Raw genomic sequence first — 72,089 nt, 5'->3', positions numbered from 1 at the left:
ATGACAATGACATTCTAAGAATAAAAACAAGAATGTCCAAAAAAAAAAAAGAATAAAAACAAGAAATACCAACGCCAGGCTTTTGATAGAATGGCTTCAACTTTGTCGACCAAGAATGAGAAAATAAAATCTGGATAAATATCAATACCTATTACGGGTATAAGGATAGAAATCGGAAGTCGTGGATACACTTCTGGATAATGGAATCTGCGGACAACCGATGAGGGATAGTCATAATAAGGTTTACAGATCATTTTCAGATATAATTGACAAGACATACACGAACACATACTTCACAAGCAATGCATTTATCAAATTCAAAATGGATTCGACCGTGGAAACGTTTTGATGTAATTAATTTTTATACAAATTTATCTGATAAACAATTTTGCATTAGTTACTCTCTGATTCCTCAAGTGCTAATAACTGCATTGCTTCCTCAATGTTAATGCATTTTGAAGGAGCACTTATGAATACTTAGGACACAACATTAACTATTTTCTTAATGCAACAAATAATTAAAGTTATGTCATCAGAGTAATTTTGGAAATATACATAAGTTGCTCTAAAGTCTAAAGTTGATGTTCCTTTAATCAAATTTTTAATGCATGTGCACAATTAAAACTGAACAATTATTTCTAACATGAGTATTATTTACTTGTAAATTACCTATTCTGGCTCTATCCAGTAGGCAGTAAGTGCTGACTATATGATTCTATTTACTTGTAGGTTGATCGTCATCCTCATTTCAGACAATCAAGGTGCCTTTTTGTTGTAAGAACTGATGGTGGCTGGGTTGACTTCTCGTATCACAAGTGCATTCAGGAATACATTAGAGATAAGTATCCAACTCATGCAGAAAGGTTTATTCAAGAGCATTTTAAACGTAGAAAATTAATTGTGTAATGTAATGTGATTGAACTCGATTACTTAATATCTGTGGTAATGTGACTACTTTTACAACTGCTTCATTTTTATTTTCCTTTTTGTTCTCCCTAGTGTTCAGTGACCTACTTAGTCTTATTGATTGTCAATGGTAGTTGATAACCATTGACTGGTATATCTACCTTTTTCTTTTGTGTGAAGGGAAACAGACACTGAAAATGATTGAAGTGAACTTCAGTTTGTTGAAGTTTGGAACACTTGGCATTCTAGAAATTCTTGATTGGGTAAACCTTTAGGCAGTAGTGAATGATGTGTTTGTTGATTGACCCTCTTTGACGTTAGTAACAAAGTTACTACCTTACAGTGTCCTCTGCAGCATTTTTATTTTAAAATGTTTTTCCAAAGCTCCTTCTCTTCAGGTTAGAAGTTAGAACATTGTTAACTGCATCCACTTATTTCTTTCACCACAAAAGTGGAAAATATTCTTGTCAATGTATTGTAAAAAACTCTTAAGTATAAAATACACCCACATCCACCTGAATTTTCTTTACTCTAAAACCATGCATTGACCTTTCCTTTGTACATTTGTATTTTGTGACATATAGCACTAAATAAACATAACAGTAACACCCCCCCCCCCCCACAAAAAAAAACACAAAAAACAAAAAAAACATAGGTTTTTACTTGTTTTGGACTTGCCCCCTAAACGTAGGTTTAAAAAAGGTAAATTTCACGTGGAGAAATATATGTAGGTCACAATGAGTTTCATTGAATCTAAACTTTAGAGGAGGTCAATTGAATTTGTTCTTATTGTAATTGTTACTTATTATCAAAAGTACTTTTGCTTCTCTAATAAAAAGGTGAAAAAAAGGGGCTGAAATATGTTTGGAGGATGCTTTCACAGGGAATGTGGACTAATTCCCTCACTGTGAATGGAACCATTGAGGATGTAAATATCACAAGTCTATAAAAATTTTCCTAAAATGAGTGGTAACTTAGGAAATTTCTTTGACGAAGAATGAAGATTGTAGTTAAATGTTTAAGGGAAGTGTGCATTTCATAAGATGTTTTTATGGTTTTTAATATTTTTTTTCTATCGTAAAACAAATAATCTTCACTCTTCACCCAACTTTCCTCTTCACCGTAGTATTACCCGGTAACCTATTTGAATCCTTGGATTTTACATATCCCATTCTTTCTGGATTGTATACAGCTATATTGTTCACGGGCTATTTTAGGAGTGGTTGAGGTAAGACAAAGTCTGTTGGAGATTTTGGGGGGAGTCAAAAGGGTCAACCTCAGCAGGGGCAAGGTTGTCCCAACTAGGTTCAGAGGCACCTTTGCACAAGTCAAAGTATGGGGGAAACTGTGTTTGGACTATCTTGTAGGTGTTTAGTTGAATGTGTTTCTTGATCCCAAGACAAGAACATCTTTCTTTCAATGTATTGGTTTGCAGACAAAACTGATAAGTCAAACCTTCTGCCGTTATAACAGAATCACCATTCTCATATGGTAAAATGTGACCATATTATAGTAATTTTTTTAATACACCCATTTCCTTGAGTTGAATTTCAAGGCTTTATTTTTAATCTTTAACATGAAGTTGGAGAACTGTCTTGTACTCTTGTCTGGGAGAGGTTGATTCTTTTTAACTGCCAATTTGAAGAATTGTTTATTAAATAACTTTTTTCTTCCTTAGTTGGTACTTTGGCAGACTCTTCCTTTTTTCATTCTATTTTCACCTTAAATTGCTTCTTTTGTTGCATGAAAGTGTCATGTTTTTATAACAGCTGAGTCTTGGTTCCAAAAGGTGAGGATGATACATATATCCAACAATATATCAAACAATGTCTTACTGTCTTATTAAACAAGATTGAATTCGGTAACAAGCTCTTTTAAAATAAGAAGATTGATATATTAAAAAAGTGGGCATTAAGCTCTTCAAGGTAGTAGGAATCACATATAATAAAAAATACTAATTCAATGACGACTTTTGTTTTATCATTTTACTAATCTCTTGATTTTGAAAGATCTTTTCCCTTGAATTAGATATAAAGTCTATGTAGAATAAGCTTCACACCCATTCTAATATAATAGTAGAGAAGTATGTGTTAGTTACATAGAATATTCCTTTAAACTTTAAACTAAAAAATACAGCAACGATATTCAAAATTTCAACTGCACATCAAAACACATACTTTGTATTCTTAGTTTCTTACTACTCTTGAGGAACAGTTAATGAATCAAGCAATATAAATGGAAAATGCACTACAATAGTCCAAAGTGTAAGAGGCATGCATTTTAAAAGGACTTTGTCCTTTCATTCTTTGCATTTGGTTTAACCTTTTTGGTTTAGAAAATGATTATGCGCCAAGTAATTACAGTTATTAAGTTGAGATGTCTAGTCTTGCCAGTTACTAATGGAATTTGATAGGTAAAAAGTTCATGCAGCTGTGATGATTATGAAAAGTAAAGGAGGTTACTGCACTGCCAAAACGATGCGACATTACTAATTATTGTAGTTGATGGTTAACCTTTATTTCTCTTATTTATCTAATCACTCGTTGAGTCTTGGTAAAACTTTGATAATATTTTTTATAATTTTAATATATAATTCTACTATGTAAAATTGAGCTAAATTTAAATATCAATTAAGACAAGGATAAAGTTATTTTTATGTGACCTTCAGATCGTAAGTATAAATTGTGAACTATAGAATTAACCACTAAGATGATATCAAATTAAGTCGTAAGATGTTTGTACATTGAACTGCTTTGATGTGTTGCAGTAGCGAATGCCACTTTGACCCAAAAGACAAAAAGACATATGAATGTCACCTTTAATTTCATGTTTAAGTAGCTTAACTACTAATTAAATAATGTAGAAAACAGAATACTAATGCCTGAAGCCAGGAAAACTTTTCATTTTTTTTTCGTAAAATTGGTTTTACACAATATGCTACTTTACATTCGATGTGAGTGAAATAATAATAATAATTGTTTGATGATTGCCTTAAATTTTTTTAGTTGATAAAAATTAACCAATTATGCTGAAGAGCAATATAATATGGAATGAAAAAGATGGGGAGTGACGAAGATTTTTTTTAGGCGGGTCATTCATGTTGATAATATTAACTCATTATATAGAATTTACTTATGATTTAGAAGTGGTTGGTCATAGCAAAAAATAAACTTACACTAACTTTACATACAATAGATTTGATATATTTTGCTAAAACCAGCGGCGGAGCCACATAGTGGCAAAGGAGGCCATGATCTTTCTAATTTTAATTTTTTACATATAAATTATATATAAATTTTAGTTTAGTTCTCTTTAAAATTTTATTTTAGTCTTATTTTATTATGTAAATATTTTTTATCCCTTCTAATATTTCATCTACCTCTGCCCTGACTAAAACTTCATTTAACTGCAATTCCTAATTCAAACTAATTAGCAGTTTTAAAAGATTCCAAAAAAAAAAAAAAATCACCAAGTCTTCCTATCCATTTCCCCCTCTTTTCCATTCCTCTTCCTTTTTAAAATTTTCCAATTCTATACACAACAACTCTAAGGTTAAAACCAAAAGAGTAAAAATATAAAAGACAAGTGATGATGAGATGAGAGTTAAGAAAAGTCAAAACCCTGGCTATCATTAATTTCACATTATAGGACTCTTCATATGTACAATGAACTGTCATGTAATTTTATTTTATTTTATTTTTCATAAACTGTTGTTATGTAATTTTATGATTATGGGAAAAACATTATGATTAATGAGTGAATATGTATCGTGGACCAGCATGTGGGTAGTGACGGACCATGATTTTAACACGATCCCATGTGGGCCATTATTATTACACAACCCACATTGCAATAATGAGATTTTCCATTTGCATGGTCTTGGCTGATGTATGCATTCTTCTTTTTAAGAGTCACCTTCTCTTTGGTCTTTGCAATTGCACCACTTTGCCAATAGCCAATGTTGTGTTTCTTGTTACTATTTGCTAGCAGGGTTATGACGTTATGTTACTTTTTCATTAAAAATTATCATGTATATACTAAAAATTAATCGTTAAATAGTCATGTATATTATATATATATATATATTGTTTATATATTTTAATGTGTATTTTATTCAACATATATTCTAAATGAAAATTGATTTTTTGTTTATGTGATTTATAAATTTGAAAATTATTGTTCCTTTTTTTACCACATTCTATTTGTATATTTTGGATAATTATTACACGTAACAAATAAACTTAAAATATTTATTTATTTTTTGGTCAATTGACAATTTCTTAAACACTACCAACAACATTGAGTTAATACTTAATTTGGTCCCTGAATTTACATGCGAGTTTTAATTTAGTCTTTGAAGTTTTAGTTACCTCTATTTAGTCTCCAAAGTTTATAAACATGCCTCATATTAGTTTCTGAAATAATTTTTAGTATAAAAATATTAATGGAGCTCTATTATAGATTATCAAATGTCACGTTAAAACTTGTAAAATGATGCATGTTTGGTTTTGATATTTAAATAGTTAAAAAACGGCATTATATCACTTATTTTGTTAAGTAAAATTTTAATAAGCACCATTTAGATGTTGTTTTTGGCTTATTTGAATGCCAAAACTAAAACGACATCATTTTACAAAGTTTAGTGTGGCATCCGAATGTTCACAACAGTGTTCCGTTAATATTTGTAGGTTGAAAATTATTTCAAGGACTAACATGAATTATGTTCATGAAATTTGAGAACTAAATAAAGGCAATTGAAATTATATGAACTAAATTGAGACTTGCATGCAAATTTAGAGACCAAATTGAGTATTATCTCCAACAACATTGGTTAGGTACTAAAAGTAGTAGTGTATTGTGTAAGGCCAGTGAAGAGAAAAAAAAAAGTGGTTTGTTGCTTTAGTAGTGTGCTAGAAACCATGAATGACTAGCTTAGCTTCCAGAACTACCTCTATATATCTACCATCACCTTTTCACTTTCAATCTTTCATTCCTTACTTATTTTCATTAAGAATTATTAAAGAGTATTGTTATGGTAAATTGCACCAACAAAAAAATAAATATAAATATATGTAATGAAAGTATACCTGGTTATTTATAATTAAACATACCTAACATTAGGTATTTAATGTATGCCATGCATAGCCCTATTCCGCGCATGTTTCTCTTTATTGACCAACTTCAATTCCTAGGAGAGCGAGCCTATGCTAGATGTAAAAGAATTGATAATAATAATAATAAAGAGATGGGAAAAAAGAGAACTATATATGTATGTATGAACTTATCTAATTAATCTCTAATATGTGTAATATATTAAGACTATTATTAGTATACAATTTTTTTTATAATTTTTTAAATCAATAACTTTAACATTAGTTATGAGAGAAAGAAAAGAAGGAATAAAGTTCGTAACCTATTACAAGATTAAAAAGAAAGTTGATATAAAGGGAGGAAAATAAATGAATAAAAAAGAGAAAAATAATAAAAGAGGAGTAAAGTTTGAATGTTTGATAACTTAATTTAGACAAAAAAAAAAAGGTTTAATTGATAATATATTTTGAGAACAGTTAAAATTTCGAAGGTTTACTTGATAGATAATTTAACAAACATTTTTTAATTATTTATTATATACTCAAATTTTAGTAAAACAATCATTGTTAAATTGACCTAAATTTTTGTCAATAAAAAGAAAAAGAAATAAAGCACCTACTTAACTAGGTAGGAACATATCCGTAAATTTTATTATGAAAGGACTACATTTTAGACAAAATTTTTAATTATTTTTTATTACATAAAAGTAATTTAAGTATAATATGTAATTATTGAATTAGTTTTATCTATATATAAAAAAAATCTTATAAATTTTTTTTTGTAATTTTATTTTTAACATGATAGTTACATAAAAAAACAATATCAATAATATATTATCAAATTATAAAATATAAATAATTTATAGTATATTTAATTAAAAAGTTATCACATATTTTATTAATTAAAATTAATTTTTTTAAAATTTTTAAAAAATTTAAAATTAAATTATAAACTATTAATTACTTGAAAGGCACCGTATTCTTATTGGTCTTATAGAATAGAAGACATAAATATTAAAATAAAATGATAGTCGAAATAAGTTACAATAAAAAAAATACATTAATTTTTTTAAGAATGTAAATTAGAAGAAATGTGTATTTTTTACAAAAAAAATATCTAAAATACACAATATAATTATTAAAATATAACTATTTAAATATATATTAATAGTAAAAGAACAAATAATTTTTTTAAAAGTAGATATAAAAATAAATATATAAAAAATAATTTAAAAAATACAAAGATTTGAGTGTATAAAATTAAATTAATTAAGTAAAAAATATTAATAAATTAAATAATTAAAACATAAATTCATAAATAATATATATAAAACTACTAAATTATATAATATTTTTTATTTCTTTAAATACATAAGATATAAATTCTTAAAATTTTAAAGATTGGTGAGCCACTACCCGCCTTCCTCTGTATCCCTACTGTGCCTAGGGAAAAAATTAACCCTTTACCATGCTTATGTCTCAAACAGTACATGCTGAATTTTACACACTACAAAAACAGTTATTTTGCTCATTTTATCGATATTATTAATTGCATGCCACATGTTGAAAGAGAGAAATTTTTTAGGGGAAAATAAAAAAAAGCATGCTCATGCACTCTGTGTCTTTTGCCTGCTGCTTCATCAATGGTTCTATTTTCTGGTGCTCTGTTGCAATTATTTATTGTAATGGAGAGATTGCAGAGACATCTCTTTATCGTACCAAAAAAGAAGAATCATCGAGTTGTCCTTGACCTGTGTTGTGCTATGTATTTGTAGTAAATGGTGTTGGAAAGTGTATGCTACCATAATTGTGACATTATTATTCATAGATTTAATTTTTATGTACGTTTATTGCTATTATGATTTCGCCAATAGGTTTTGAACAGGGCTGTTTAAGAAACGGTCCATCTTACAATTCGATTCAGGTTATTAAATTACTCTTTTATTTTAGCCTATAACAATAATAAAAAAGTTTCGTAGTTCACAAATTTAGTCCAATAAAATACATAATTCAATTATAATTTTAGTTTTTATTATCTTATTTTATCTTTATTTTTATCTTATCTTTATTTATTTTTATCTTTTATAAGTCAATACTCTATATATATTTAGTTTTATCTTCATAATTTACAAGACAATTCAATCAATCAACACTCAATAAATTTTTTTCATTTTTTTTTCTATTCTTTTACAATTTTATCACAGATTTAAAATATATTTTGTTAGGTTTGAGTTTGTCATTTTGATTCAGTTTTATTTTTAATTAGTTTAGATTTGGATCATTTTTCGAGTAAGTTCGGAGAGACTTGAGATTGTATTTTATAATGTAGATATATATTTTGAGATAAAATTAATAATAAAATACTATATTTATATATATGAATTAATATTTTTTTATATTATGAGTTATTATTTTTACTTTAAAATAATTTATTTTGTTATAAATATAATATAATATTTATGAAGTTTAATTTTTAAAATAATTTTTTAATTTATCATATAAAATTTACAAAATTATATAACTAATTTTATATTGAGTCAACCTAATTAATTTTAGATAAATTTAACATTGGATTAATTTTTAAAAAAAAATCGATAAAATATTAAAATTAGATTCGAATCTAATCAAATAAGATCGATCCAACTCATATACATTTCTAATTGTAAGTGACTTAACAGTCAAAACTCAATTTCTTGTTGTGTGTTTGATACTTTGATTTTATAGTTACAAATAATGTATATTGAAAAGTAATACATGTAATTACAAGTAATTGAATTTGAAAGTTTATGAATTGGTTTAATTTAATGTTGCATTTCTCCATTATCTTATCTCACTAAGGAAAGCAATGCTTCATCGATATTGGAAGAAGAAAACGGCCACATTCACGTCTCTTTCTAAAAATCTTCTTTGGATTTTGGCATTATTCTAAAGAAGCTTGCATGTGCGATTCTTTATGAAAAGTTCATTTATGTTTTGCATTTTAAAATTGCATCTTGATTTTTCAAGTAGAAGAAAAATTAGCAAACAAGCAATAAAACAAAGAGAATGGCAAGTGTAATTTTTACTAATTCTCTATTCAAATTAAGTTTTTATTGATTAAAATATAAATTTGAAAGACATTCAATTTTAGGAGATGAAATATTTCAAATTTTTTTAACTACTCCTATTCCAATCAACAATTTGTTATTCCATTTAATTTCAACATATTTGATATGATCATGTTGAAATAGGTTTTAACAAGATCTCAGTTTCCATTTAATTAGTGTTTTCGATTATATTTTACGTTTGATTGATTATATTCTAAATTTATAGATGTTTAATTATATATTTTAAACAATATTTATTTTACTTTGGATAATATTAATTTTATTATTTTGTTTCAAAAAATTTAGTTTATGATTATGTTTATTACATATTTATAATTGTAAAGACTTTAATATTTGTTAATTTAAAATTTATAATTTTTTTTATATCTTTAGAAATTATAAATTTATTAAAATAGTTGTGAAATTATATATATTATTTAATTTTTTTTATAATTTATATTATATAATATTTAATAGTTAAAAAAAAAAAGAAAATAGATTTGGCGGGCCAAGTCTGCCAACCCACTATTAGGCGGGACGGTGTGAAATTTTAGGACCGCTTCATTAAGCGGGGCAGAGCAGACCAGCCCGCTAAAGGGCAAATTTTTGTCGGGGGCGGAACGGGCTTCTTCGCTTGCCACCCTTAGGTATTATAATCGAACTATTTGATTACAATAAAGGTATTAATTTTGATAATAATAATAATAATAATAATAATAATAATAATAATTACCATTTGAATAAGTTAAACTATTTTTTCATTATTGGACCACATTTAATTTATAAACTAAATATAAATCAAAACTGCCAAGATTATTTAATAAACTTTTTTTTATTATCTTTAAGTGGGTTTAACAGTTTATTATCTTTATGGGCTGTTCTTATTCATGCATAGCTGGTTAGGTGCCATATATATAGCTAACAAGTTACAAATATTATTGGAATCATTAATTTTATTTAATTTTTTTTGTATTGTTGACAACTGTGTACAGAAACCAACTTGTTTGGAGCAATGATTCAATTGCCGTATACTATTTCATGAGGACTTTGTGGTGGTGTTATTTGTTTATTTATTCCGAATTTCCAATCTTTTTTTTTTCTCAAAAAATTAATTTCATTGGGTATCTAATGAGTTTGTTTGCTTTTGACTTAATTGTAGGCTATGTGGTTGTTTAGCTTGTGTATGTTATTGACCTAGCTACCAGTTGCATCATGATGATACTGTTAAGAATTGTGAAAATTTTATATGAATTTGTACTGCAATGTTTTTTTATTATTCAACCAAATATAAGATTAGATGTAAGGTGTCACATGAATTCTTGAGAAAATAAAATATGTAGGGAGCGACTCAGATAAAGATGTTTAAAACGTCTTTTTTTAAAGATGTTTCTTAATAATTAAAATTTAGTATATAAAATTAATTAAATTGTGTTATTTTTGTTAAAATTAGGTCAGACAAATTAATTTGATCGAAAAGATGGTGAATCAAATATTGAACCGGTCTAAATTTATTTTTTATAAAAAATGACTATAATACCCTTATTATAGAAAATAATTAAAATACCCCTATTATATATATATAAATTTTGAAAACTCTAAATTCTAATCCTATGACGACAAAAAGTAAATGATTAAAATTTAGGATTCTCAAAATTAATATATATAATAGAAGTATTTTAGTTATTTTCTATAATAAGAGTATTGTAATAATTTTCTATAAAAAAATAATATTAATTTAGACCAGATTTAATTCACTATTTTTTCGGTCAAATTAATTTATCTTACCTAATTTTAATAAAAATAATATGATTTAATTAATTATATATATTAAATTTTAATTATTTAAAAATATCTTAAAAAAAACGTTTTAAACGAGTTTGTGGCTCTCAAATATGTATTATAAGAATATAGATATTTTTTTTATGAATCGTTTTAACGATTTAAGAGTCAAAACGAATAATACCGTCAAGCAAAGTAGCAAGCAGTCTAGATCGTTTCATTAGATATAAAATCACCAAAAAATAATTCTAGTATTAATTAGTAATTAATATTTTCATGATACAATTATGCAACATTTTAATAGGAAGATAATTATTACAACTTCCCATATTGCCACTGTATTGTAGATATTTTTGTAATTGTACGAATCTTACCTTTACTTGTTAGTCAAAATTTTAGGTAATTTCTAGCACTAAAAATAATTAAAAAATATTTGTGTCATAGTTTAAGAACTATAGAATTTTAACTTGGGTTTTCTTTGGCTTTCTTTAATCTATTTATTTTTTTATTCTATTTTTTAATTATTACTCATTAAATAAATAATTTAAAATATAACTATAAATATTATATATATAAAATTATAAATATTAAGTTAAATAAAATAATGTTATATTATTATCTTTTTAACATTATTCAAATACAATTATTTATAGGAGTGATAATAAGTAGGGTAGGATAGGGTTTAACCCAACTCTAATTCTATTTACAGGTTGAATTTGTTACTAAAATTTAATTCTATTTTATTTATAGATTGAGAATAATCAAATCTTAATTCTACCACAGTCAATCCGTAAGTATTTCATCCTATATGCAGATTTTCACAAATATATAATATTATATAATCTAATAAATATGTAAATTAAAAATTTAATACAAACAACATAATCATTTTATAAAGAACACAATCGTCTCATAAACAATATAACCATCAAATATTTAATTTTACATAAAAAATATTTACTTAAAGGGAAAAGCTCAGTATACAAGCGATTAGGGCTTGTAACTATTACAAGTTCATTAACGTCTAATCCACTAAAACGCGTTGCAACTCCTACGTCACTTACACGCGCTATACAAAGATCCCGCGTTTGTATAACTACCAAATTTAAAAGATTTGTTTCCTTCTTTGTTTTCCTTCTTTCCAAATTTCATCGTTCTTCTTCTCGCGCGTCTTCCCCTGGTTTTTCGATCGTTCTTTTCTTCTCCTTTCTCATTGGTTTGTTCTTCGTCATTGACGTTAGTTCTTCTCTCTGTAACTCCAGCTTCGTTTTCTTTTCGATTTTCTGGTTTCTGAAATCAAAGTTTGAACTCGTTTTGAAGATAATAGATGATTCAACCTCAGATTGTCAGCTGAATCAGGGCGAAGTGGAGCACAAATAGGAAGAAAAACGAGATTAAGAATCAATTGATTACATGTAGCAAAGAGGAAAAATGAAACCCTCATAGCAAAGACTCATTTGATAGGAATTGGAATGATTTTCTGCTAAATTTTGGTCTTGTGGACAACAAGTGGCTTTCAGGTAGTGTTGGGTTAAAATCTGCAGCAGAGGTGTAAATTTAATTTTTTATCGGGTGTATTTATAGTCTGTGTTTGGGTGTATTATGCAGATCTCTATGCAGACCGTCATATATGGGTTCCAATCTATTTGGAATTCTGGATCACCACTTCATATTATAGTACCTGTAAATCAGACATTTTGAATACACCAGAGAGAGTTTAATTAATTTTGGTCTTGTGGACAACAAGTGGCTTTCAGGTAGTGTTGGGTTAAAATCTGCAGCAGAGGTGTAAATTTAATTTTTTATCGGGTGTATTTATAGTCTGTGTTTGGGTGTATTATGCAGATCTCTATGCAGACCGTCATATATGGGTTCCAATCTATTTGGAATTCTGGATCACCACTTCATATTATAGTACCTGTAAATCAGACATTTTGAATACACCAGAGAGAGTTTAATTAATTTTGGTCTTGTGGACAACAAGTGGCTTTCAGGTAGTGTTGGGTTAAAATCTGCAGCAGAGGTGTAAATTTTAAGGGTAAAGTATACTTTTTGTCCCTGAAGTTTACTAAAAGTTTCAAAATTACCCCTAAGTTTCAATTTGTTTCAATTTTATCCCAAAAGTTTTCGATTTGCATCAATTTTATCCCTGAACGTTAACAGCGTTGAAATCACTAACAGACGTTAGTGACGTGGCAATAAAGGAGTTCTATGTGGCAACTATGTGTGTGAGTCATTTCTAAAACGTTTTTTAAAATAATTTTTAATTTTTTGTTTAAAAATTTATATTACAAAAATGATATGGCTAAAAATCACAACCTCAAACCCTAAAATTAACTTCTTCATTTACGTCTTCCTCTTCATCTTCTTCACTGTGTGTAAGAATAAGAAACCCTAACGAATGGCTTCCCAAGGCTCGGTATCATCACAAAAAAGCAGTCGGAGACGACGAACGCTTATATGCAACTGTGGTGAACCCCCTGTACTGAGATGGTCGAAGACACCAGAAAATCCCGGCCGGAGATTTTGGGGCTGTGTATACTTTGATGTTAGTTTTGAGTGCTTTTTATTTTGATGTCTTCATGATTTTCTTCAAGTTCTTTTTTTTTGTTTATGTTGCAGATTGGGAAGGAGTGCACATTTTTTTCCTGGGCAGATGGAGTTGCAGAGACAGAAGAGGCTGAGGTTGCAAGGTTGAAGATGAAGATTTCCACCTTGAAGACTAAATTAGTTTATGCTAAATGCAAACTGTTGGTGGCTGTTATTTTTGGTGTGTTGAGTTGGTTTATGGTGATTTTAATGGTTTATTTGTGGGTGAAGAATGGAACCCATTTGAGATTAGGGTATTAATGCGTTTGGGACAGCTGAAATTAGCAGAAGTAAGAATAGATTGACTGATTGTAATCAGTTACAAAACTGTACTCAACTCGAAAACTTGTTAATATAGTTGTCCTTGAAGTTTAATTTATGTTTCAAAAATATCTCTGAAAGGATTAAAATAGTTTGGCACTAAAATTGGCATTAAGAACCTGTTGTGGCAGAGACAAACTCAAGTAATGAGGGATAATTTCAGCAGTGCACTAAAATAAATTTGCATGAAGGAATCCATCACATTAGTCATTATCAAAATAACATAAGTTGTTAATCAACATAATCTCTAGTTAACATAAGTCATAACCAAAGTAAAAACTTAATTACATAAGTCCTAAGCAAAATAATTCAGCAACAAAGGAAGAATTGGAGTCATAAGTCATAAGTCATAATACAAAATGCCAACATTTTTCAATTTTCCAAAATAAACACCAAACACAAGATGTGACACAACTAAGACCCTGTGAGAGCACTCTGAGTCTGACTCCCTTGTGATGAGGGTTGTCCCTGTGCAGTTGAAGTAGAGTTGCTCCTAAGAATTCTAGTTGGTCTTGGTGGCTGAAATTTTTTGTGTGCATTTGGTTGGGTATTAGGCCTTGCTGCAACACTAGCCAACCTGGTACTCTTATGCACTGAGCCAGTAGATCCAGCATTTCTTGCAGTGCTGTGCTGGACTGGTGATGTTGTAGCAGTTCCAGCATTATTGTTTTGGGCTGGCGATGCTGAGGATGGGGCAGCAGTTGTTTCCTATGATGGACATGAACAAAAAACAGCAACAAGTTACAGTTATAAAGAGGTAAACAGCATAAGAAACAGTGTTATGTATAAAACTATATTTACTAGACAAGTACTCACGTTTGGCCTTCTAAGAGGGCAGCCTCGCTTGTTGTGACCCAATTTCAGACAACGAGAGCATTTTTGTTGTAACCCCAGCCTAGATGTGCTTGGGCCCTGTGGTTCTTCACCCTCCCCCTTGCTCTTTTCTTCTTAGGCCTCCCAATTGGCACTCTATGTGGTGGAGGCATCACATCTGGGTGGGTAGTTCTCTCCCACATTGTATGTCCATTACAAGGGTTAATCATGGGGGTATAACAAGCCACATAAGCAGCTTTAGTGTAACAGCTTGAAACATATTTTCGAATATCATCCTTAGCACAATTAATTGCACTAACTGCATGCGGACAAGGTAAACCTGTCATTTGAAACTTTCTACAAGTACACTCTTTCTTCAGAAGATCCACTACAAATTTGTCCCTGCCTCTTATGACTTCAAATTTTGAAATACCGGCAGCAACCGGAAACCACCACCTAAAAGCATCTATTTCCTTTTGTAACTTAAGCTTAATCCTAGGAAGAATATCATCCTTATACTTCTCAATAAGTACCCTATTTTCAGCCCATCTCTTCATCAAATAAACTCTAATATCTTCTAGCATTGTCAATATTGGTTTTTCCCTTGATTCAACAATTGCAGAGTTAAAGCTTTCACACATATTATTGACAAGAGCGTCACATTTAGGATAGAATTCAAACCTTGATTTAGTCCAATACTTTGGACGAATTCCTATCAAGTGTCGATAGGCACCCTCACTAATGGCTCGGATTTCCATCAACTCCTTTTCCCATGCTGCTAGATATGTACATTTTGCAGCTTTCCACATCCTTTTCTTAAGATTCAGCCCTGGAAATTTTTTTTTGAAGTTGGCATAAAGGTGTCTCACACAGAATCTGTGATCAACACCTGGAAGTAATTCATCAAACGTTGGCACCAGGCCCTGTTGGTGCAAAGTGCACAATTTTAATATAATGATCAAATAATTAGTTTAGTGCAGAAGCCACATGACTAACTAATTCACAACAATTTATAACTATATATAAAAGAACATTACAAGAACATTAACATATAGTGCAGCTCTCCACATGACTAGCTAATTCACAGCAATTTATAACAGCAACATATAACTAATTATATGTTGAACATTACAAGAACAGCAAGATATAGTGCAGAAGCCACATGACTAACTAATTCACAGCAATTTATAACTAATTATAAAAGAACATTACAAGAACATTAACATATAGGTACAGCAATTTATAACTAATTATAAAAGAACATTACAATTACATTAACATATAGTGCAGAAGCCACATGACTAGCTAATTCACAGCAATTTATAACTAATTATAAAAGTCAATTACAAGAACATTAACATATAGGTACAACAATTACTAACTAATTATAAAAGAACATTACAATTACATTAACATATAGTGCAGAAGCCACATGACTAGCTAATTCACAGCAATTTATAATTAATTATAAAAGTCAATTACAAGAACATTAACATATAGGTACAGCAATTACTAACTAATTATAAAAGAACATTACATATAGTGCATAAGCCACATGACTAGCTAATTATAAGAACAATAACATATAGTGCAGAAGCCATGAACGTGCTAATTATAAAAGAACATTACAAGAACAATAACATATAGTGCAGAAGCCATGAACGTGCTAATTATAAAAGAACATTACAAGAACATTAACATTAACTAATTAACTAATTATAACTAATTACACTAAAATACAGGTTAGTAAATTACCTTTTGTTGGTCAGACATGAACGTGCTACGTAATAATTTATCCGCTCCTATATCATCAATTAGGTTTGAGAGGAACCACGTCCATGAATCTTTTGTCTCAGCCTCCACGACTGCATATGCTATAGGTAGCATCTGGTCATTCGGATCCCACCCCAAAGCAACCAATAGCCATCCTCCATATGGTGTCTTCAAAAAGCAACCATCAAGCCCTATCATAGGCCTACACTTCATGAAACTCTCCTTGCAAGCCTTTAAGCAAATATAAATCCTATGAAATCGTGGACTTAAGTCAACTGTTGTATTGGGGTGCTCAGTTTGGGCTGCTGGAGGTAATTGAACATGCAGCTTCACAGATGAACCAGGATTGGTGCGCAGCAACTCATGGCAATAGTCGTAAAGTCTTCTATACTGCTCCCTAAAAGTTCCATTAATGTCAACCAGTGCAATCTGCTTGGCCCGAAATGCCTTTGCTCTTGAAATCTGCACATTCCACTTCCTAAGAGTCCTACTTTGTATGGTGCCCAGCTTCAACTTCGGATTCTCTTCTACTTTTCTCCTGAAGACCTTCGCCAGCCACTTCGACTTCATCACTTTTATGTCAAATACAGTGTTACAAGAATGATGATCATTAACTATTCTTAGCTGCCAGCTATCTTCATTGGCCATCTTCACCGCATATGCAAACCATTCACAACCATCTCCACACTTAGCCCTCACCCGGACATTGTCCACCACTGGAAATTTTATGTTTCTCCCAGTATGAACAGCATATGATGTCACAGCTTCCTTGAACTCCTCTCTTGTTGCATAGAGAGTTCCAGCCTCCCACTTATACTTACTCATATCCTTCAACTCCTTGTGAACGGGAAATTTCTTCTTGCTGGCTTCATCATCCTCACTCGATACCTTCTCTAATTCATCACTGTTCAATCCTTCATCATCGCTTAAACGAGAGCTCTTTCTCTTCCCAGCAGCCACCTTTTGAGTTTTCTTTAACTTCTCGACAGCACTCTTACTTTTCTTAGACTTTCTTATATCTTGGTGCATCTCCCCAAGAGTTATATCAACATCAAATAAACCATCATCACCACAATAATCATCTTCACTATCACTAAAATGCAGATCAGAATCAGCCTCATAATCTGGGTCATCAGTGTCATCCTCTTCTTCACTATTGTCCCCATCACCAATATTCTGTAGCACTTCTTCAGCAGATAAATGGGCATCAACTAATCCCTGCATTTGGGCCTCCATATCCACCCCTCCACCTTGGGCTTCTGCTTGAATATTTTGGGCCTGTCTAATATCACTTGGCCCACTATCAGCATCCACACACTCCTCCTCAACAACTTTGCTGCCACCCCCAACATCTAAATAACCAATGTCGTAACAAAAATCATCAGGGATTGAAGCCTTATGCACCACATACAAATCAACTACCTTTTTTTCAACTCCTATATTTGCCATTTCCATTGCTTCTTCATCACCTTTCAACAACTTCAACCCTTCTAATCCTAATTCAGTATCTTTATACCACAGTACCCCAATGTTTTCAGCAATGTACCCAAGTTTTTCAACCACATCATAAGCTTCTATAACACTCCATCTATCTCTGTCACACCAGTCAACCGTTGTCACCTCACCATCAATATACTCATTTTTTCCCTTATCACTACAAAACCTACCCCTGTGATGAACTCTAACACTGAAATCATCCATCCTGCCGTTATAAAAAGATGTTCAGACCAAAGAACAGAGTAACTAATCATTAAAAAATATAGACCACCTCAAAGTTATATTTTTCACTAAAACAGAACAGAAATCCCTCAATCCCTCAATGCAATAGAATCCTAACAGCAATCAACAGTGATTAAAAAAAAACCCTAAATCCTAACCATTCAGACATGCAGTAGCAAAATTGACTAGAATGGTGGCCTACCTCGTCAGAAACCTTAATCAGAATGGCGCTATCCACGTTTGAATGGTTGATGACTGAATGCTATCCCAGACTCCTCCCTCAGTCTCGACGGCGTCACAACATGCACCGTCCTGCACGTCGCTGTGGCGGACTGTAGTTGACGGTGCGACGTCTAACCACCCACCAACCTTCCTCCTGTGACTCTGTTTCTCTGGCGATGTTCCTTATCGGCAAAGGGAAGACAAACGGGTTATGTTTGAAAAAGGATGCCAATTGCTTTACTTGGTATAACTCAGCCATGGGTATTTTGGGGGTTTCACATTTCTTGCCACATCACACACTATACTTTGCCATATCACTAACGTCTGTGAGTAATTTAAACGGCGTCAACTTAAAGGATAAAATTGATGCAAATCGAAAACTTTTGGGATAAAATTGAAACAAATTGAAACTTAGGGGTAATTTTAAAACTTTTAATAAACTTCAGGGACAAAAAATATACTTTACCCTTTAATTTTTTATCGGGTGTATTTATAGTCTGTGTTTGGGTGTATTATGCAGATATCTATGCAGACCGTCATATATGGGTTCCAATCTATTTGGAATTCTGGATCACCACTTCATATTATAGTACCTGTAAATCAGACATTTTGAATACACCAGAGAGAGTTTAATTAATTTTGGTCTTGTGGACAACAAGTGGCTTTCAGGTAGTGTTGGGTTAAAATCTGCAGCAGAGGTGTAAATTTAATTTTTTATCGGGTGTATTTATAGTCTGTGTTTGGGTGTATTATGCAGATATCTATGCAGACCGTCATATATGGGTTCCAATCTATTTGGAATTCTGGATCACCACTTCATATTATAGTACCTATAAATCAGACATTTTGAATACACCAGAGAGAGTTTAATTAATTTTGGTCTTGTGGACAACAAGTGGCTTTCAGGTAGTGTTGGGTTAAAATCTGCAGCAGAGGTGTAAATTTAATTTTTTATCGGGTGTATTTATAGTCTGTGTTTGGGTGTATTATGCAGATCTCTATGCAGACCGTCATATATGGGTTCCAATCTATTTGGATCACCACTTCATATTATAGTACCTATAAATCAGACATTTTGAATACACCAGAGAGAGTTTAATTAATTTTGGTCTTGTAGACAACAAGTGGCTTTCTGGTAGTGTTGGGTTAAAATCTACAGCAGAGGTGTAAATTTAATTTTTTATCGGGTGTATTTATAGTCTGTGTTTGGGTGTATTATGCAGATCTCTATGCAGACCGTCATATATGGGTTCTAATCTATCTGGATCACCACTTCATATTATAGTACCTGTAAATCAGACATTTTGAATACACCAGAGAGAGTTTAATTAATTTTGGTCTTGTGAACAACAAGTGGCTTTCAGGTAGTGTTGGGTTAAAATCTGCAGTAGAGGTGTAAATTTAATTTTTTATCGGATGTATTTATAGTATGTGTTTAGGTGTATTATGCAGATCTCTATGCAGACCGTCATATATGGGTTCCAATCTATCTGGATCACCACTTCATATTATAGTACTTGTAAATCAGACATTTTGAATACACCAGAGAGAGTTTAATTATGGAAAAAAAAATTACTTATAATTGGATCAAATATATTTACACCATGTGTTCAATTTCTTACAAGAGTATATAACAGTTACATTAATCAGTGACAATATCATTAGAATCTATCTGACAAAATGGACTCAATAACAATGAGGATGGCCTGGACAATCTTATTGCATCACTTCTCCTCGCTCATATTTCTGAATTTCTCACTCAACAGATGGGTTGCACACTTTAGGTCCTTGATTTGCTGTAAACAAAGCAAAATTAGAGTTAGATATATTTCTATTATGAAAAACTGATTTGATCGAAGACATATATTTGTTCTTACATTTTTTTCAGCTTGGTTTCTGCCTGCCATTTTTTCTGAAATGAAAAATACACCCATAGATATCAGTAAGATACACCCATAGATATGAGTCAGATACACCCATAGATATCAGTCAGATATCACTCAAATACACCCAAATGATTACAGAAATACACCCAAAGGATTATAGAAAATACACTCAAACGGTTACAAGAATTCACCCAAACCAAAATTCGTTGAAGTACATCTTATGCATAATTCAGAACTCTTTCTCTTTCTCCTCCTCATCTTCTGCTGCTTCTTCTTCTTCAAAAACGATTTTACCATGAAAAATCGAAAAAAAGAGAAAACAGAGAGAAAAGACGTAAATGAAGAAGAAGAAAAAGAGGAAAACGAGGAAGAAGAACGTGCAGAAACGAAAGAAAATGAGAAGAAGAAGAGTAAGAGGAAGAAGAACGTGCAGAAACGAAAGAAAAGGAGAAGAAGAAGAGTAAGAGGAAGAAGAACGTGCAGCAAGAAGAAGAAAAAGAATTTTAGAAACCATGAAAATCGAAAAAAAAAAAAACGAAGAAGAAGAAGAAGAAGAAGAAGAAGAAGAAGAAGAAGAAGAAGAAGAAGAAGAAGAAGAAGAGGAAGAGGAAGAGGAAGAGGAAGAGGAAGAGGAAGAGGAAGAAGACGAAGACGAAGAAGAAGAGAAGAAGAAGAAGAAGAAGACGAAGACGAAGAGGAACCGTTTGAGTGGGGCGCGTGTAATTACGCTCCATTCAAAATGAGTTAATGCGCGTGTTAATGAAGTTTGGGCTGATAACTTGTAAAACTTGTACGGCCTTTTTACTTGTATGTGTAGCAGGCCCCATACTTAAATTAATAAAAAAATGTAAATAAAATAGTGTGGTAATATAATATTATATTTATATATCACTAAAATAAAATTGATTTTTATATAAATAAAAATATTAAATTATTAATTAATTATCGTAATTGAATAATAAAAAAATTTTGTACTAAATGAAAAATTTTTAATTTAACACTCATTTATAATATATTTTTATAATATATACATATATAATATACAAATTGATCGAATAGAATTAAGACTCAATTAATATTCTACCTGACTCATAATTAAATTTACTTGGTATCTACAATCAATCGAATTAATAACTCTACCCGACTAAATTGGATACCATGTATGCTGTGATCCTAATTATTTAGGACTTGAGGTGAATACTATATATATAGGCTTAGTTAAGGGAGAAAGAGAACTTCCATGGCCAACCGACCGACATACTATATTTTTAGGTTGTTAAGAAGAGTTTAATTAAAGTATGATCCACTAATTAACAACCTTATATTTGTAAGATTTTATCCTAGTAACTGATTGAGTTAAATACCTTTATTGACTTAATAATATATAATTGAATATGCATATAAAATATTTTTATAATATAATGATCATGATACAATAATTATTAAATACTAAATCATATGTAAATTAATTATTAAATATTACGTAATTTTTCTAATGTCGGCCCCAATGAAACATCTTAGAAAGAAAGGTCGAAGAGACACCGTTTTTCAAAACGAGGACTTGAAGGAGTAGTAGTAGTCATCACTCATCACATATATAATTTCATTTAAAGAAAATAATAATCAGATTACTTGAAAAAGTTAATTATGTAAAATATAATTTTATTTTTTTATATCTATATTTACCATCTAATAGTGGTTACTATTATGTTGTATTATTTTACAAAATACAAAGATATTGATTATTTATAAAATAAAGTTTAAAGAGATTAATCTGTAATTTTGTAACATAAACCTCAAATTAAAGTTAGTGCGTTAAATACTATATATATATGATATATCACACCAAAATATCAACTCTTTGAATTTTTTGAATAATTTTAATACAAATAAAGTCAAGAAATAAGTCAGTCCACATAATTTTGACTTTTAAGGGAAACTTATTCGTTTTTATATGATTTAGCTAACCATAATATTTTATAAGAAGAGTAAAGTATCGTTTTTGTCCTCAACGTTTGGGGTAAATCTCAAAGTTGTTTCTAACGTTTCAATCGTCCTATTTAAATCATAATGTTTCAAAATTGACTCAATGTTGTCCTGCCGTTAGAAATCTGTTAACGGAATTGACGGCGTGATAAAATTGAGACAATTTTAAAACGTTAGGAACTTAAATAGAACGAAAACATTAGGGACAAAAAACGATACATAGAAATAAATTTTAATTTTATCCTTCACCAATATCAATCTTTTACGATACATAGTTATTCAATTATTTTTTAATCACATTTAAATAAATTACACTGAATTACATTACTTTGATTCTAAATAAATTAATTTTTTTATAATTTTACTTTTAAAGATTTTTACTCATCATGAAATAATGTTTGTAAAATGATTAGAATTACATTACTTTATTGTATATATATCATTTTTTCTTCCACAATTTATGTACTAGTCATTTTACAAATATTTTATAATGAGTAAAAATTTTTAAGAGTAAAATTATAAAAAATAAATTTATTTAGAATAAAATTAATGTGATTAAATATAATTTACTTAGATGTGATTAAAAAATAATTGAATAACCATGTACCGTAAAAAATTTTTTATATTATTGAAGGATAAAATTAAAATTTATTTATATGTATTATTTTTGTCCCCAACGTGTTCGTCCTATTTAAGTTCCTAATATTTTAAAATCGTCTTAATTTTGTCCTGCCGTCAATTCAGTTAATCGATTTCTAACGGCACATTGAGTCAATTTTAAAACGTTAGAGACTTAAATAGAACGATATAAACGCCAGGGACAACTTTAAGACTTATCCCAAACGTTGAAGACAAAAACGATACTTTACTCTTATAAAAATATTAGTTGAAATTGGTAACAGTAACAACTACAAACTTATGATATATATAATATCTCCATTGTATTAATAATTCATCCAATAAACTTTAATATACTTTTTATATGGGCACCTTATATTTTTTATCTATTTATTATTATAAAAATTATTTTGCAAAATAGATGATTAAGTATTTAAAAACAAATATCATGCGCTATGAACAAAATAAAAAGTACAATGTTTTTTAAAAATTAATTTATTGTTAAAAACAAATAATAAAATATTTTAAATAATAAATTTTAAACTATAAATCTTACATCTAAACAATTAATATAAAATATAATAAGTAGTAAATTAAAATAATTTATTTAATTAATAAATAATACAACATTTTTTATTTAATAAAAATGTTTAAAGATGACTCCCATTTCAATGTCTAGGACACAGACAAAGACACCTACTCAAAGTAAACAAAAAAAAAGTGTTTTATATATTGGCAAGATCTTTATTACAAACAAGGACAATAACAAAGTTTAAATTTATAAACTCATATAAACTATGATCACTCACAATAGTTTAGACAATTGCTTAATTATTAATAAAATAAAAAAAATATATGATTGAAAATATAAATACACATTATTATCACACTTATGTCTTTTATTTTTAATTATTTAAAGAAACAAATAATTTTTTACTAAATTAAAATATAACTAAGTCTCTGACTTTTGTTAATAAGAGACACATAAAATTTTTTATCTGACAACTGTTTACAAATATAAAAAATCTATTTATAATTAAATTTGTTGAAAAACTTATTTGTTTTAATATAAAAGGTGAGAAATCTGTTTGTGATTTTTTTATTTGTATATTGGGGTAAAGTATTAAATTCATTCCCTGTGTGTATGGGCGTAATTCTGTTTTGATTCTTAAAATTTAAATTGTCCTATTTGAATCTAAAAAAAATTTATTTAGTTTCAATGTAGTTTCACTATGAGGTCAAAGTTAAATAATTAATGGAATGTCCTACATAACAACAGGACAAAAACAAGATCGATAATCTAGAGAATAAGTACAAGCTCCAAAGGCACAAAATCAACTGTTGATGTATCAATACATTTATTTATCATTTTCTTTAGTTCTATAGAAAATATTTCATTTAAATTGTACGAAAAATGATAAATAAATGTATTGATGCATCCACGGTTGATTTTGTGTCTCTGGAGCTTGTACCTGTTATCCAGATTATCGATCTTGTTCTTGTACTACTATCATGTGGGACATTTCGTTAATTATTTAACTTTGATTTTAAGGTGGGACTATATTAAAACTAAATGAAACTTTTTTGGATTTAAATAAGACATTTTAAACCTTGATTACGCCCAAATATAAAGAACTAATTTAGTATTTTATCCTGTATATTGTATAAGAATTTAGTTGACATATGTTTTAAGAATAAAACATATGATAAATTTATTATTAATAAAAAATTTTAATTTTTTTATTTAATGAAGATAAAATAAATATATTAAAAACTTAAATTTTTTATATTTTTAATAAAAATGTTTTTATTAGTGGCAAAAATTTATCATGTATCATAAGTGCACATGTTAGCTAAGTCTATTGTATAATATATTAAAAATGTTATTTATACACCAAAATTAGTCACTAAAATTAGCCACTAATATATTTGTGTATAAATACATGTGTAGTTTAATTTATTTTCAATGTATATTTATATTTTAACATATATTTTATACTGATAACTGATTTTGGTGGCTGATTTTGGTGTACACGTAGTATTATTCATAATATATATAGTATTTTGTGTTTTGTTATTAAATTGTAAGAATAACAGCTAATAAAATCTGCCACTATAACAGTGGTGGTTTTGGGAAACTCCACACACCAATAAATAACATTCTATAGACTCACTCTTTCTCTGCTCTCTCATTATTTTCTTTTCTTTCTTTCTTTCTTTTCATCCTTCAATCACTCCCTTAGTTTCTCTTCTTCTTTTTGAATAAGCATATTTCACAATCATGCTTTTCCTTTTCTCATTCCTATAATGTACCAAAGAAGAACAAGACATGGCACATCATCATCATCATCAACACCACACAGATTCTTTGTACTGCTCAGAACAACATTATTTTGATGATGAGGAACATGATCATGTGTTTCTAGAACAAGACATGTTTTGTGATGATTCAGAGTTGAAAACTCTTGTTTCAAAAGAACAAGAACAAGAGAAGAAACTCAGCATCATTCTTTGCATTGATGAGTGGGAAAGAAGAGAAGCAGTTGAATGGATTCTTAGAGTGAATGCATATTTCTCATTCTCTGCTCTCACAGCTTCTCTTGCTGTTAACTACCTTCACAGATTCCTCTTCACCTTCACCATGAAGAAGCAGCAGCCATGGTTGACTCATCTTGCTGCAGTTGCTTGCATCTCTCTTGCTGCTAAAATGGAAGAGACCCAAGTTCCTCTTCCTCTTGATTTACAAGTATGATTAATTCTATAGAAAACATTTCAAATGTACCGAAGAGTACGGTGCACCAATTATTCTAATCGTTAATCTTAATTAATATGATCAACGATTAAAATAATTGGAGCACCGGTATTCTCGATGCACTTGAAATGTTTCCAATTCTATATATTAAGTGATAAAATAATAATATATTTTTATTAATAATGAAATTTAATTTATGAAAATATGTGTAGGTGGAGGACAGCAAATATGTGTTTGAGGCAAAAACAATAAAGAAAATGGAGATTTTGGTACTTTCAACTCTTGAGTGGAAGATGAATCCACCAACACCTCTCTCTTTCATTGATTACATCACAAGAAGACTTAAATGTTTTCACTTCCTCAACACATGTCAGTCTCTTCTTCTTTCTCTCTTACCAGGTAATAATTAATTAATCTCTTTCTTTAACTTCTATATATACATTTCTTCAACTTCTCTTATTTATTTATTTATTTATTTTTAATGCAGATTCCAGGCTTATTGGCTATCTTCCTTCTGTGTTGGCAACTGCTACAATGATGCATGTAGTTAACAACAATGTGGAGCCTTATCTTGCATCTGAATACCAAAATCAGTTCTTGGGTATTCTTGAAATCAACAAGGTTTGCATCTCTTAATCATCAAGTTCTTAATCATAGACTACTCTGTCTTATGCTGTTAAATTTTAGAGTGATACTACACTTTTGATATTTTTAATTAAATTCTTTATTTTATAAAGTAATTATAATCATTTACATAATACAAGTAAATACAGTAAGAATATATATTTATTTTTTCTCTATATTCTCTCATTTTTGTGTATTTTTACATGTAGTGAAAAGTAAAAAAATACAAAAATAAAAAAATAATTGCAGGAAATATTGACTACAAACCCTATTAAATGCTCATGACAAATGAGTTTTATACTTTTATTTATATATACAGATATAGATTATTTGTGCTAGAAGTGTATAATAAAGTAATTAAACACTACAATAATTTTGATCCCACCTATTATTACCAAATAATCTCTTTTTCTTTCTATATATATGTTAATATGCTGTCCCTCTTTACTATTAGGCTAAAAGTTATATATAGTTTTTAATAAAAATTTAATATATTTCCTTATAATTTCTTTAAAAGTTAAAACCACATCTAAAATAAAGGATTATTTACACTCATTACACATATCATAATATAAGATAGAAAAATTTTCAAGTATACTCGGTATACTAGTATTTCAGTGATTTTTAACTGTCGAACTTAATTGTAGAAAATATATATAATATATATAATTAAGATTAACGATTAAAATTTACTGAAACACCGATATACTTGAAAAGTAAAGTTGGCCAAATAAAACCCAAATGTACAACAATATCTTGCAAAACTTGTATGAAACAAATTGTAATGTTACTACCTCATTGTAAATGTTACTTTAATAACTTAGTTTTATTGCTTAAATAAATTAAACCTAGAGTTTGATATATATGTTGCAGGAGAAGTTAGAAGAATGCTACAATCTCATATTGGAGGTTGTATCAGAGTCAGGATTCAACTACAAAGAATCCAAAAAACGCAATTTTGGATCAATTATTATTCCTAGTAGCCCAAGTGGTGTAATTGATGTGTCATTTAGCTTTGATCATCATGATAGCTCTAATGATTCATGGGAAGTAGTATCTGCTAATGATTCTGTTTCATCAACACCAAACAGCATCAACAAGAAGAGGCCTAGGACTCAAGAACACACTGCTTCCTTTGAACAATTCAAGCAATGATTTTCTCAGCCCTTAATTAATTAATTAATTTCAATCTTCTTTGTGAGAACATCATGTCTATGTATATATATAGTCCTATCTTTATTTGGATTCAATAATAAACATTTATGTTGTGATGGGGCTATATATAAGGCAAAGGTTCAATTTTGTGGACTTAATTTCCACTTAAACCTGAGATTATAGGTGTGTGAATTGAAGGGTTTGGTGCTAATTAAGATTTATATATAGTACATAAATCAAAATAGAACATTAGCATATCATTTAATCATTGAAGATTATTCATTTCTCTTCCTTTATCCAAACAATGACTCAAAAGTATATATGCCAAAAAAGAATGAAGGAAACAAAAGAAGAGTACTATTATTTATACATCTAACTAAAAGTCTTATAAAAAATTGTTGTTTAAATGAGACAGCTATTTTCTAGTGTTAAAGAATATACTATTGGAAACATTTCAAATACACCGGAAATATCGGTGTACCAGTTATTTTTAACCGTTGATCTAACTTATAAAAAATATATATAATATATATTAATTAAAATCACCGATTAAAACAACTGTTACACCAGTGTTCCCCGGTGCACTTAAAATGTTTCCTATACTATTATAAACTTGGTTAGAATTTAGTAAGCACATGACATGATATGTGTATTTGTTAACAAAAATGAACAATAATGATTTTCTTCAGGGGAGCTTTTCATGGGGACCATGGCCCCAAATATTTTATATAAAAATGAATAATGCTTATTCAAATATAATATTTGGTTGCAGATCTTTACTGCAAAGTTATCTATGTGTATTTGAGATTCACATAACTTATTCATTTGGAATTTTTTTTATGCTAAATTTAAGATAATGGGTTTTGAACTTTGGTCTTTTTACCTAATTGAAGTCTTACAAATTGAAGAAAAAAATTAATACATTGGATTGGACTATAATAGACTTTGATAATTGTCTAATTTTTTATAACAATCTAATTTAATATTATTTTAAGTTTTATTAATTTTTTTTAGACACAATTAAGATATTATGTTAAATAAATCTTGGTGTTATAATATTCAAAGTTTCGATCTTTTAAGTTTCAAATTAAATTCCAAACAATTATAATTTCATGTATCATTGAAAAATTAGGTAATTTTTTATCCATTTATTTTAATATTATTTTATACTTTTTTAGTTTCTTAATTGAATTTACGATCAGAAAAAAAAATTAAATATCCAATAAGTATATATTATAATTTTTAATATTTATCGTTATAATGAAAATTTCTTTTACATATTTAATATTTTATATATTCTAATTTTTCTACAACTATAATAATAAAAAAATCAAAGAATTATGTCCTTTTAAAAGGAACACTAATATTTAAGAAGGAAAAAATATATATTCTACAATATTATCTATTGATAATTTCACTACTCTAATAAATCATAAAAAAAAGTAATTTGATACAATCTTTAAAGATTCAAACAGTCATATCTAATGAATTTGATCTTAATTTTTTGAAATAAAACTTTAGGAATAACTAGTTTTAATTTTGACAATATCACCCTAAAGAAAACAAATGAAATTAAAAATTATTTTATTAAATGAGATTCATATAGTAAACATTTAAACAATTATTTCTTATCTAGTACAAATTATCCAAAATGATTTTAATATGTTTGGTTTAATATTTTTTTCATAATTAAAATTAAAATACAACATATTATTTTTTATTTTTTAAATTACATATTTGCCCCCTCAAAATTTCTCTTCAAGTTCCACCACTGATTTTCATTATGAATTTTGTCCAAAACTCTAGCAACATTATTTTATTCTAATTATATGCCATTGTTTAAATAATAATAATAACCTATCACAATATCAAGAGGCACCATATGTTAATAAAACTCAGAGGGTAAATTTTCATCTTTCTTAAACTAGTCTAATATTTGAGATGACACATTAAGAGCATGTGAAGTGAAAACTTTTAGAATTTATATATTAATTTGAATGAAATTAAGCATGTTGTTAAAATATATAATAATTATTTAAAATATAATTTTGTTGGGTAGGTTGGTGTGGTGGCAGGGCAGGGCACACCTTGAGCAAAGACAAGAACACAAATACAAATACAAAGGGGAGGACAAAGGGTCTATGCCTTGGTTTTAGCTAAAAATGAAAAGACATGGGAGAAGAAAAACCTTTTCTTTCTCCAAACCAAGAACACATAAAAAGAAATGAACAAAAATTAAAAGAATAATTGTATCACAGCTGGATAGCTCATTGCATAGTTGCTTTCTTTACCTCTGCCTTTTATGACACAAAATAATGAAAAATAATATATAATTTTATATATAATTTAAATTTTTTTTAAATATACCAAAAATATTAGTATTCTAAAATTGTAAAAGTTGATTTTATTTAATATATTATATATTTTTTTATAATTAAGTTTAACGGTTAAAACTACTGAAATATCAGTGCTGAATATAAGCTCATTTTTTTGGATATGAGAAATATGTGTGTGTTGTGCATTATTCTGGAAAATGTGGGTGTTAAACATAGATGTAGGAACAGTTTTTTCTGAAACAGAAATGAAAAAATCGGACCATTCGATTTCTTTGTAAAAAAAAATTAAGCTTACTAATCGAACAGTCTGATTAGTGTGGAAGAGAAAATTTAAATTTTGGTGAAGGTAATCGGACCTCCGATTTGTGTACTAAATAATCGGACGGTCCGATTTTTACTCCTGACACCACACTTACATAAAGCACCTATATACTCCATATCTGCGTCCTACGCCATTTCTCCTCCCACATCTAAATTAAAAAGTGCTGAATATACATTTGAAATTTTTTCCATTAGTTTGAAATCTATAGAAATGTGCCAATGGCCGACAACATCTTTCTCCCTTCACATCCCATGTATCAGAAGTTCAGAACTCCCCAACCTCTTTTGGTTTGCTTGACTTCAGACATATATAATATTTGATTATTTTTTTATTTTTTTTTTATATATCACTAATTTTTTGAGAGTTTATTATGTTGTAATCAGTTTAGATTTAGTGGTGTCACACTCTTAATACTTAATAGATTAATCATTTGTTGTTTTAATTGTTATTATGGTATTTATGTGAAGACTTGAAGTTCAAACCTTATTTGAAGAAAGGATTTAATCCATATTATGATTAAACATATTTTAAATTAACACAAGTTTGTAATTAAATAATAATATAAGACTCTTTATTTTATTAAAATATGAGTAAATGCCTTTTCCAGTTTCTAATTATTTGTCGGATGGACTTCTCACCTCCTAAAAAATCTAAACACCCAAATTGGTTCCTATCTACTTTGATATATGTACGTTCTAGTTCTTATCTACTTTGAGTAAATGTCCTTTTCGGTCTCTAACCAGAGACTAAAACATATATATATCAAAATAAATAAATACCAATTTAAGTGTTTAGATTTCTTAAGAGGAACAAATGGTTAGAAATAAGAAAGGACATTTACCCTTAAAATATTGTTACAAGATTTATATCTTTTAACAATACTTGCAATAAAGTTTAGTGTGCTTATAACTATGAGATATACATCATTTTTTATTAATTTATAAGATTAAAATAGTCTCACTCAATTCTATTATAATATTATCATATTTTATTACATAGTTTTTTTTCCTTTACATCTACATCACCGCTTTTTTCTTTTATGACTTAATTAATAATTAATAAAATCATACTCTATTAAATCATTAAATAATTTGACATAACACAACATTGTTACTTAATTAAAAAAGTTAAGGTCTTTAATAAACCAGACAATGATCTCCTTATTAGCAAAATGGTTTTTGTAGTGATGGATTATATTCATGCTACACAGTAGTTAATTAGAGGCATTGCATGCATGTGCTTGCTTAAATCCTAATTAATAATAAATTAAAAAAGGATGAAACTAAACATTATTTACATAACTATTTCTTCATCTTTTTTTCAACTCCTCTCTACAAATGTACATCTATAATAATAAAAAAAAAACCTTAAATCTTTTTTATTTTGTAATTTATTTAAAATGGACGTAGGACAATTCCAAAGAAGACCTATATTATACTACTTTACATTGATAAATCTGTTTGACCTTTTCTTTTATATATGTATTTGTATTTTAACAAATCAAAAAAATTAAAAAATTAAAATGATATATTAATATATAGAATGGCAAAAGGTAAATATGATAAATAAGATGACTTAACTGCTTAAAAAATGATAGAACTATATAAGTCATTCAAAGGGTAGGTTAAAATTAAAGAATGTCAAACAGATTTTGAAAAGGAAGACATACACCTTGAAAAAAATGGGAGACAAGGGACAATGATAATATCTCTTGATTTTGATAGATCAAGATGATATGTCTTTACTCTTTACAAAATGCTCTGGGTATTTTAATTATAGTGCCTATTCAATTTCAACTAAAAAGAAAAAAAAAAGGGAGGTTAGTCTTTTGTGCTTCATTTGTTTATAAAGATAATACACTGCATATGAATACAAAGATATAAAATTAGGGATGTCAATGGGGCAGGGCGGGGGCGGGGGATGCCTCCCTGCTCCCCATCCCCACCCTCAGATTTGCTCCCCATCTCCGCCCCCAGTCTTCGTCGTGGGGGAATATTGCTCCCCATTCCCATTCCTCACAAGGCCCCATTTCCTGCGGGGAACTCATTCCCTATCTACATAATAGTTATAATTAATTATTAATTTCTATATGAATAGAGCTACAAATATCTATCTTATACAAAAACTGCAAGATTTTATACAAAAAGTCTAAATGACACGATGGTGACTTCTTTCGAAATAACGCAATGGGAGGACGCAACGACGAGCCAAAGAAAAAAGCAGTGGACGAGGTGGGAGATGCGGCAATAGAGAGGAGAATGGATACGATGGCAGAGTTACGAAAAGGAAAGACGCAAATAGAAATTATGACGCGGTAAGGATGATGGCATGGTGAGGTGTGACAATGCGGTGAGAAGGGTGACGAGGGGGTGGCTGCAGAGAGGTTGGATGGAGTATGGACAGCCTTAGGAATATCTGAATTGGAGAAGTGTTATGCAAATAAAGATTAGGAGTTTTGGGTTTCTGTATATATATATATGTGTGTGTGTGAGAAATGACTAAAAAACATATATGAGAAATAAACTATTAAGGATAATTCAAGAAATTCATAAATTTCGGAGAATAGCGGGGACGGGGCAGGGATCCCTACTCGGGTCCCGTGCCTGTTTCGGGGGAATTTTGTTCCCCATCCCATCTCCACGGGAAAAATTCCCCACAATCGGATCCCTATTCGGGGCAGTCCTCGCAGGGATCCCTGCGTCTCGGAAAATTTTGCCACTCCTATATAAAATTATATTTAATATATGAGATATAAATAAAAATATTATATTTTAAAATATTAAATTAATATATTTTATATTTTTTGACAATAAAAATACAAAAAAAATTAATTATTTATTTTATTTTATATTTAATTTATTATCAAATAAAACAAAAAAATATCATTTTTTTTTATTTATTGTGTCCTACTCTCAAAATCAAATAGAATCTGAGCCTTGTGGATATATTATTGATAAAAATATTATTTATATACTAAAATTAATCATTAATATATTTATGTATAAATATATATAATTTAATTTATTTTTAATATTTTATATTTTATATTAATAACTAATTTTATTGACTAATTTGAATGTACACTAGTATAATAAATTATTGATTACTTGCTTTCTACATATTGTTTGTGAATGTGGACTCTTCAAAATATTTTGACTCCTTCAATTGAGTGAACAAAAGAGTGTAATAATAAATAATAATAATAACCAATAATATACAGTATAAAGAAAATGAAAGCCGTATTCGGTGCGGCAACTACAATCCTACAAAAGTCTTGGTCATGCTTTTTATTGTTTTTTTATTTCTAGTTCCCATATTTTTAGGCTTTTTTTCATTTAAACTAAAAATAGATTATTTGGGTTTAGGTTTTTTATTATTCGTTTAGATCACTTGTTCAAAGTTCAAACTCATTTAAACTTTGTGCCAATTTCGCTCTCCACACTACTTTCTTTTCCTTTCAAAAGCATATATATATATATATATATATATATATATAAAAGGACAAATCACATAACTAAGCCAATGAAAGTAAAAAATTACACAAATTAGTTAAACCAAAAATTGGTTCATGAATCAACTAATGTACGTTTTTATATAGTTTGAACCAGGTCAATTCGAACTCAAAATACATGTAATTCGAATCACATTGATTCGAATTACAGACACACGCACACACTCACTAATTCGAATCAACCTTATTCGAATTACACATTGCTTAATTCAAAATGAGTAATTCGAATCAGCCTGTTTCGAATTACTTAGGATTGCGTGCTGGGGAGTAATTCGAATCACCCTGATTCGAATTACTGTGTGTAATTCGAATCAAGTTGATTCAAATTAGTGGGTGTGTGCGTGTGTGTATAGTTCGAATCGATGTGATTTGAATTATATGTAAATAGAGTTCAAATTAAGCTAATTCGAACTATATAAAAACGTACTTTAGTTGATTCATAAATCAAATTTTGATTTGGTAAATTTGTGTAAAATTTTCCTCTCCTTAACTTAATATAGTAATTTGCCCTATATTTAATTTCTTCGATTGTATTAGGTATTCACTTGAGATTTATAAATCAATTTTGTATGTCCTTTTATTTTAGATTGTCTAGGTATCACGCACCCCATAAATTAATTTGTAAAATTGAGTTAAACTTATTTAATTTTAATTTTAATATAGTGTTAAAATCTATTTGAACTAATATTATTAGGTCATCGACCTTTTTCGATTACAGTGTCTTTGATTTACTCTCAATAGGTCAATTTTTATCCATATGCAATTCTCTTCTAAAAATTATGTTCTACCTTTTATTATCTCTTTATCTCGAACCTAATCATATAAAAAATAATAATTTTAGAATATATTTAAATTTTGCAAGACGCGTTCGATCATTATTAAGAATAGAAGAAATTAAAGCAGCTTGTTGCTATTAATAAAAAAAAACACATGATATTCAAGTATTACCTTTTTTTTTAGGTAGAAAGATCAACACAACAAAGTAGAGTATATAAAACAGTAAAGAACAACTTACAACTCTAGTCATAATAACCCCTGATTATCTTTGGCATTGTCATCAATAACCATATGATTCACTACCACTCTACTCATTGGATAGCAAAAAGGATCTACTTATAATGTCCACCACACGTGAGTCTTGATTCCTGAAGATTCTATCATTCCGTCCTAGCCAAATCGTCCAGATAACAACAAAGAAGCCAATCACCCACCTCTTCCTCTCATCTTTCTTTCTGCAACATTCATCCAACTTTCAAAGTGTTGTTTTAGTGTACCCAGCATGGTCCATTCTCTTCTAAGAGCAAAAAACCAAGCACACCACCCCTACCATGAAATCTCACAACCAACAAACAAATGAAAAGTAGACTCTACATATTTACAACATAAGACACACGTACTATCATTCAGGTTAATGACACATAGTCTACACAATCTTTCCTTAGTATTCACCATCTCCACCAACACAAACCAAGAGAATAACTCAATCCTTAGTGGAACGAAACCCTTCCAAATAGTACTTGTGAAACTATAGCTTGTTATTTCCTCCGGGAGAACCGCTTCCTGCAACACCTGCACAAATGAGTTAGTTGAATAGATACCAGATCTACCAAATTTCCAAACCACTCTATCCTCCCTCTCAGTTGTTAGCTTAACTGACTCTAAAACCTAATGGAGTTGGTTTACTAGTTCCAACTCACATTGAAACAGCTCTCCCCTCCATTGGAAGTTCCATATCCACTCTAGCCCATCCCAAAACCCGCAATCCCCAATAATCGATCCTTTCAGGTTTGAGACCGAGAAAGCCTTGGAAACAACTCTTTCAGAGCACCGTGAGGTAACCAAATATCCTCCCAGAACCAGACTATTCTGTCATTCCCTACATCCATATACAGACCTCTGATCAATTTTTCTCTAACATGTGGCTCATGAATTTGTAACTAGTAAATATCCTTCTAACGACTCCCTCTTGTAGGCACAGGCTGACCACACAGCATCTCAGACGGATTCATGTTATTACAGGAACAGACGACTTTCTTCCATAGGGGACAATCCTCTTTCGAGAACCTCCACCACCACTTAAAGAGCAAAGCTGTATTCCGAATCACTGCGTCACCAACACCTAGACCACCTGCCTTTTTCGGAGCCATCACCACTTCCCATTTTACTAGTGGTATCCCATTTCTCCCATCCTCTTTACTCCACAAGAAGCGCCTTTGGAGTGAGATCAACTTCTCCGCTACCGCCTTCGACAACTTGTATAGGCTAAGATAGTAGATAGGCAAGCTATTCAAAACAGACTTAATAAGAACTAGCTTACTGACTTTGTTTAGGGTCTTTACTTTCCACAGGCTTAGCTTTCCTTCCACTTGTCAATCACCGGTTTTCAAGTCTTAACAAGCCTCGGGTTCGCTCCGAGAGAAATGCCAAGATATCGGAATGGTAGAGACTCCTCCTTATACCCCAGCAACTGACACATCCTACGTGCCCACTACTGATCACTATTAACCAGAATGAAGCTGGACTTCTCAAAATTAATATTCAACCTAGACATTAACTCAAAACAACGCAACAATCGCTTGTAGTTCCTGATAGTCTCTTCCTCAGTAGGGCAGAATAGAATGGTGTCATCTGCAAACTGCAAGTGCGATAGCTCGATATTATCCTGCCCAACCAAAAGTGGATAGATGCGGCTATTCCTCATTGCCTCCCTAATCATCCTATGTAGCACATCAACAACTAGCACAAACAGAAAAGGAGATAAAGGGTCTCCTTGTCGTAGTCCCCTTTTCATCTTGAATGGCTTAGAGGGAGACCCATTTATAAGAACCGACATAGACACAGAGCAGACACACTCCTTAATCCACCCCCGCCATCTATGGCCAAAACCCATCTTCTGCAAAACAATATCCACAAAGCTCTATTTGACCCTGTCGTATGCCTTTTGAAATCAAGTTTAATAATCGCTGCACTCTTTTTCCTTGCCTTCAGCCACTGCACGGTCTCATAGGCTATCAATGCCCCATCATGGATTTTCCTGCCCTGCACAAACGCACTCTGTGTCTCTCCTAATAACCCTGGCATGACCTTCCTCATCCTCCGAACCAATACCTTAGATATTATCTTATACACACACCCCACCATACTAATCGGCCTGAGGTCTTTTATTTCTTTAGCTCCCACAAACTTCGGCGCCAGCGCCATCCAAGTGATATTCGAATCCCTAGGTAACCTAGAAGACCGAAAAAATCCAAGACTGCTCCAATAAACTCCTGCCTAACTTCTTTCCAACACTTCTTAATGAAATTCATATTATACCCGTCACTTCCTGGTGCTTTTGTTGACTCACAATCCCAAATTATCTCCTTTATTTCTTCCACAGATGGCATCAACTCCAGCTCTGTTGCCTCTTCCACATCTAACTGCATTACTAACCCATCCCGAAAGCCTATGTTAGGTGACACCTCCTGTTGGTACAAGTCCTTGTAGAAATCTCTTATAGCCACCTTAATCCTGGCCTGATTCCTCACTACTCTTCCATGAATCATTAAAGCATCAATCCGGTTGTTCCTCCTTCGAGCTGAGGCTAAATTGTGAAAGTACCGAGTATTTTTGTCCATCTTCTTTGCATGCCAGGACCTTGACATCTACTTCTAATGTACCTCCTTCCTGATATACCACCTCTTACAAGAGCTAACGAGTGCCTTCCTTCTTGCCTCCAAGGTTCCATCATGCACTTCGTTGCTAACCATATTATCTACTTTCTTGATCTCCTCCTCAAACTTTTGAATCATCATGTCCATAGATCCAAAATTCTCTCTATGCTATCTGCCCAAAGGAACCGTCATTGCCTTTAACTTATCTAGGAAGCGCCCCTCACCTAAGCTTCTCCACTCCTCCTTCACCATCCTCAAGAACCCTTCATGAGTGAACCATGAATTCAGACTTCGAAAAGGTCTCAGCCCCCTTCCGACCCTTGTAGCCTCCATAATCACTGGGCAATGATCCGACAGCCCTCTTGGTCCACCTCGTAACCTTGTCTCCGGGAACTCTTCTAGCCATTCCAAACCAACCAACATTCTATCTATGCGACTACAAGATTGGCCCCTGAACCATGTAAACAGGCAGTCAGATAAATCTAGGTCCACGAGCCCCATATCCTGGATCCATGATTTGAAATCCGCTGCCGATCCCGTCAAAGTAGTTGCCCCTTTTTGCTCTTCCACTTTAACGAACTCATTAAAGTCACCCATAAAGCATAAGGGTACTTGACATAATCCAGATAAAAAGCTCAGCTCTTCCCACACAACCAGCTTTTTATTCCGAGCATGCGCACCATATACTAAACAGAAAGCACAACGAAAACTATTCTTTACCAGTTCCCCCTCCACACACAACCACCTATTTCCTTTATAACAGTTGCATATCTTAAAAACCGTTTCATCCCACATCAACAGCAGACCGCCTGAAGCACCTTCCGCCCCCACATACTCCCATCCTACCGCATCATTTTCCCACTGTTGTAAAATATCAAATTTAGTCACTACCTCTCTTTTAGTCTCTATCAGGCCTAGCATTGGTAGCTTAAAATTTCGTCTAAAATTTTTCACCATGCTCAATTTACCAACTCCTGCCAACCCCCTAACATTTCAAGAACTAAAAATCATTTTAAACCAGTTATACACATCTTACTCTGATTTTTTGGACGACTTCTTCTAGCTTTCTCCTTTTGCTTTGCTTGCCTTTTCTTTCAGGCTATTGCCTCATTTTGTGCCTGCAGTACTGCCATAATGTCATCTTCCTCGTTGTACTGAACCGCTCAAGATTCAACTGCCAGGTCCCAAGCTTTCATGTTCTCTTGCATTTCAGTCTCACGTTTATTTTCAGACACTTCTGTGCCGGTTTTACTGTTAGCATCAAGTGTTGCATCCCTTAGGTCCTCTGGCTCCCCCTAGCACCATCCTCTTTTATCTCCGCCATTTCTACCAGAGCTTGGTCTTCCAAACCGCCTGGTTCTTTGGCCGATTTAACCCTTTTGGAGCATTTTTTGCATTGAAAATAACCTGACCTTATCCCATCTCCTACCATATCACAACCCCATTCTCCCTTCTGCCTGACATCCAGCTCACCATAACCCACCAACCCAGAAAGAGCCTTCCTTCGCAGCCTGGCCACCTCCAATCCACCATCAAAACGCAGCGTCCCTGCCGCACTCGAACCATCGGACTCATCACCGCACCCTCCTACTTCATTCTCTTCTCGCCCCACATCAACATTCCCAGCTTCCCGACCCAAGAACGACACCAGTTCTCCGGCATCGTTCGTCATTTCCGGCATCAACAGGGCTGGCCCCCCTTCATCCGCTGATGCATGACATTCCCGTTCTCCTTCCTCGTTTTCCATCGAGCGGGCCACCATCCTACAGTCGCCTCCGTCATATGGGCTACCCGAATGGGGGGTTTCGCGGTCTGGTTGGCTCGTCTGCTGCATGGCTGTGTCAGCGCCGCGGTGAGTCTTTGTGCCATCAACGCTTCTCTTTACACCATACGCCCGATCCCCAAAATTTCCCCAAACTGCGTTCGGGTTCGAGAGAATAGCAACCCAACCCGCCCAGCACTTCTAACTGGACCCACGTGTGAGGCTTGGTGAGAACAGCCCAACTGAACCTCCTTAACATGGGATAATAAATTTTGGGCCTCAACGCTATTGGTTACAAGATAAAGCCCACTAACATCCAAAGTTCCCCTATTTATACTGCTGATCTCAACCCCTGTAACCCGACGATCACTTCCATAGTCCCAAGATAAGGTTCGACCTGAATCTTCTTCCACAATGTTAGGTTGAAATCCCGCACCATCAGCCTTTGTCTCACTAGAGCCCTTGATTGTTGTCGTTGCCGTTTTAGAATTTTTTGAATTCAAAGGTTCGGTACTCTATTCATTTAAATCTCAAAGGGAATTACCACTCTACCCTTCGGCTGTTCTTCCTCCCTTGCCACCATCACAATTATCTCTGCCTCCACATCCCGTCCCACTACCTGCGCGTGACTACATTCCCCAGTATCATAGATTTTGCCGAACATGGGCCCACGGTTGCCGGCCAAGACATCCTTCATCATACAATCCGGTAAAGCCCAAGCATCACTTCTCGCCTCCTTAACCACCACTTCGAACCCAGTCATGCCTACGACGAGATGAACTTTTTCATGAATGACGTCAAACCGAGACGTATCAATCAGCACCCGCCCCACACTGAATGACATAAGAGAAATTGTTGCATCATCACATGACACCACCTCACCCCACTGTTCACCAATCATACGGAACGTAGTGTCTGACCACACATGTAAAGGGACTCCAATGCACTCCAGCAACACTCTTCTCTTATCACATCGTTGATTCTCATTCCAACGTCCAATACTACTGAAGAACTTTAAGAGACCATCCAGTTTCATAGCAAGCGCCTCTTCCACATTACGAAGGCTATCAAAGATTAATAAGGCTTTGTAAGCTCCCATCTCACAGATCTTTACCACATTAGGCCAATTCGTCCGAGCTGTCGCATTCAACAAATGAAAATCTATGGCCTTCGTTGTAGTCCCCATAATACTCCGCTGCAGCCAACCCAAATTAGTGGTATCCGCAGAGACCCGTATTTCCTTTGCCGCCGAGGTCTCTACATGAGTACGATCATTCGCAACGTCCAAAAGATCATGATTTTGCCTAACAATAATTCCACGAGCAGCCTCCCCAACATCTACACGCCTCCCTTCGTATAAATGGTCTCCATCCTGCCTCGGACACTTTTCATCGTTAGCACTAACGACCACCGCACTCCTCCTTGCATCTTTGATTTCTACCGCCAACTTCTCCTTAGAGTTATTCCTCTTGTACTTAGCCTCTCCCACAAAAATCTCCTTCCCTCTTAACCGCATAGAATTCATTTCTGATATCGCTTTGAGCGCTCCACCCTTCGTAGTGTATCTGACGAACGCAAATAGGTATACCACACCATTTTTCATCTTCCTTGAGAGATAGATGTCATTGATCCTCCTCGTCCATGAGAACAACCGAAACAATTCCTGCTTCGAGATATCTTCCGGTAGCCTATTGACAAAGACGGTGAAAGAATCCTGTTTCAATCTAACATACTCTTTTCGATTCTAAAACCTAGAATCCTTGGTTTGATGTTGTAGTTGCCTAGCCCTACCCCGTCCAATGTTTTTCCACTCCCCTCTCTCTCTCATGATAGAATTACCTGGAGGTAAGAAACTACCCAAGTATTACCTTAGCTTGATCAATTCATTTAAAAGTTTGGAAAAATTTCACTTACCACAAAAAGTGAAGAAGAAAAAAAAATCAGATGATGTGTCTTAATCAACTGCCCTCATAATTCCCACAATCTAATTAATCTATGGAACTTGTTATTATTTTTGAGTATTTTTTCAATTCAGAAGTTGAAAATGAAGACACAGCAATTAACTGGTCGTAGACAAATTGAATTTATATAACTAATCGGATTTGATGCGTCGTACTTCATCCCTCAAATTCAAATATAATTTCACTGCCATGCATTTAATTTGTACATCACCATCAATCGCATTCATTAATTAATTAACATAGATGGTTTAAAACATTCTACTATAGGATTATTTTTCTAATATAAAAAGATGGCTGGATAGTCGAATTACTTCTTATAAGATAGATTATTTTTTTAAATTTACCTCTAAAAAATCTTATCAATTAAATTAGTTCTTTAAAAATAATTATATTTTTGTGATATAATTAATAACTTTCATTAACAACTAATATCTCATTTGACGTTGAATAAATATATTTATAAAAATTTATTAATTTAATTAATTTTTTTAATTATATAAACTCTAATTCTAATATAAACTAATAGCACTAAATTAATAGATTTTTATAATTATATTTATTTAATATCTAATTAAATATATTAAGTGTCATATACAATGTGAATTAATATTTTATATCATTAATTATTGATAAAAATTATTAATTAAATAATTAAAAAATAAAATAATTAATTTATAATTTTTTAAGAACCAATTTAATTAATAAAAATTTTTAAAGACAAATTTAAAGAATGACCATCTTTTAAATAAAGACACTGAAAAATAATCATAGTCATATAATGATTATCTTCATTATACGTATCTTAATATTCATTTTAACGTGTCAATTTCAGAGTATCAAATTCGAAGGATGAGAGACTTTTATGGGCCTTTATGAGTTGGATTTGGCTATAATTTGCAGAATTGTGTACATCTCATTGATGATAGAATGTAAACTTAATTAGAGTATAACTGAGAGGCGATAATGATGAAGAACATTGAATAGCAGAAAGAGATAAATATTAATTGGTTGGAAGTGGCCCGTTTTAGATTGAATCTCGTTAGAGAGTCAATGGAGTATTTGTACAATGTGTACAATAAGTTATTTATTTAGTTCAATATGAGTTAAAAAATGAATATTCAAGATAAAATATTACTAATTTCTTAAACACAATACACCCATACTATTCAAAATAACTATCCAAGTACTAGGGATAATAAACACATGATATCCTACTGAATCGAATATTTCTAAACCCCCATTATACATATTGTATAGATATTTCATTAACACTCTATACTTCCTCTTTTAGATTAGATCATGATTTGGGAACTGAATTGAAGGAATGGGACAATTTGATAGCATGGCATAAGAGAGAACACCATATGTTACAATCATGCATTCTGAAATTTATTTAATTTGTGTCAGCAATTATGCAAATGCAGGCTTCGTTGGTCCATGGAGTCACACCATCATCACATCTTTGACTACATACTCAACTATATATGGACTTTATAATTTAAATATACTGATGAAGTAAAAAATTATATACTCTTATTTCTCTCTCAGTTATTATTATTATATGAGTTAAAACAAGAGTCGCATGGATTTTGTTAGTCATTTTTTATTGGATTAGAATGGACTCGTGGAGTTTCTTTTTTTTTTTTTTGTCATGATAGATTAGAATGGATTTCCTTTTTCCTATCGATAACATTTTGTTTAAGTTTGAAGCATATGTTTTATTTCAAAATGTTTATCACTTGACGTAACCCAAATATAAGTTTTTTGAGTCAGCCCATTCTCATAGGGATGTGTTTGGATCGCTTCATTTATGAAATTAAACGAAAAAACAAGCTAACGAGTAATTGGACCAAAACAACCCACTGGGGGAGAATGAAGTGAACTTTTATCATGTCTAAATAAATTCCATTTTTTTTTTCTTTTAATTTGTAAGGATTATTATATTCGGGAGATCACATGATATAACCAACAATGAGGTTTCTCTAGGAATATCAAATAGATTAACCTTTTATGAATCACCAAAAAAAAAGATTAACCTTTTATGTAAGCATGCTTAAATCAGGGACGGAGTTAGATTAAATATTAGAATGGGACTAAAAATATTTACATAATAAAATAAAACTAAAATAAAATTTTAAGAAAGACTAAACTGAAATTTACATATATAATGGATGGACTAATTAGATGTAAAGTACATATGTGACTCCAAAATAAAAGTTCCATCCATTTAAAAAAGATTCGTTAGACTGAATAGACATACCTATTTTTTTTTGTCTAATAGTCAATTTTTAAATAAAAACCATCAATATATAGACTAAAATATGAACTTTGGGCAAACATTTTTGTCATTTTGCCAACCTTAGTTTTGATGAAGTTGAAAGAATGGCATAACTGGATCGCACAACAAAGTTGGTTGTTTCCTTTTCAGAATCCATGAAAAGATTTGTCATTGTTTTCCTCCACACATGCATTCAATTCTTTTTTCTTCCTTTTTTTTTTTAAATCAGTTCTTTCTTGTCAAATTGCATTCTTTGTATATTTCTAGGCCATTGTTATAATTTATTTCTTTTTTAAAATTTATAATTGTATAGGGTTGGCAAACACAAGTTGCAAGAAGATATCACGCGTGTGGGCGCACTTGGTTTTATAAAGACTCATCAAAACGTGACCAAAATTTTGAAATAAAGCAAAAATATTATTCTTGCATCCTTGATCAAGTTGGGTTAGTCTAGTGGTTAGTTCATTAGTTCACTTAAACAAGTGTGGGGGTTTCGAATTCTGCCTTGTACATGTAGCAACCCATTAGCCAGTGACAAACCATTAAATGAAGCTCAGTACTGCAACGGATTAGTCATTGACCTGCCGTAAAAAATATCATGAAAAAAAAAAAAGTTATATAAAACCTTTGACCTTTCTACCTTTGTATTTTTACTAATAAATTACTTGCTTGTTATTGAATTGGTCTTCTTGGTCTTTAATTTCTTATTCTCTTGTGGGTTGGTTCTTGTTGCATTTAGATTCTTCTGATCGAAAATTATTTTAAATAAATTTTTTAATGTTATAAAATTATTATCTTAAAAGTTTAAATTAATAAAAAATATATATAGTTATTTATCTAATATTTTTTCTCACATAATAGTTACTTTTTCGAGTTTGTACGAATTTTCATAAGTTTTTTTTTTTAATTTTATGCTAAAATTATTTTTTGTAGAATTAAGAAAAAGCAATGTTTAAATTTTTTGTCATATAAATTTTGATATTATGTAATGAAATTATTTTTTTAAAAGCTTAAACTAACGGAAAGAATCGATAAATGAATTATTAGATATCTAATATTTTAAAAGCTAACAATCAAAGAGGGGAAAAAAATAAAATTTAGACTAAATATTGATATATATATATATATATATATATATATATATATATATATATATTATTAAGTTCAAGAAAGTAGGGGTGTTTGCGTTGTGGTTTGGATCAATTTTGAGTCAAAAACTCATTTGATCTGAACACTAATTTTACTTGCGGTGTGGTTTAGATTGGAAGATTTAAAAAAAAAAATCCAATCCAATTTGATCCAATTTCAAGCGATTTGGATTGAATTGGATTTGCGATTTTATAAATTAAAAAAATTAAATACATATAATAAGTCTCAACATCAAATTTTAAATAATCAACAATGATATAACAAGTCTCAACAATATCTTAAAAAATCAACAATAACATAACAATAGAAATAAAATTATAAATTAGTTAAAATAAATAAATAAATCATATTTTGAACATAAAATATTTATTAAATAATAATAATATATTAATAATATAATAATAAAATAATAATATTATAGCACATCGTATAGTTTGAATGGAATTGAATCGATTATGAAAAATAGATTCAAAATCCGATTCGATCCAACAATTTATAAAAAACACAATTCAATCAAATCTGAATTAGCACAATTTTAATCAATTTTTAATTTAAATTGAATTGAATAAACGATTTAATTTAAATCAAATTGAATTTGAATACCCCTAAAAAAAAGATGGCTAAATTAGTAAAGTGGTCTTACAAAGATGGAAGCTAAGAGTGTTATGTGGGACATAATTAAGTAAATTATAGTATGAGAGACGAGGAACACGTGATATGATATGAGTGAGAGTGAGTGAGCGAGTGATAGGGAATCTTTTTGGAATCGCATGAAAACAAAGCCACAAAGGTTCTTTAATTTTATTTTATAAAGTGAGTATCTTCCACAAGATTCGTTTCATTTCTTGGTGTGCTCCTCTTTCGTTCTACTTTCTAGTTTCTTTCTTCTAATTAGGGTGTACAACGTTCGATGATTCAAAAATTCGGTCTGATTTTAAATATTTTAAAAGTTAATTTAGTGTAATTTTATTGAATTTAAAATTGAATAAAAATTTAAAAATAGATTCAATTATTATTTTAGATTAGGTTTAAATCAAAATGAATCCAATTTTATTCGATTTATATGCACTTTAAAAAAAATTTAAAAAAAAAAAAAATATATATATATATATATATATATATATTAAATTAATTTTAATGTTATCTTATATTAATTATAAGTTTATTATTTTTTTTAATCACATTTATTAAATTAAAAAATAGATTAAAGAAACATCAAATTAGAATTTATGAACAAATTTAAGTTCAAATATAGATAATAATTTTTTTAATAATAAATTTCTTCTTTATAAATAAGTACATCATAAATAAAATTTTTTATAAATTATTATTAAAACTTAAAAATTTAATTTTCACCCGATTTAAATTCAGTATAATTGTGATCTAAAAATATTTAGATTTTATCGAATCTAAAACTGAGTTAGAGTCTAAAAAATAGACCCGATATATATTATTTAAAGTCAGATTAGATAAAAATAAATTCAATTTCATCCGGTCATAAACACCTCTACTTTCAATAGTCTACATGCATCAATAAACTCTAAGAAAAAAGATATAAATAAAAATTAAACAGCAGAAAATAATTTGATTACATTTTATTCAAATTTTTTTATATAATATAAAAAGACTCGCTCAACTTTATTATTTGCTCATGCAGTTGCAATTAATAAATAAATGTTAAGCTACTTAAATTATTAACTAGATATCAAAAGAAGTTTCTCTTTTTCAAGTGAGACAATTATTATTTAAGTATTTGTCCATATTCATCATATCCACCCATTATTTGAGCCTATTATTAGAGGACATGGATTTTCTTTCAATTCTGAAGACTTATAAAAGCTATACAAATTATTTGAGTTGTCTCTTAAAGTTTTAATCATGTGTCTCTCCTTTAAAAGAAATATATTTATTTAAAATATTACGTATACCCTAAAAATTAATTATTAAATCAAAATATTTTTTTTTAATATATGAAACTAATGTACTCTCTCTTTACTATAACATAAAATATGAGCCCTACACTATAAATAAATAATAAATAAGAGTGAACCAATTAAGTATATAAATAAGAGTATCATTATAAAAAAATATGGAATATTATTGAATTTATTATTGAACGTTACCGGTAGATCTATCGGCGAATTTATCAACAGACATAATAATAAATTTGTTGGATAAAAAAATTACCGTCAGATTTGATATTCTAACAGTAAATTTGTCGGTAATAATTAAAAAAAAAATTGGCGTCGATATTACTGTAAAATTTACGTCGAATTTATCTATCGGTAAATCTCAATTAATAGAATGTTGCGTTTTAGTCATACGCAATGTATTACTATTGGATTTATCCGCCGGTAAATCTAACGGTAAACCTGATCTAAATTCAAAATGCGCGTCCCCTCTCCCTCACTTTCAAGAACACCCTTCTCTCTTTCACATTCTCCTCTCTTTTCTCTCTTCCCTGCAACATCCTTCAGCAGCACCTCTGGCCACCTTCCGCCAGCACTGCCCACCACCATTCTCCTCTAAAGTCAATGTCAAGTTGCCTTGATCGTATTTCATTGCCTCAAACAGAGTTGCTCCATTTAACTCCGCCACCGTTAGAAGAGCTGTCATTGCCGCTCCCTCTGTCGTTGGAGCTGTGTCTTTCCTGCGTCATCCAGGTAGGTTGCTTTCATTTCTCTCCTTATTCCTTCTGTTTTTATTTATTTTTTAATGAAAAATCCTAACTACTTTTTTGCCCTAACCCCCTTTTGCCCTAACAGCATCCCATCACTGATTATTCTTCTTCAGTCTCTGTTAGTTATTCTTCTTGTTGCTGATTTTTCTTGTTAACTGTTATATTGTTTTGCATAAATGTTCAGTTCTTGTAGTTATTGAATTTATTTGCTGTTATTGTTCTTGATTACTTAAATTTTTTGCTAATAATTATTCAGTTCTCGTAGTTATTGCTATTATGGTTCTTGTTGATTTGCTAGTGATTGTTGCTGTTGCTGTCATTGTTCTTGTTGATTTGTTAACTTTTTCGCTAATAATTATTCAATTCTTCAAAATCTCTGGTTTGAGCCTTGTGTCTCCTTGTGTTTGAAAACGTGTCGTTGAAGTACCTTCCTGTGTCGTTTAACCAAAGAATTGGTGCCACAATGCCTTTCTTCATTGCCGTTTCTCTTCAAGAGGCAGGCTTACAGAGTAGTTTGAGGTTTGATTTCTCTTTTTTATTTTTATTTTTTTTATTTATATATGTTTTGGATGAGACAATCATTTGAGTGGAAGATAAAATGAAGTAAAATTTGTTAGTAGCTTAGAATTTTTTCTCTTAGTAAATTATGTTGTTGATGAAAAAGAGTAGTTCATATATTTGGGAAAAAGAGAGTGTTGGCCATTTAATAAGTAGTTTGTGTTTTTTGTTGGTTGAAATGCATTGTTTTCATATTATTGACGTGATTTATTAACTATTATGGTTGTTGTCGTTGTTTACAGTGTCTGGTTAAGTTATGGTTCTGTTTGTGCACTCTTTTGTAGGTAAAAATTATATATTTTATAATTTTCATAGTGTTTTATGATCCTCTAATTTAAGTTGCAACTCATCCACTTGATTTCCAGCAATTACTAACAATAGAATAGCGAGAAACGACATTATAGAGGATGATATAATACAAGTTGGTCTTTTTTGGTTTTACTTCGTTTTTTCTCTTTTTTTTTGTGTGTTTTTATTCCCTAATAGTGATTTACTTCATTGTCAAACGGTGTTTGATAACATTATGTGATACTGAATTAAGTTAAGTTACTTCACTAAATTTAGTTTTGCGGTTTTGTAACATGTAGAATTGAAAACAAGGAGAATAACATGGTAATAGTTTCTATTTATGTTATCGGTGTGTGCATATTTTATAAAAAAAATAATTGATTTTTCTCTTCTCATGACATTTGATTGTGTGCTGTATGTACAAATGAACAGTTATGCCTTTCTTTATGTTTTGTTATTTTTTATTTTCAACTTTCCTATGATTTTTTTATTTGTTTAAGGTGTAGGAATTTATTCAATTTGATGATCTTGTGATTTGTTGAATTGGAATTGTAAATTATATAGAAATTATTTTTTGGATCTTTAGCTTTCTGATTTGTTATTGTTTAGCTCATATATAAGTGGTAGATTTTATTCATGAACGAAGTAGTTTCAAAGTAAAAAAAAAGAGTAGATAAAAAAAATCTTATTTTGTTCATTTTCTGTATTCAAACTTTTTATTTATGAACTTTCAACTAAAAATTATAGACAAATTATTATAAGAGATTCTAAAACTTTAAATTTTGTTAGTTTAAAAATTATTAAATTTAAATATTTAAAATTATATAGTGAATTTTCAAACAAATTTAAAAAAAATGTAAAATTTAAGTTTACCGTCAGATTTATCGTCAGTTAAATCCGTTGGTAACTATTAATTTAATTATTAACAATAAATCATATATCACCGTCGGATTTCTTGGAAGAAAAATCCAACGGTAACAAACTCCAAAATTTCACAATTAAAAGTTTATATCCGCTGCTAAATTCGCCGGTAATTAGTAGCAGACGAAAAAATTCATCAATAAATAATTATCAGCAACATTTATACCGTCAGATTTATTCTGTCACTAAATTCGACAGTAAATAAATTACCAACGAATTTTTTGTTAAATCTGACAACTTTCTTGTAGTGTATATAATAAACATTTTTCTATGTTTTGTGTATGTATCATTACACTTGTCCTTTGGCAAATTCAAAAGTCACTACAAGTTAAACAACTTTAAAAAAGTACATATTTTTTATGTATAATTTTTTGGTTAAAAGCCATGTGAAAAACTTCAAACCTTTATCATGATCTATATTTTTATTTTAATTTACTTTATTTTCATATTATATATATAATATTGTATACATAGCACGCAGCCACGCACTTTAACTTAATATACACATATATTTATTTTTATTTAAAATTGTAGTGTTAAATTTAAAATAATTTATACTCATATAAATTTATTTAAAAGTACATCTTCGTTATTGATATCAAACTAGGGAAAGAAATTTATATATATTCACTGACTTTCTATATTCCTAGGAGTGATAATGTCACCGTGAAAATCCTACTTTAATTTGACGAAGGGATTTTTCTCATCCACATATTATTACATACATTTTCTTTATGGTGGAAATTAATTCCAAGGGAATCCCATATATATAGTTGTTTGTTGTTAGTTTCTGATTGATTTAAAATACTACCTATTTTTACTCCTTATTCTTTCTTTGGTTATCGTTTCGTTAAATATCTTTTCTAATTTGTTGGACATTATATGCATATATAAATATATCATTACGTGCCTTCTTTTAATTTCCAAGGGTTGAAAAAAGAAATATGCAACTAACATATATGCTTTTTCTCAACCTCTTGAATTTAATTTAATTATAGTAATCTAAGCATGTTTTTTATATGGAAAAGGATGCTGCTAATGCAAGTTCACCTGAAACACAAGGCGGGATGAACTACTCCATTTGAGGGATATCATTGGTCATCAATAAGTAATTCCATATATCAATATAAATTTAAATTTTTATTCCGGTCCGACCACTACAATAATATAGACTATTTTTAAAGATTATTATGTGTCAAAAAAATTAAAATTCGTCAAAAAACAAATTTTGACACTATTTTAACTATAAAAATATGTTAATAAAAAATTTGTCAAAAATAGTATTTTTAACATATAAATAATTGTAAAAAAAGTTTAAATATTATTTTGATAAATATTGGGTATCAAAAATATTGTTAAAAAAAATTGGGAATATATTTTTTATGATATTTATTAACCGTCAAAAATACTATTTATTTTGACACTTATTGACCATAAAAAATTCTCAACAAAAAATTTTTAAGAAAGAATGAGATGAGATCTTGAAATTGAAGAATAAACTGAGATTTTGAAGATGAAGAATGAGTAGTATAATCCCAAACTGAGAACAGTGTGATGCCAAAATTGACGGAGCTCAACGAAAAAAAGGAATAATGGAATATGTTGAAAACAAATGAGTGTCAAAATTGAGAAATAATTTTCTACAATCAAATTATAAATAAAAAAAACATAAAAAATTTGACATCTGTAATATTTGTCAAAAATATATATTAATTTTTACACTTAACTATGACCGTTAAAATACGAAGGTAATTCACGTGTCACCTCATATTTTGACAGAGACATGAATAACTAGCAGAAATTTTTAAACAAACGGATCCAAGACAAAGAATCCATCCAAAGTACAAGGTATAAATGGGGAGCAATTTATCCCTTTCTAAAAATACGTCATTTTTATCCTAATTAGATGCTTTCTTGTACGAACGCTCACTTTAATATCAAAGTGTCCTTGCAGGTGGCTCCACCTATCGCAACGCTTAGAACAACACTTACATCTCTATATAGAACTCGCATACAAATTCAGAAACACTCTCAATCAACCTGTTGCTCTCAACGCACCAACCATCTGATCCACCTTTTTAACAAGCAACTGAACAATTCTCAATACTTATTTAAATAAATAAATAGACTATTACTCGATCAATTTAAATTATTTTTAATTTCTCAAATTTATTATAATGGATTATATATAGGACGACAATAAACATTTTTCTTAAAATAAAATTTTTTAATAGGGTTAATCGAAAATCAATTAACAAATCCATCTAGTTTAGGATAAAAAATAATTGCGAGCAAATTCATTAAAAACTAGAATGTTCTTTAGCGACAAAAAATGTTTTTTTTTAAATAAAAATTATATAAGTATATTATTTTACTATATATATATTTAATTAGTTCATGAATCCCAATTAAACCTCAAAATCTTCAAACTTTAATTAATTTTATAGGTTGAATGATCGATCTCAAGATCCTCTTGTTGGTTTGCGTAAATTTTTTGTATGTATAGAATTTTTTTATTTGTCTTATACTAACTTTTTTAATAAATAAAGATCAAATTTTAAATTTTTAAATCATAAAAATTCTTATATCTTATTTTGATACTATTTTTAAAAATTTAAATTAATAAAATAAAAAAGGCGTATAAATAATGGAGTTGTCTTTAAACTCTAACATTATCTAATTGACCGGAATATATATATTGTTATTTATTATATATATTGTTATTTATTATATGGCATGATGGTTGTCGTCAATGAATGATAACACATTTCGTTTAATTTCCAACTTCTCCTCACCCATTTTCTATATATATATATTGTGATAAAATAAAACGTTTTAAAAAAGATATCATCTCAATGATGAATATAAAGATTTTTCTCTCCTTAACATCTTGTCGGCAATAATAAGATTTGAACTTAGGATTTCATGCATGTGTATCCCCTTACCACTCCCATTCTTCTCTCTTCCTATTATTTAATTTGTTATATATTTGGTGACTAATTAAGCATGAAGATGGAATTTCAAATGTTCCAGCCACATAGGACCCAGTTCATAGTAGGATGTTCATGGATCGGATTCTATCCGCATATCTGTGGTGTTTATTCGAATTCGATCTGAAAATTGCGAATATGGATTCGATTCTTAAGGTTTTTGGATCGAATCAGATCTGCATACTAATCGGATCGGATTGTGGATTTTGTGTTGGTATCCGCATATCCGATCTACGTATATGTAAAAATAAAGAAATAAATAAGTAAATATTCTTTTTATGTTTTATTTCAACTAATAATTATCATATATGTTGTATTATTTTAATTTATTATTTAAAAAAAGTATGTTTAATATTATTTTAAGAGTAAATATATTTAAAAAATAGAAAAAATGAATTTTATTAATATATTTTTAATAAAAATAAGCTTTTAAAAATATTTTTGTGTTTTGCGGATATATATATCCGATATTTGATCTGATCCGATCCGCAAATGTGTGGATCGGATCGGATCCAACCTTAAAAACTGCGGATATTGGATCCGATCCGATCCAATCCGATCGATGATTTTAATGCGGACCGAATTGAAATTTTGGCCATATCCGATTCGATCCAATTCGCGTTTACCCCTACTTCATAACGAGAAAATAATCTTTTTTAAGCAAAAAGACTAGCTAATAAATAATAAAGTAAAAAATTAATTATCATTCAATTTGTAACTTACATTATTTCTAAATTTCATGTAACCTTAAATTAAAAATAATTACATACTTATTTTTTAACTTTACTAATTTATTTTACTTTGATCCATTCATAGCTAGAATAATTAGAAGGGGCCATAGAATGAGAAAACAATGGACAATCATCGTTGTCATTGACATGCCATGGCATAGCAATTGGCTTACCCAAAAGCTTGGAAAGTGCATGTATATATCACAAAGCACTAATGTATATGCCATTGTTGTTGCTTTCGTTGCCTTAGGTCTCTATACTTATTTGGCTTATTATATATTCTAGGTCCACATCGAATTTATGAATGTAATCTTTAGATTTCTGGTATCAGAACATGCATAATTATGAATACGACTGTACTATTATGAATTTTATTAACAATGTTTTGATAAAGTTTCAATTGAGGTGGTAGATAATTCACTTACTTTTTATTTAGTTAAAAAAAAGTGGCTATATATACTCGTATATTTTTAAACTTTATTAGATCCTATGCATGTATGGAAATTGGATGACCTTTGTGGTATTTTTTTTTTCTTAATTTTTTACGGTATTTCTTAATTCGACATACTAAAAATTTAGTCGTCGCAGATTAAAATTTAATTTAAGAATTTGTCATTAATTAATATATTGTTATATGCATAAGACAGAGGTATTACCTACAGTAATAATGCGAATAACTCAAAAGATTTGACCGTTATTATTACAAAATGCCTATAGTAACGGCGATAAATTATTAGTAGTTCTTCGTAAAAAAATATTAGTTATTTTTATATTTTTAATTAGTATATTTTTATACTATTTTAAATAAGAAATATTATAAAGGGAACGAAACAATATAGCTCTTAATTGGTTAATTAAGAATAAAGTTCTACGTTCAAGTAAAATACTTAATTAAGTTTAACAAAATTGTCATAACAACTTTTTAAATTATGCGCCTCCTTCTCTTTTTCTGTTTCTTTTTCATTTTCTATTTCTTCCTCTTCCTCCTTCTTCTTCCAAATTCACGTACGTAGGTTCTTCTTCTTTTCTTCTTCTTCTTCTCTTCCTCCTCCTCATCCTTCCCCAATGTTGCTTCTTCTTTAAGCAATTTTTTAACTGTTTGTTCAAATTTAAATCAAATTCGGTTCATTTGTGAATTGAGTTAGGTTCACTTGACACTACTTTTAAGTATTCACCAAATCTGTTATTCCTTAAGAAATTCGGATAGTTTAATTGAGTTCATTTGCTTGCAGAAATGAATTGAAATGTGTTTTTTCTTACTAATTGAATGTTTATCACTTTTTGTTCAAATATGAACCGAATTCGATTCATTTGTGAATTGAGTTAGGTTTACTTGATATTATTGTTAAATATTCACTAAATTTAAACCAAATTTGATTTGAACATCAATTAAAAAGAGGAAAAAATGCAACAACAATAGCAACAACAAAAGAATGACGATTGAAAGAAAATACGCGAAGAAAAAAAAGGAACACGAAAAAGAAGGAAGAATACGAAGAAGAAGACGGAATGCGAAGACAAAGAAGGAGAAAAACGAAGAAGAAGAAGAAGAAAGAACGCAAAGATAAAAACGAAGACGAAGAAGCATTATTTGAAATGTGCGTGTGTACATGCAGATATAATGAAAGTAATTTTTGTTAGATTTAAACCTACTTGATTGAACTTTGATATAAAAATACTTGAATGTGTAGTTGGTTTGTTAAAATAATTAAATGTATAAGCAATCGTAATTCATATTTCTTAATTTATTTAATTTTTTTCGTTGGTGTAGATTAAATGACTAAACTTACATATATATAAGTATGATGAAGTAATAATGGGAGTATGCTTTTTAGTGTTTCATGAAAGCTTTGGCGGGATTAGTCAAGAATGCAATTAAAAACCCATACATCATGCTGATATTTGAGTTAATTAATAGCTAAATAAAGATATTTTGTGGGGTGGTTAATAAAATATTTGAATTAATGAGTATAAAGGCAGGTAGCATTATTATTAGCAGTGTGCTTTCACCAAACGCAGCCCACCAGAGTCAATATCATTGAATCTTTATAGTGTAAGTGTTGAAAGATTCTGTCCATTGATTTCGCCGCCATGCCCCTAGGTTTAGGGAGCTTCTTGGAAACCACTTTGACCAATTTAATTAGGCCACAAAGAGCCACACTCCCTTAGCTTTTAATTTCTTACTTTTTCTTTTGTTGTTTAAATAATTGTTATGCGTATGTTTATTTTAAGAAGCTTAATTTTAAATAATTGACAGTATAATTTTATACATTCGTACAATTATATATTTATATTTATTCTTTTAAATAAATATTTAAATAATTAATATAATAGATAATTATTTTTGTTAATATAATGTCACGTAATTAAATATATATATATAATTATTTTATATTAATTATTATTTCAAGAGAAAAAAGTTTAAGGATTAACTATTTTAATTTATATTTGTCAGTATTTTTAATCAGTAATTTAGTACTTTTAGTTTAGTAATTTATTATTATATTTTTAGTCAATATTTTTAAGAAAAAGTATAGGGTGTCAATATATTATCTGTTAACTTATTGTCAATAATAATTAATTATTATATTTTAAACACATGTATGAAGAGACACATCCAAGAAATACATATCTAAAGACACTTTCATTAGACACAGTTATAAAAAAGACATTTTTATTAGACACATCCATAAAAACACTTTCATTAAATACCGTTATAAATAAGAGTTGGCAGAACTGCAGAAGTTGGCAGAAAAGCTATTGATAACGTAGCGAAATTGTATTTTTAAATATCACTCTTTAATTATTAATTAAAAATAATAAATTAAATTAGTCTTGTAATTATTATTTTAAAGTTTTTTAATTTATTTTTGGTAACTATTTATATACATTACATTATTCATATATTTGTTGGAAACTCTAATATTTATAAATATAAAAAAATTATGAAAATACAGTTGTCTAGAATATATTTTTTAACTTTAAAACAAACATATGCATCCACTTAATTTTTCATTTATCTAAGTAAAAGAATCATGAATTTTACCAAGAAAAGTGGTGGCAGCCTGTTAATGAAGATATACTGTTAGGGTTTTAAATTAAAGAAGGGTCAGTGTAGTGTCTCTTTCACTCTTTTCTATTTGCTGCCGACTATATATTATTAATTAATTACCAGTTACCACATGTGTATGCTTTTCCCTCAACCATGGAAATAGAATCAACAACTAACATTATTCCACAGATTCATGTATCTTTCTATTTACCCCTAAAATACGGACTGTCATATATTATTCTATGGACGTGTATTTATTTATTTTATTAATATGACCTGTCCCTAAGGATTTTTGCCGCTTTTTATTTTCTATCTGGAGGACTGGAATGAGTTGAACGCAATTATGGAGAAGGGAAAAGCTTTACTTTAATGTGGTGTCGGTGCAAAAGAAAATTGGACCGTGGGAATGGGGGAGGAGAACTCGGACCTTCTAATTTGCATGCACTTAAGCGTACCGTCCGATTTTCGCATAGGCAAGCCACGCGTCGCTAAGTGTTTGCTCCCCATAAACAGTGCCTCTTTAACCCAACCAAACTCAGTGTATGCATACCAAACAAAAAATAAAAAAAATCGGACCACAAAAAAAAAATCAGATCACGGTCCGATTTTCATTAGTGTAAATTAAAAAAAAAATTTCTATAACCACAAAACGGACCCAACGATTACTTTAACGAACCAAAAACAAATCAAATAAAGAAATCGGACCATCTGTTTTGCGGGGTCATATCGCACGGTCCGATTTCTTCTATGTGCTAGTGCAAAATAGACCCTCCGATTTGCTTACAAAATTTTCAATACATAGAAATTGGAGGGTCCGATTACTTCCTTTCCAAATCTGACAAAACATGTCCCACATTTGGGTGTAGCACCCCCTCAATCCATATCCCAGCACAACACCAATCTCTCCTCCATAACCAAAAAAATAACCCGATTTTTGTTTTTCTAGTCTTTTCTATATAAAAAAAAAACAAAAAATATAAAATATATATAATTTAATTTATTTTTAATATATATTTTATTTAATAATTAATTTTAATGATTGATTTTAATATGATTAAAATATATGTATCGGTTAAGTAGTGCATGAAAATGTAATTACATGATTATTTTAACTTTTATATTTACCAAAAAAATGTTTATTTATAATTACTGTGTAATTTATGCGATTATAAAAAAAAGTAATTTACATTATTATTTAATTTAATGACATATATAATGAAAGTATTTGCAATATCTAATTTGCTACACATTTTGTATTAAAAGTAAAATAGCAATATATAAAATAATGAGAGAAAAAATAAAATCCTCTTATTATTTTTTCTATAAAAAATGGTCTCTCTAGTCTCTATAAAAAAGCTATAAATAACACATAACACGTGAGGTGCTACCACTAAGAAAAACCAACTAGCTCAATATATCTATTAACTTTATATTTCATTGTATTATGTGTCGAGTAATTTTTAAATCTCTTATATTTAAAATTGAACACAATTAACAATTACCATGAATTAGTTATTACCCAATAAAATTATTACCTAATTTTTTATTTTAGTTTACTTGATAATTTTATTTTTTAAAAAAAATTGACATATTCATAAAAAAGAGAAAATAACAAATAGGTTCCTGACATTTTGTTCCGCGGATATTTTCGTCCCTAACCATTGAAAAATATTTTTAAGTCCCTGACGTTCACATAACTTAGACGGATCAGTCTTTGACAGAGACATTTAGACGGATTAGTCCCTGATGAAAACATTTAAACAGAAGGACTGATTCGTCCAAATTTTATGAAGTTCAAAGACTTAAAAGTATTTTTTAATGGTTAAAGACGAAAATGTATGCGAAACAAAAGGTCATCACCTATTTGTTATTTTCTCTAATTTAATATATGAAATGCATGGCCCTACTACAAATAGGGTAAAAAACATGGCACCTTGGCTTTCATCAAATTCTTACATTACTCCAGAAGATGCCACCTCGTGTGTTGTGATGCTCTGATTAAAGAGTACTAAAATTTAATTTATTTAATTAATCCCTCGAGATTTTCAAATTTAATGTCGTTTAATTGGTCTTTGTCTTTTTCTCCCATTAGCTAGGACTGCGCTTTAATAATAAATTAATTCTTCCCACCCAAAAGCAGTGGATCTTAAATGTTCAATTTGAACTTTTCTTCGTTATTTTTTTTTTTAATTTATTTCTCCTTTAAAAAAGTACAAATGATTAAAAAATAAAGAAGGATCTAGCACTATCATATTTTAAACGAAGAATCTTGCTAGTGAACTTTGTAGCCCCGCTTCCGATTAAAAAATAATTAAAAAGGACAATGAAATTTTGGCTACTCAATTTTTTTTTACATCTTGATTTCCTCCCCTTTTAGCATTTTAAAAGACTCAAAACTAAAAAAAATGGTGAAATTTATGTAGATATTTTTAACTTGAATTTTCGATCTACGTAAGTAATAAGTTTAAATGATCAACAATTTTTAGTTGATATATATAAGATGAAGTTATGAAAAATTATTAGATGATCAGTTAACTTTATAATTAGGTAAAAATTCAGGTGAAGTCGAATTTACGTGAAGTTGATACCTGAAAGTCGTTAGATGAAAATTTAGTCAAATAAGTCAACTCATCTAACGGCTTTCAGGTATCAACTTCACGTGAAGTCGACTTCACCTGAATTTCCACTTTATAATTAAGTCTCAACAAAACCTTCAAAAAGCATTTTTCTTAGACTGCTATTTTTTAATGAAAAAGAAACAAAAATTTATGAAACTATACACACAAAAATTCTTATAACAAATCCAACATTAAAAAAGAACAAATTTTAAAAAGTATAGAAATTTTTAAATAAAAATACAAAAAAAAAATTCATATCTATTATACAAAAATGTTTAATTTAATAAAATTTCTGTATTTCTATTATTCAAAAACTATTAATTTAAGAAAACAATAATTTGTTAGGGACTTAGTTTTAAAAAAATTGTTTATCCTGTATTTTCTAACAATTATTATAAAATAATTATGTTCTGGCAAGCAAAAATTGTCTCTGTCGGATCCAAAACGGTGAATCTTTTTACCAGCAAGGCATTAGCAAATCCAAGATTCCTTCAGAGGTGAATCTTTCAGACACGGACACAAAAGTAGTAATTTATTCATGCAGTTAAATAGTGATATATATATGTGTAATTAATATATAATATCTCTTACCTTATTGTCTGGGAGAATCATATATCATATATAATATAGTTAGTAGCAAAAGACACCGGTGGTCCACCCAAATATTTGGTTGTTTCTGCTGGTCGTAGAAGGGCAAATTCGGAAAATGACACCTCTTAAAGGCAGAAGAAGATTATATTTATGGGCAAGAGTTCTTAATGACACCATAGAAATTATTAATCCAAGAGTTCTTGACTCATCATCACTATTTTACATACTTTGTAAGTACTCCACTCTACAAACTTTAAATTAAAAAAAAAAAATATGCATTTAGTTAACAAAGTAACTAATTCTTAAAAAAGTAATTTTGAGTAATAACAAAACTAATATAAACTGATTTTGACTAATAACAAAACCAATAAAAACTAATTTAAAAATTTTGACCAGTAACAAAATTAATATAAACTAATTAATTTTGACTAATAACAAAACTAATAAATTTAAAAAATTAGAGTAATAACAGAACTAATAAACTAATTTTGACTAATAACAAAACTAATATCAACTAATTTAAAAAGATTTTTGTATTAATTTTTCTTATTATATAAAAATGTAATTTTTTTATTTGTATATAAATACATATATTTTTTAACTTATTTTTAATATATATTTTATATTAATAACTGATTTTAGTAGTTGATTTTGATGTACATTTAATATAGTTATTTTTAACCGTGTCACTCTAACAACTTATTTAGGTGCTATTAAATTGTTAAAAAACAAAAGATCTATTTTTTACATAATAAATAAAGAAATTTACTCAAACATAATAAATAAATTAAAAAATAATATTATATAAAATATTTAAATATAATTTTTTTATTTTTAATATTTTATTCTTTAAAAAAATAATTAAAACAAAAATATTTTTTATTTCATAAATTCGTTTAAATAAGTCGTAAATATTCAAATGATGACATCTTCATATAAAAATAACATTATAAATTCTTAGATGGTTAATCAAATATATAATTAATTCATCTAATAATTTACCATGCTATTTTCATACGAAGATGTCAATGGGAGTATCACCTTCTAATATACATATAGAATACGGTAATTTAGTTAATTTAGCGGTAGTTGAGTGAAGAGAAATAGTTACTACCCATAGGGCGTAGTGGTACAGGTTGAGATAATTTAGTGGAAGGTAATTTAAGAAAAGAGAATACGTGGTTGTGGTTGGATCCAAATAGCAAGTAGATTCCAAACCCGAATTGAAATGAAAGATTCGGGTCCAAACATTTTGCTATAAAAGGAGGGTGTCCCTCCCTCACATCGTTGCAGCCTCCATAATCTCAGAAGCACAGAAAACTGAGAAAGAGAGTAGGGTGAGGGTAGGCCGTAGGATTAAGACACTAATATGGGTGGTTGGGCTATTGCTGTGCATGGCGGAGCTGGTGTTGACCCTAATCTCCCCCTCCATCGTCAAGAAGAAGCCAAACAACTCCTCACTCGCTGTCTCAATCTCGGCATCTCTGCCCTCAATTCTAATCTCCCTGCCATCGACGTCGTCGAACTCATCGTACGTCCTTAATTCACTAATTCACTAATTATTAATTCATCTAGTTGCGACTGCACCTATCATCATAGACATTAAAAAATGGAGAAATGAATTTGTGGTTGTGATTGTGATAGGTCAGGGAATTGGAAACAGATCCATTGTTCAATTCAGGGCGTGGATCTGCCCTAACGGAAAAAGGAACTGTGGAGATGGAGGCTAGCATAATGGATGGCCCAAAGAGGCGATGCGGCGCCGTTTCGGGTCTCACCACCGTTAAGAACCCAGTCTCTCTGGCCCGTTTGGTTATGGAAAAATCCCCACATTCCTACCTCGCTTTCTCTGGCGCCGAAGACTTCGCTAGACAACAGGTTCCCAAACACGCCCTTCCCCTCACGTCCTTTCCGTTTTACTATTTTTTTTTATATTCTCTCTTTTTTTTCTTCTCATTTACAGAAAATATAAGAAATTAACGTTTCAGAAAAAAAAATCTGGATCAGATCGGATGCGATACAGAAAATCTAACTTTTAAATGGTCAAGTTTAAGTCATTTTTGAAAACTGCATCTGAGAATAAATATGAAATTTAATTTATATATTTAATTAGAAAAATCCATGAATTTGATAAAAAATAATAATAAAAGACGAGATTCTCCTGTGAAAAAATTGTTAAATAATAAAGATGCACCGTATGAAAGTTGTGTACAGTTTTCATCGGGAGAATCTTTTTTCTTTTTCATTTTTGTCTCAACGCTGAAGTACATGAACTAGTTGCACTTTGTTTGCTATCTCACGTGTGTAGGTCTAAATTTTTTTTATAATATTAAATTAGAATATATTTTTTAAAAAAGTTTAATCACGTGACTTCTTCTATTTTTTTTCCCTTTTATTTATTTATTTAATTTTTTTCTTTTCGGAGGAATCTCCTGGACCCTGGTGAGTTGGAACTTAGTTGTATAATATGTTACTATGTTTTGTCAACGTGTGCGGTGAGCACTACTTGCAAATCTATCTTCTCTGTTTAACGTGGGGTGCAAATCTTGAATCTGTGTGATTAATTATTATTAAATTTCATATAAGACAAGGTTTAATTGAATTTTTAATTTGTTTTGATTTCTGATCTTCAGGGAGTGGAGGTTGTGGACAATGAATACTTCATAACCCCAGAAAACGTTGGCATGCTCAAATTAGCAAAGGAAGCAAATGCAATCCTGGTACGTACTATGTTACGGCCACACTTAAATTAGCTATCAGTATAAAATATATATTAAAAAATATTAGCCGTCTTTGATTAAAAATTAGACGAAAATAATTATATAAAAATTAATTCCTAATTTTTCGTTTACTATTATTGTAGTGCGTTCCACTACTGACTTTGATGTGTGCATGATTGATGATTATTGCAGTTTGATTACCGAATTCCCAATGGATGCGAGACAACATGCGGTGCAAATGTGGAGTCCCCACTCCACATGAACGGTCTTCCCATCAGCGTATACGCACCGGAGACGGTGGGTTGCGTGGTGGTGGACCGGGAGGGACGTTGCGCGGCCGCCACATCAACTGGTGGCCTCATGAACAAGATGGCGGGTCGCATCGGCGACTCGCCCTTGATAGGCTCTGGGACCTATGCATGTGACCTATGTGGGGTCTCGTGCACCGGCGAGGGCGAGGCTATCATTCGCGCCACGCTGGCGCGCGAGGTCGCCGCCGTGATGGAGTACAAGGGACTTGGGCTCCAAGAGGCAGTGGATTTTTGCATCAAAACTAGGCTTGATGATGGGAAAGCTGGCCTAATTGCTGTGTCTAAAAATGGTGAAGTGGCTTATGGGTTTAATTGTAATGGCATGTTTAGGGGTTGTGCCACAGAGAATGGGTTCATGGAGGTTGGAATTTGGGAATGAAATTACAAATTAGGCTTAATTTGTGCTTTTGCGTTTTGTATTTGGGGATTTGGCTTCTTAACCTTTGATTTCGTGAGGGTAAGGTGGTGAAAAATGAAAATATTATGTAGTGATGTGGAATTATGTATTAGTAGTTAGGTTTTTCTATTTTTCTGTTTTGAAGGATAGAAAATGTGAATGAAATAATCATTATGTTAGTTTAATTTCTGACCCTCAAACACATTTGTCAATATATGTTTGATCTTTGTTTATATATATCAATCATATTAATATATTATATACACACTAAAAATTAATTATTAAAATAATTATTTATATTAAAATATAAAATATATATTAAAAATAATTTAAATAATATATGTACATAAATAAATATATATTAACTAATTTAGTAACTAATTTTTCTAATGTATATATATAAAAAAAAAAAAAGAAAAGAAGAAAGAAACCAGGAGAAACAAAAATATGGCCCAATGGACCCCCCTCTCCTTGTAATTCAGCCCCAATGAGTGCCTTAAAATAAAAATGTTTAGTCACTATGGTCTAGTAGAGCACAACATTAGACCAAGGTTTAACGCACTTAAATTTTGTTGGGCCAACCGTGGGAAGCTCTCGACAATTGGGGAGAATTCAGGGAGGAATCAAGTGAGAGAACATAGATGAGAAAACACCACATCCAACTCAAAACTTTAAGGTGTCAAATTAATTGGTCTCTCATCTTATAAACTCCTCACTCTTCCTTATTTTCTTTGATGTGGGACTAACTTCAACACTTCTCACATTTGCAACACTAACAAATTTATGTATCAGAATCCACGGTTTGAGCTATGGCCGCAGAAATGCAAAAACAATAGATAATAACATACAAGGTTTTTTTTCTAGTTTATGTGTGTGGTTTGCTTTCTACTGAAAATACTGGAGGACTTTTAAAATGGTTTAATTTATTCATGATTAAAATATATGTAATAATCAGCTATTCATTCTTCATTCATGAGGTCTAGCACAAGTGATAATTGTTTGGATTATTTAAACATTATATTTGGAATTCAATCTTTAGAGGCAGCAAAACAACGTGTGTGCAATAGTTTTCATAACTAGGGATTAGTAGTTGGCTTCTAATCTTTGGATAGCTGATGGTTTATACCTTTTAAAGAGGGAAAAAAACAATCATTTCGCTGAAAATAATAATCACAACTATTATAAAATGTGCATATGCTTGTATATAAAGTCAACAAATCGAGTTTCTTTCTTCAATTTTTTGTTTTTTCCACTAACTAAGCCTTAATTTGATATTTGTTTGTCTTCCTAAAGAAAATATTTGATTTCTCATACTGTACAATTCAATTAAATGCCAAGAATTGGGTGGGTGCCTTTTTTTATTTTTAGTTTAATATGCATTCTTATTCCACAAACACTTGTGGCATATTATTATTTACATATTCACATTCACACTTGATTGTGAATTACCTGAAATATCGGAGTTTGTTGTTTTTTGAGTTAGTGATCTTTACGATTTTCCGTCCAATTGGATGAAAGAGGAAGGAAAATGATCTGCAAAGACACTTCGACAATTAAATCAAAAAATCTAAAAGATAGGATTAATAACTGTGTATTACATACCTGAAAAAATGAATGATTTCTCTTTATATATACTAGATTGCTTATCATATTTTCTAGGCCGTTAAAAGATTTTAGAATTTAAAAATCCGTTAAAACTGTGATAAGCTAACTGGATCGATATGAAGCTAAGAACTTCTTGTTGTATTACACTTAAAAGTTCTTCAAATGGCTCAATTATACAATGATTAATCGATTACATACATTGTTACAAGGGTCATGTTATATGCATTATATCTTTCTTTTAACAAAAAGTGAAAGTTGTTTTTCATAATTGAAAAAAAAAATGTACCTTGCTAAGGGAAGAGTGAGTTCTTGCCATGAAAAGAGAAAGTAGAAACAGGGGAGAGAAGAAGTGAAAAACAATGAAGAATCACAAACTTATATACCACCAGTTAGTTACATGCATGTGATGAGTGTTGCTGGAAATAACTGATTCTGTTAAATTCAGTTTTATTGCCCAAACAGAATCGGTTGCTTATGAGCTAAGTAATTCCTTAGTTGACAATGATCAACGGTAATCTTTGTTTAACTTCATTAAATATACATATTGTCTATAAATTTTATAAATGTCTTTATTTTTTTACCTAATTTTAATTTTCACTATTTTTTTTTCCGAATATATGAAACCGCATGCTGAGTTGCTGACTCAGTATACTGGAATACCATGAACTGAATTTATTTATTTTTTATTTATTTCAATATGTAAGTCACTACTTTGGATATAGATCTCAACATAATAGTAGCTATTTTGTGATCAACTTGGTATTCTTAGAATATATGTTAGCTAAATCAATATAAATATAATAAAAATTGAAAATTGTTATGTGTTCAGGTGGAGAATTTAAATTTAAATGTGTGGGCTCCAGAACACGCTGTCTTTTGGCATTTATTATCTAATGCAGAGATTTTGTTATATGGTCCAATTCATGCCGAATAATATGATTGTTCCAACAAATTGCAAAATTCCAAAAATAAATAAATACATACACGTCACACAGTTCACAATGCTTGTTCTGATTCAAGAATTTCATTTGTTTCTTAGATGTGATAGTTGATATATCCTCTGCAATCTGCATGAAATTGAAACCATACTGCAAATTTTTATAATTAAGAATCATGGGTAAATTAATTATGTGATACGTGCTATGGCAGCTACGGTTAATTTGGAGTAGATAGAGATTGCTCTAAATGAGGCAGCGGTCTAATAAAGGAAAAGTTTAGCAGCAATTTTATTAAATTTTGACCAGTATATAACCATAAAAGAAGAGTGAGTCATTGGATAAAATCTCACATTAATTTCACACCATTAAAAGTCTCATTAATAGCTATTTGATGGCTATAAATTCCAAAAGTTGCTGGCCCTAACATTTTTCGTCTAATAAATTCAATATTTATTTTTATTCGATAATATTAAAGGTGTTTTGGATACATTTTTTACATGATACAAGTATTACTGCATTAGAGTTTAAAGGATAAATTTGTAGTTAGTTAAATTAGTTATAGTTTTAGTTTAGGTAATTATGACAGCTGGCACTCTAATCAGCTATAAATACAAGCTATACGGTTCTGTTGTAACTAATTTGATTCTTCTTACGTATTATAAAAATCTCTCTCTCTCCAAATTTTCTTACTTTTCTTTTTTTCTTCTGCCAGATACCTTACACTACATATTTTTGTTATTTTTTTGGTATTTTATTAAATCTATTTTTAGGAAAAAAATATTTTGTCTTTGGCTAAGCCCAAAATACCCTATCCAAATTCAAAATTCTAATTCGCACGATCTCAAAGTCCCATTCTGAAATGGTTATCCTAGATTTGTTGAAGCCATTGGGCCTGGAGCGAAATGGACTAAAAACTTTGTGTGACTCCTTCATGGCAAATTAATTGGAAGTTGAGGAATACTAAAAAGAAAGGTTGGAAGTTGAGGGACTTTTATGTCAATTAGGATCATTTCTTATTCATTCCATGATTACCAAAAATTGTTTTCTTCCATGATTACATAAATATGCCTATTAGACCAATTTTCAACAAATTGCCAAGCTGTACGCTGAAAGCCACAAAAAAAGCTGAAAACACACTATGAGACCAAAGTTCATTGCACATGGTCAGACAAGACAATGTATGGGCTTTAATACTTTTCAACTACATAGCTTGTTTGAAGCCCACCACAAACTCCTCCTCCTCATGTTCATTCAAAAAAGACTTTCAAAATCTTAAAGGTTCACATAATTTATATTTTGTTTATATTATATCTAAATCGCAGGGGAATACCAAGAACCGCTTCCTATCTTTTAGGAAAAGAATTGGATAAGGAAAATACCAATTGAAAACCACCTGTAAATAGGGATGTCAATGGGGCAGGGCGGGGGCGGGGGATGCCTCCCTGCTCCCCATTCCCGCCCTCAGATTTGCTCCCCATCCCCGTCCCATTTCCCGCCGTGGGGGAATATTGCTCCCCATCCCCATTCTCCACGGGGCCCCATTCTCCGCGGGGACCCCATTCTTCATCTACATAATAGTTCTAACTAATTATTAATTTCCATATGAATAGAGCTGCAAGTATCTATCTTATACAAAAACTGCAAGATTTTATACAAAAAGTCTAAATGATACGATGGTGACTTCTCCGAAATAACGTAATAGGGGGACGCAACGACGAGTCAAAGGACAAAGTAGTGGACGAGGTAAGAGACGTGGCAACAGAGAGGAGAATGGATACGACGGCAGAGTTATGAAAAAGAACGCCGCAAATAGAAATTACGACGCGATAAGGGTGATGGCACGGTGAGGTGTGACGATTCGGTGAGAAGGGTGACGAGGGGGTGGCTGCAGAGAGGTTAGATGGAGTATGGACAGCCTTAGGGATCTCTGAATTAAAGAAGGGTTATGCAAATAAAGATTAGGAGTTTTGAGTTTCTATATATGTGTGTGTGAGAAATGACTAAAAAACATATATGAGAAATAAACTATTAAGGATAATTTAAGGAATTCATAAATTTCGGGGTATAGCGGGGACGGGGCGGGGATCCCCGCTCGGGTCCCCACGCCTGCTTCGGGGGAATTTTGTCCCCCATTCCCATCCCCGCGGAGAAAATTCCCCACAATCGGATCCCCATTCGGGGCAGTCCCTGCAGGGATCCCCGCGTCTCGGGAAATTTTGCCATCCCTACCTGTAAACCACTCAAACTGCACATCTACAATATACTTTCCACTTCAATTTTGACCGTTAATATTTTTTATATTAAATCTGAATGATTAAATAAATTAGAACGAAAAAGTTTCACATTCGTACGATGGAAGGAAATGAATTTTTTTTAATTTTTTTAATATTTGATAGAATATAATATAATTTTTTATTTTTAATTTTATAAGTTGGACAAAAATAAATAAAAAAATAATAAATAATTAAATTAAATATTATACACTATTTAATTTATTTTTTTTATTGGAGAGGATCCAATATGAAATAAGCTTCGTATCTTTTATTATTTGCGTGTCAGCTGCACTAGTATATATAAGATTAGGGGTGTGCATGGCCCGACCCGACCCGAAGATCCGACCCGGTCCCGAACATTTTAGAGGCTATTTTGGTGTGATTTCACTGGGTCTAGGGTCGGATAAGGGTCTCAAAAATAGACCCGGTCATTATTTCGGGTCGGGTCCGAGCCATGACTCGGGTTACCCGAAGTCAGCCCGGTGGTCCAGTCATCAGATACAATTAATATTTTGTGTTATTAGTGATGGATGATGACTATTCTTATGTGGAATTTAAGTATTGTAAACCTTAATATTTTGTGTTATTAGTTATTATAAGACTATAAGTTAATGTTTTATGTTTAAAATGCATAAGATTTTAGACTAATGCATACTATTGTGTTATTTATATTGATTTAAATATTTGGTATTATTAGACAATATTAGTATTGATTATGGTTATGCTTTAATTTTAGAGAAGAGTTGGTTCTTGTTATATTTTTCTAAGTGAATTTTACCATGTTAAATAATGGTTGAAGTATTGGAAATTTGGATATTTTCACATGCTAGCTTATAAGAAGGTATCAAGGTAATGTAGTGTTAATGGCCCGATTTTCACCCGATTTTTACCCGGTATAATCGTCGCCCGAAAGTGTATAGATTTCATCGGACCTAGGATCGGGTTCGAGTCTAATAAATAGGCCCGATATATATTTCGGGCCGGATCTGGATCACATCAAACCCGGTTTCACCCGGCCCATGCACACCTCTATATAAGATATATGAGATTGAGTTAACCCTCTCCATCAGTGACAAAATTCAAAAGCTTCAGACTCTGCACCCTCAAACCCTCAGCCTTTCCTCTCACGATTCACGAACGCGCGAACGCTCACCCTAGCCCTCAGTGACAAAATTCCTCGCACGGTCTCGTCAGAGCGTCTTCGCCGGTCTTTGCTGGTCTGCCCCTATTCTCTGTCGGGTAAGTCAGCCCTTTGATTTTGAAGCATTTGTTCTAATGTCTGGAGTTAGGTTAATTATAATTTATATTTCTCATGCTGATTCTGATTTCTATGATTTACGCGATTAAATCTTTGTGTGGATTCTGTGATTTATGTGTTTATGTTATAATTTTTTATTCTGATTCTTTATTAATTACAGTAGCAGTGTTATAATTTCTGTGAGTTTCAGGGAACGAACCAAGAAGAGAAGATGATCGAGGTGGTTCTGAACGATCGATTGGGGAAGAAGGTCCGCGTGAAATGCAACGATGACGACACCATCGGAGACCTGAAGAAGCTGGTTGCAGCTCAGACAGGAACGAGGGCCGACAAGATTCGCATCCAGAAGTGGTACACCATCTACAAGGATCATATCACCCTCAAAGATTACGAGATCCACGACGGCATGGGCCTCGAGCTCTACTACAACTAAAATCCCTCTTCAAAGGTCTCTTCTTTCTTCCCTGTTGTTGGTTTTGAGTTTATTTAACAATTGGCTTGTTAAAATTTACCTTTGTTGAGCATTGTGGATTCATAATTTTGTTCATCACTAGTAAAGGCTATTTCTTTAAGGAATTGCCCAATTTATGTGCTCATGTTATTGTTTCTGTGCTTGATATTTCCTTGAATGGTATAATAGTATTCGAGACTGATCTTTTGCTGTTGTTTGTTTCAGGTGCAATTAATGGCGTATGTGCTGGTAACTGGATAAATCTGTGGAATGTAACCTTTTGCTTTGTAAAAGACCCCTTTGATTGGAATAATGTACATACCCAAATGATATTGGGTTTAATTTGTTGTTGGAACAATTTGTTATATAACATATATTTGATGTGTTCTTGTTGGATTCATATTAATTGAAACCTCCCCTTCTTATCTTCCTTGCATAGTGTGCTTAATTAAAATTTTTGTTTGATTAGACAATCTTTTGAGGTATTGTTCTTCTAACATTCTTCATAACTGAGAAAGAAAAGATAGTTCTGTGGCCTGTAAATAATCAGTAGTTAGTTTCTTATTCAATGGTTGCTTCCCGAAATATTTCCTTAAAGATGTAGAAATTGGCCCTTGATTGAGAACTTAAAAAAATGAACAAAAGTTTTGTATATCAAAAATATATACTTTACTCTTATCCGAAATTCCTGATTTAATTAACTAGCTACATAACTTGTGAGTGAGTGATTAATAAATTGATGATGATGATGAGTGGTGGAAGCAATATAGGCATGAGCCAAACGCATTCCTAAGTGAACTTGAGAGACTGTAGTAAGGTGAAGTTTATCTGTTTTGAGGGGCAAACCCTTTGCATCAACACACTTCACATTTGGAAGCTTCAACCCTAATTGACCCTTTCTCACTTTCTCAATGTATTTTCCTTCCCCTGATGCAAGTGCTACCTGCATACATTAATTAACATTTTTACATGCCATCTCCTTCATTCATTAATTTCATTTCTCAAACATTATTATATAATATATTTCACCTTTTTAAAACGATTATTATTTTAATTTTTTATACATTAAAACATCAATGTCCTTATATGCAAAATAGATTAATTACGTATCAAAAAAGGAAAAATGGCCATTACTTTAAAACGAATGTAGTATTCTGTATATTTCTTTAGCTTTACTCTCAAGCAACAATAGCTTTTCAATTTGTGCATTTAATCATGTTTCAGATGGAATTATAAAAGGTGGTTGGGGATCGGACCCGCCGCCGCGGGGGGGGGGGGGGGAGGGGCTAAGAATTATTTTATTTAATTTAAGTTAAAATATCTAAAAGTGAATGTTAAATTGTTAATAAAAGAAGCATTATTTTATTAAAAAAGTAAAAAATATGACAAAATATGACAATATAAATTTCGTAAAAAAAATAGTTTTCTTTCTTTGTTTTGTCCCACACATTAAACAAAGGTACATTTGAGCTTCTCGTTTGACTAAACTATACCATTATATTGCAAAATCTTAAATAAATTGGGCCAACATTTTATATTTTTGAAAGGAGAATAATAATATAGTAATTTAGATACAGATGCTATTTCCAGACTATTTTACTTTTTCTATTTTTGTCGACTTTGAATTTAATAAGTGATTCAAATATACATTTCTTTTGTTGTGGAAACTGTATTCATGTTTATAGTTTAAAAATAGAAAAGATGCTAATTCATACAAGTTGAATGGGCCAATTTATTGAATTAGAGCTGGATGCCAATTGCCATTTCTAAGTCTTTTGCAATTACATGAACGGCCACAAATTTTAATATCAATAATGTTTGAGACCATAAAAGATAAACTCAAATAATGTTTGAATATCAGAGCGTCTTCTTCTCGCCGCATCTTCGCCGGTAGTCGCATTTTTGTCGGTCTTCGCGGGTAAATTATCGGTCTTCGTTGATTTATATCTATTCTCTATTCTTATTTTTCGTCGGATAAATTAATTCTGTAAAGTGTAAATTTTGAGATTTTGATTATTTACTTTGATTTTGAAGCATTTGTTATAATGTCTGGAATTAGAATAATTATAATTTATATTTTTGATTCTGATTTTTATTAATTTATGTGATTCAATCTTTGTGGATTCTGTTATTTAAGTGTTCAATAATACTCCACATCTATATAAAAAATCTAACCAAGTCATTCAAGCACTTTTTTGTTAGTCACCAAAAAAAACTTTCAAAAAGTAAAAAAAAAAAAGCACTTTTTTGTTAACGCGCCTCCCCCCTCTCCCAAATTACATGAAATACACGCGTGCCCCCATCTCCCTCCTATCAACGTAACAGATTTACGTAAACATTTTCTTCAACGTAAACATTCTTTTTCTTCTTCTCTTCTTCAACGTTAACGATTTGCATTGTAATTTTTGGATCTGCTGCTCGTCGTTTTTCTTCCTTTTTTCTTCTCTTCTGCTCATTGTTTTTTTCTTCTCGTCCTTCTTCTTCCTATTCTTCTTCGATTTTGTGAATTTATCTTCTTCGTTTTCAAATTTCAATATTTTACCAAAACAATAAATGATTCAACTTCAAATCAGTTGAATGAGAGCATTTTAGATTATTCTTCTGAAACAAATCAAACGGATGAGGTTTGGATTATTTTTTGAATCGAATTGAATGGAATGCAATTGTTAAATTGAATTGATAATCTCTAAATTGTAGACATAGGTGATGAATTTGAAAAACTCTAAATTAAATTAGTGATGACTAAACATTATTAATATGATTAATTGTAAAATTATTAATTTGATTTTGATTCATATGTATTAATTATATAATTTTGCTGTGCAGATTTTGCTATTGGGTCGAAAAAAATAGCAAGCACAAGATGTTGGAAGTGAATCAGTATTGGTTATAAAAATTGTTAAATGTTATGGCTGAAGCAATATTTTGATTGCCCAATTGTATTAAAGAAAAACACATTTAGCCTTGAGCAAAAACAGTTATATTAATTGGCTGAATTATTTCTATGTTTAGTTGGGACAGAATTCAATCTTTATGACTATTAGCCCAAATTAATTTTTGTTGGCTTGCTTGGTCCGAAATGAAGAAAAGAGAGAAAGCAAATGCTTCTTGCTTCCAACTGATCTCTCTCTCATATGGTGGATTCCAAATTTAATTCAATTATCATTAATCACATGGGAACAATGAGAGAGAAATTAACAATTGATTTGATTGTCATCATCAATGCTACACGCCACCTAAAGCAGAAAAAGGGAAGTAAATTAATTCATTTTAATTTCTTCATTCAAATCCATTAAAAGTTCTCTCTCTTCTCTCACATCCATCTTCTTCATTCGGTCACTTCACAGAGAAAGCATGGAAGCTTTTGCAAGCTATCAGAGTGATGAAGAAGAAGCTAGAAGCAAGCTAAAGACCAT

General features: G+C 30.4%; 6 protein-coding genes across 7 annotated transcripts in view; 4 read left to right on the top strand and 2 right to left on the bottom strand.

The window, feature by feature from the left end:
• Positions 1-1,158, top strand: part of LOC107605637 (protein DCL, chloroplastic) — a 3,248-nt gene extending 2,090 nt beyond the window's left edge. The window contains exon 3 of the mRNA XM_016307582.3: positions 730-1,158. Coding sequence (XP_016163068.1) covers positions 730-906 — 177 coding nt within the window. The 3' untranslated portion in view covers positions 907-1,158. The remainder of the gene's footprint in view (positions 1-729) is intronic.
• A 15,169-nt stretch (positions 1,159-16,327) lies between these two features.
• On the bottom strand, positions 16,328-18,370 carry LOC110263865 (uncharacterized). The gene is made up of 2 exons (XM_088491864.1): positions 18,279-18,370; positions 16,328-18,059 (listed from the first exon to the last, which is right to left on the bottom strand). The coding sequence occupies exon 2, from the start codon at positions 18,056-18,058 to the stop codon at positions 16,328-16,330; it is 1,731 nt and encodes a 576-aa protein (XP_088347990.1). The 5' UTR covers position 18,059; positions 18,279-18,370.
• A 6,564-nt stretch (positions 18,371-24,934) lies between these two features.
• LOC107605634 (cyclin-D3-1) lies at positions 24,935-27,579 on the top strand. The gene is made up of 4 exons (XM_016307579.3): positions 24,935-25,534; positions 25,753-25,939; positions 26,028-26,161; positions 27,038-27,579. The coding sequence occupies exons 1-4, from the start codon at positions 25,118-25,120 to the stop codon at positions 27,317-27,319; spliced, it is 1,020 nt and encodes a 339-aa protein (XP_016163065.1). The 5' UTR covers positions 24,935-25,117; the 3' UTR covers positions 27,320-27,579.
• Positions 27,580-37,309: 9,730 nt separating this feature from the next.
• LOC148563143 (uncharacterized) lies at positions 37,310-38,062 on the bottom strand. The gene has a single exon (XM_088491192.1). The coding sequence runs from the start codon at positions 38,060-38,062 to the stop codon at positions 37,310-37,312; it is 753 nt and encodes a 250-aa protein (XP_088347318.1).
• Positions 38,063-59,997: 21,935 nt separating this feature from the next.
• On the top strand, positions 59,998-62,348 carry LOC107605633 (putative isoaspartyl peptidase/L-asparaginase 2). The gene is made up of 4 exons (XM_016307578.3): positions 59,998-60,251; positions 60,365-60,598; positions 61,354-61,440; positions 61,633-62,348. The coding sequence occupies exons 1-4, from the start codon at positions 60,090-60,092 to the stop codon at positions 62,128-62,130; spliced, it is 981 nt and encodes a 326-aa protein (XP_016163064.1). The 5' UTR covers positions 59,998-60,089; the 3' UTR covers positions 62,131-62,348.
• A 5,671-nt stretch (positions 62,349-68,019) lies between these two features.
• LOC107605631 (ubiquitin-like protein 5) lies at positions 68,020-69,103 on the top strand. 2 transcript variants are annotated; one of them, XM_088491438.1, is made up of 3 exons: positions 68,020-68,203; positions 68,413-68,670; positions 68,899-69,103. In XM_088491438.1, exon 2 carries the CDS (start codon positions 68,434-68,436, stop codon positions 68,653-68,655), a length of 222 nt encoding a protein of 73 aa, XP_088347564.1. In that variant the 5' UTR covers positions 68,020-68,203; positions 68,413-68,433; the 3' UTR covers positions 68,656-68,670; positions 68,899-69,103. The 2 variants fall into 2 exon arrangements, with proteins under 2 accessions (XP_088347564.1, XP_088347565.1); XM_088491439.1 differs by having other exon boundaries at positions 68,389-68,670.
• Positions 69,104-72,089: the final 2,986 nt, after the last annotated feature.

This window comes from Arachis ipaensis, chromosome B6, assembly GCF_059453495.1.
Source record: "Arachis ipaensis isolate K30076 ecotype BB chromosome B6, ASM5945349v1, whole genome shotgun sequence".
NCBI classification, from domain to species: domain Eukaryota; kingdom Viridiplantae; phylum Streptophyta; class Magnoliopsida; order Fabales; family Fabaceae; genus Arachis; species Arachis ipaensis.
This window is presented reverse-complemented; position numbering and strand designations above follow the sequence as displayed.

Coding starts and splice junctions, on each gene's coding strand:
- LOC148563143 (XM_088491192.1), bottom strand. CDS start 38,062: ATGCTAGGCCTGATAGAGACTAAAAGAGAGGTAGTGACTAAATTTGAT.
- LOC110263865 (XM_088491864.1), bottom strand. CDS start 18,058: ATGGATGATTTCAGTGTTAGAGTTCATCACAGGGGTAGGTTTTGTAGT.
- LOC107605631 (XM_088491438.1), top strand. CDS start 68,434: ATGATCGAGGTGGTTCTGAACGATCGATTGGGGAAGAAGGTCCGCGTG.
- LOC107605633 (XM_016307578.3), top strand. CDS start 60,090: ATGGGTGGTTGGGCTATTGCTGTGCATGGCGGAGCTGGTGTTGACCCT. Junction 60,252..60,364: donor TCGACGTCGTCGAACTCATC/GTACGTCCTTAA, acceptor TGATTGTGATAG/GTCAGGGAATTGGAAACAGA. Junction 60,599..61,353: donor AAGACTTCGCTAGACAACAG/GTTCCCAAACAC, acceptor TCTGATCTTCAG/GGAGTGGAGGTTGTGGACAA.
- LOC107605634 (XM_016307579.3), top strand. CDS start 25,118: ATGGCACATCATCATCATCATCAACACCACACAGATTCTTTGTACTGC. Junction 25,535..25,752: donor CTCTTCCTCTTGATTTACAA/GTATGATTAATT, acceptor AAATATGTGTAG/GTGGAGGACAGCAAATATGT. Junction 26,162..27,037: donor GTATTCTTGAAATCAACAAG/GTTTGCATCTCT, acceptor TATATGTTGCAG/GAGAAGTTAGAAGAATGCTA.